This window comes from Mus caroli, unplaced genomic scaffold, assembly GCF_978045245.1.
Source record: "Mus caroli unplaced genomic scaffold, Mus_caroli_1 scaffold_7, whole genome shotgun sequence".
In the NCBI taxonomy this organism is placed as follows: Eukaryota; Metazoa; Chordata; class Mammalia; order Rodentia; family Muridae; genus Mus; species Mus caroli.
The window spans coordinates 124,783,602-124,855,690 of NW_028227262.1; the positions used below are offsets into that span (position 1 = coordinate 124,783,602).

Consider the following 72,089-nt stretch of genomic DNA (forward strand, 5'->3'; position numbering starts at 1 on the left):
ACTTTTAAGTAATGGATAATTGTATCTAGTGCCATGTAAGTAGCCTTAAATTTTATTATCTTTTCTTAATTTTTTTCATGAAATAAAAAGTAGACATTTATTCAAAATTTCTTAAGAGCAAAGAAGAAAGGCTGATATACAACACAACAAAAACTATGCCATTGTGTGATGTCTTGCTTCCTTTTTTTTCCCTTGGCCAAACTTTGGAAACCTCCACTCTACTTACTTCTACCCATACCCCTCTCCTACCCCACCTTTTTCTGTCCACACTCACTTTATTTTTGTAAGGCTAAGTTCAGTCTCTTGCAATGTTAATTTTGTGTCACTTTCAATGTTGGGATGTAGGTGAGAGGGAGAGGAGGGCACAATGCAAGTAACACAGAGAGAGTTGAGAAAGGAGTAATGGCTTTCTCTTGCTCTACACAATACCAGTTTGAGAGGTGCTGAGCATCAAGTGCAGTGTCTTTCTATTGGTATTGTAATCACCACTTTTTGTTTATTTGTTTGTGAGTCTTACTACATTGTTTTGGCAAACTCACTAGATAGCCTAGGCTGGCTTCTAACTCATGAAACACTTCCTACTTCATCATCCTGAGGGCTGGCTTTACAGGAATGTGGATAAACTTTATCCTGTGAATCATAATGATGTTGTACTCTTCAGTTCTATAATCTAAGAATATCTTTGTATCCTTTTTAGGAAAAAAAAAGTTCACTTTGCTGGTACTTTCAGGCAGATCGAAGGTAGGCAATACTTAAAACTAACAGTACAATTTAGGACTTTGTCCAATGTTCCTCAGTGTTAAGATGGTTCTTGATTGAATATCATTCTCCAGTGCCTTCAGAATCCTCTCGCAGGTCTCCCTCCATGATCACATATGTGGTACACTAAGACTTTCCTCACCCTCTTCCTTGAATTGCTTCATACAATACCAAAAGCCAGCCATCACATAGAGAAACCATTGCCTCCTGTCACAGAACGATTGGGTCATGACACTGTCACCTTTTAGACATCTGGTAGGAGTGGTTACTGTAAGTGACCCTGGAAACTGCAATCCCATGGAGTGACAGAATGGGGAACAGAATCCTCTGTCTCCAGACAGTGTGGATCTCATTCCATCCTGCAAGGGACACAGCAGGAGTAGCTTTATAAGACCTGGTGGAACCACATCTAGTAACCCATGTAGTTAAGATGGGAGACTGGTTCCAGCTGGTCACTTCAGTACACTGGAGTCCTTTAGTGCTGGCCCTCCAGTTAGGCAGCTGCAATATGTGCCTGGACTGCCTTGCTTCTTCCCTTTTATTATGAGCAAAGGGCACAACAGTAATTGCCTAGTGCTAGGGGTCAGTAGTGAGGTAAAATGGAAGTATGTTGGTCAAAGTTTCAATCATGAACTGAGTCATTCTGTAAGCTAAGCAACTGGTAATCTGAGGTTTGTGTTTCCTGGTTCTCTAGTATGAAGGCTTTTTAGGAGAAATTATATCACCTATTTTTTCTCCAGCCGTGAAAAGAAAAACTTAGTAGCTCAGCTGTTTAACACACTGTGGAATTTTTAACATGTCAGTTTCCTAGTGCATAGCTGAGTATTCATGTCTCCCACAAATGCCTGTGCTGCGGTCCTAACATTGAGATGTTCTTACTAAGCTCTTAGGTGATAAGTTAGGTCTTGAGGGCAGAACTTTCATGGATAGAATTAGTGATTTTATAATGGAGGCCCCTAGACTTATTTCTTCTCGATGCTTCCATGAGCAGAAAAAGGTCCCAGAGATTGATTCTATTGTCACCTTGGCCTTTCACTTTCCAACCTCTAGGAATATGAGAAACAAATCTCTGCTATTTAAAAGGCACCTATTTTACAGTACTTTGATACAATAACCCAAAATAGAGTAGTCAATACTGCCATGTCCTGTTTGAGTTAGCAGAAATGTAAAAGAAAAGAGAAAAAAAAGCCTTCAGATAAAATTACATAATCCAACAAAAAATGCAATCTTTTTTTTTAAACAAAAGGATCCTTAATATAAAATGTGTTTTGTGTCAGTACCTCAAAAAAATGCTTTGCAGCAATGTTCACAAGAGCCACGATGTAAAGAAAAATGTAGTGACTGGTGACCAAAAAAAAAAAAAAAAATGGCAAAGAATAGGGAAATCGCATCATTTCCAACAACATGGAAGAGCGTGGTCATTATGCTAAGTGCAGTATAGCCCAACCGTAAAAACTCTGTGATCTCACTTATATAAGAAAATTCACACAGTCAACTTCATAAGAGCAAGGACACAATGGCAGCCCCAGTGCTGGGGCTGAATAGTGAGGCAGAATGGAAATATGTTGGTCAAAGAGTATAAAGTTTCAGTCATGAAAGATGAGTTATTTCTGTAATCTAAGCACAACAAAGGTACTTTGGCTAATATTGTATTGTATCTTATACTTGAAATTTGCTAAAGTGATAGATTTTAATGAAGTTTATTTATGACAAGAATGGCAAATTTGTAGCTTGATAATAATTATTTTATAATACATACATCAAAACACAAAATTGCTTATGTATGTATATGTAAATTATATTATATATAATGTTCATAAAATGAATTAATTAGATATAATATATAATTACAAAGCTAGGAAATAGGAAAGGACTAGACTGTTAAGAGAAGGGGTAAATGTGGAAATGATAGAAGCTACTTAATCATCCAGTCCAAAGATAATAGCAATACACAGTAAGGTTAGGATCAGCAGAGGTGGCATAGAGTTGTCATATTCTGAGAAAATTTGGAAACAGAGCCTCCACAATGTCTTCCAAAATTGGATGGGCACTGTCCGGGAAGCATGAACTGAAACTGGGTTTGATTGAGTTTACCTATAATACCAGTTATTTCGTAAGCCACAGAGTAAATTTAAGGATATCCAGGTAACTTAGTGGGATGCCAAGTTCTTTCACGTAGAAGGGACAGCATGACATAGTTCCTGGCCTTGGAACAGAGCTAGCAGGGCATGGGCCTCCACAAGTGCTGATGGTTGCTCTGGGTATGGGACTTGTATGTATAATATTGTATAATTCTATGTTCCTCCTCCAGGGGAGTGCTTTCCCTGTTAAGCTTAATGACTCCATGAAAATTTGAATCAACACGAGTCTGGAAGACAAGGATGTGTTCCTCAGCAAAATGTGACCTTCAGGGGAGCTCTTAAGGCTGTGGGAAAGAACTCTGAAAACATATGTTCAAGAATGTATAATTTCTCAACTATGTTAAATTTAAGGATGCAATATGAATTATATGAGGGGCTTCACAAACCTAAAAGAACAAAGGCAGCTTCACTAATGAGGCAGCTTGTCAGAAAGATATTATGGAGGAAGATAAAGAAATTTAGGGTGTGGTAAGTGCAGGGCAAGATCCCACCCAGCTAAACTTATTGTTTATGCTTTCAAAAGCAGACAGATCTCTGAATTCCTTTGCTATGTTTAAAAATAAATGTACTTGCTGTTTTCTTCTACGAATCAAAGAGCTAAGGTCATAAAATGCTAATTCAGGGATAATCAAAATGGAGCCTAGTATAATGATTGAATTATATGTAAATAAATGACTCAGCTTTGGTCTGTAAGAGCTGAGCTATCTACACAAGTTGCTAGAGAGCCAGCTCAAGCAGAACCCAGAGCTTTAAGCTTATAACCATGATTGACTTCAAGTCATCTGCTCACCACTCCCAAACACCCTTTCCTCAGGAACTCCTCTCCAAGGCAAGGCTGGTTCTTGGCAGTGGGACCCTGCCTCAAAATGAAAAGTGACAATGTCGTCCTGGATCTACTTCTGGTGGTTCAGTGTTTGAGCAATAAGAACAGACTTGGGATCAATCCTCAGTACCACCAAATAGGAGGAGGAGGAGTTGGAGGCGGAGTTGGAGGCGGAGGAGGAGGAGGAGGAGGAGGAGAAAAAGAAGCATGTTCCTCTAGGATAAAATGAATTTGGAAATAAACTGCAGCATCAAGAGCAATCCACCACTTCAAATGATCCTCGAGAAAGCTGTGTGGAGCAATCACTACACATGGCCCTCTAGGAAATAGTGGCAAATACTGACTGTCTTTAAGTGTAGATATAACCTGCCCACTATTCTCCTTTTCTCACTTACATGTTTTCATACAGGGAGATTAGTGTTTAATGCACAGTAGAGAGTAGTCAATAGTGGTCAAGAGTACAAACTTGGAAAGAGGTTTCAGGCAAAATTTCTCTTATTTGGCTGAATGAAATAATTCATTTTCATTCATATATTTGCATATGCTTTAAAGAAACGAAGTACCTTTAAATACATCTATAATTGAAATGTGGATGAGAGATACCTAGAAAATCCACTGATCCTATTCAGAATGTCTGCCTCTGTGATTTTGAGGTAATCTAATTTAATATAATATGATATTACTTCTGGAAATTTCGTGAATGGATACAATGTGTTTTTATCATGTTCAACCTTACTCCTCCTAACTTCTTCTAGGTCCACTACCTACATTTACTCCTTGTGGTGGTTAGAAAGAAAATGACCCCCATAGGCTCATAGGAAGTGGCACTATTAGGAGGTTTGGCCTTGTTGAAATAGATGTGGCCTTGTTGGAGGAAGTGTGTCTCAGTTCATTTCCTGCTGCCTGCTGATCCAAATGTAAAGCTCTCAGTTCCTTTTCCAAGACCATGTCTGCCAGCATGCAGGCATGTTTTTCACCATGATGCTAATAGACTAAACCTCTGAAACTATAAACCAGCTCCAATTACATGTTTCCTTTCTAAGAGCTGCTATTGTTATGATGTTTCCTCACAGCAATAGAAACACTGAGACACTACTCCACTTTCCATTTTCATGACTTTTTTTTAAACAAGCCACTGAGCCTAGTTTGTGCTGATTGTATACCCAAGTCTGTGGTTGACTTAATAGAGGTTACAGACAGACTTATGCCCCTAAAACTTATCAAACATAACTAACTCCTGAAATAGTGTGGGTACAATATCTATGAGAGTTAGTTGATTGGCTTAATCATGTTCATGTCTTGTGCAAGCAACCACAATTGCTATGAGTTCCTGACAGTTCATTACAGTTGCCCTGTAATGTCAGAAACACTGTTTCATCATAATTCTACCAGACTTTTAAAATCCTTATAGCCTTATAATTGAGATGTACAGTGAACCTTGAAAAGATGCGATGTGATCCTATTTATAGGTAAGAGCCCACAGATACTTATTCTCTATACTTTGACCAGTTATCAGTATTTTAGTTACTGCTCTCCACTGCAAAAAGAAACTTCCCTGAGGTTTGAAATTAGAATAGCTACTTTAAGCAGAGAAAAGACTCTACCTAACTGTGCCAGGCTGCATGAAACACTGTTTTAGCTTGGAATCATAATGGAGTCTGGGATGCTTACATGGGTGTAGATGATCACAGCGCCACCTCAAGAGTAGTGGATGGTCGGGAAATTCATGTTGGTAAGACCAAGAGCCTGAACAGTGGCTTCTGTTCAATTTTATTCATTGCTATGTTGACTCACAGCATGAACCTTAAAAATTAACTTTCTATGACCTTGATATAGATGGATAAGATAAATTTGCAGGAAATGGTGGAAAGAAAGAACAGTTTAACCAAGTTAAATTCACCCAGAGTCAGTCATTTCCAGCAGAAAGTCATTTCCAACTGTTGATTACACCTGATAAAATGCCTCTGATGGAATGAAAAAGAGCACAGCACATTTTTAGATCACAGACAAGCACGTTGCCTCCATTCCATGGGCACCTCTAAAATTCAGGCTCAGTATTTTTCTATTTCATGTTTTTCACCACCCCTACACTAAATCTCCTGAACATACAAACAAGATACAGTGGAATAAAAGGAGCGTTTGCTTAATTCACTTTCATAACACTAATTTTTCTCATATATCAGAACAACATATTTTCCTTCAGCCTGACAATAGCTCAAATATGCCTTCAATTATAAATGAGCAGGGTTCTACAGCTCTGAGTTAGGAAGCCAGTATCTTTCAATGAAGACCCAGTGAGGAAAAGTTGACCTTGCACACAGCCTTAGGTATGGGCATCAAGTGGTTGCTATGAGAAGCAACTTAGAGATAGAAGCCAATGAAAATGAGTTGACCTTTTTAAGAAGAATCAGTTGGAGGCTCTGTCTAAGAAGAAACCTATATACAGAATTCACTGGACACACCTGGATGTGTAGCTAATTAGAGCTGCCATGTTTACTGCAAACACACATAGCCACATTGTCAAGAACTTTGTGTTTTTGTAAACCAGTCAAGTTCTCAAAACACTTTGGAAGTGTCACAACCCCCCTGTGATGCGGGATGCTTTTTGTCTGTCACTAAGAATAGGGAACACATTTATTTGACTTGTTGGGTGTCACAGGGACACAGTGCCAGAGAAGAAAGACACAGGTAAGCTTGTCCTCTCAATGGGAAGTAAGTACAAGAGGACATGGACACAGCACTCAGGTAGTGTTTTTCATAGGAAACAAAGGCCCCAAATACACTTTGTGCTTTTCCCTAGAGAAGGCCAGGAGAATGAGGTGTGGCTGTAGGACAAGGAGAGAGAGAGAGCAGGCATTGGAAGCCCAAGTGGCAGTACAAGGAGTCTAGAGTTACTGAGACTGGACATAGAAGTCATGAGCTGAGGCTGTAGAACAGGAAAGTCAGAAGCAGAACTGGGAAGAGCAGAGGAGGAGGTATAGTTAGGCTAGGAAATAATATGCAGAAGTGAACATGAGGTCCAATGTCCTGCAAACTGCAATGCTTAACTTCCAGGATGTATTTGCCAAAGCCTCAGATGCTCTTCCTGACACTTAAAAAAAACAAAAAACAAAAAACAAAAAAAACAAACAAAAAACAAAAAACAAAAAAAAACTATCTACCACAAAAAAAAATGTTTCCTGGATTTCTTGGGGGAGGAGGGTCTGATGGAGTTTTAAAAATTGTTTGGTAACAGTGGTGTGTTTTGGAAAGAATCTATTTTCAGCCCTCAAAAGCATTCAGGGTTGATTTTTCTTAAGCCTGATTTAATTTTCTAGCATCTTTGTGGTCTTTTACATTGTTTTTTTCAGACACTGTTTTTCTAGTCCTTTTTGTCCTATCTGTCTTCTGCCATTTATCCACTCATTTGTTATTCCTAGGGCCATCCATGAAGCCCCTTCAGCGGGCTCTAGGTTTTTCCTGGTACACCTGCCCATACTCACTAGCATATTTCTCCTTTCTTGATCTTCTTGTCCCTCTTGGGAAAGTGTACTCTGAAATTTCTAATAATTTTCTTTGTTCTTTTTTTTTTCCCTCTAGCTTGAATCCTGGTATTGCAAGATTTATGGGCCCTTAAATAATTTTCCTCCTTATATTTGTAGAAATCAGTTTAAACCATAACCTTTGCTTCCTGCTATTAGGGCATCTGATGATGGAAGAAATTGACATGCATTTTGCGAATTCTTCCTATTGTCTTTCTTCAATGCTTCACAATATTTTCAACAGTGTTTATAGCTTTAAATTTACAATGTGACCTAAAAGCAAAAATTTCACATTCTTTAGAACTAAAATTACCACAACAAAAAAAGCAAGCTGGCATTAATCATTGACAAATTCTCAGACATTGTTCTTTTATATACATACCTCATATTCAAAATTATCTCACACTTGAACCGCCATTAACCACAATTTAAGAATGATAAACTTCAGGGATAGAGAACTTAAACAACTTGCCCATTATTTTTGAAAATAAGTTCCAACATGTCTAATCTCTACATTTCACCATCTTAGGGTTATCATTGCTATGATGAAATATTATGACCAAAAGCGAGTTAAAGAGGAAATTATTTATTTGGCTTATACTTCCACATCACAATATATCATTGGAGAAAATCAGGGCAGGAACTCAAACAGGGCAGGAACCCAGAGACAGGAGCTGATGCAGAGGCCATGAAAGAATACTGCTTACTGTTTTGCTCCCATGACTTACTCACCCTAATTTCTTAACGAACCCATCCCAGGAGTGTCTCCATCCACAGTGGGATGACCACCTACATACACACTGTCAGTCACCAAGAAAACACACCAAGAAAATGTTCTACAGATTTGCTGAGAATCACCCAGTTTTATGGATTCATTTTCTCAATTGAGGCTCCTCCACTCTGATGAATGGTTTATGTCAAGTTGACATACAACTAGCCCAAGTATGGTTCTTAGAATTCTTCCTGCAACTTCTTTTGTTGGGACATTTTACTATGGAAATGGACACAAATCCTTTATCTTCTTCTCAACCTATAAAACACTCCCTCCATTGAAGTTGCAGCTCAGATACTATCATTAGAGTCTTTATGAGGGTTTTCCCTACAGTCACCAAGACACCAGGTCACTCCTGCCACTGCAGTCACACTGCCCTTGTTATCTCATTAGATTCTGGGTGTGACACAAGATCTGAGCTTCATGTTTAACAAATAAGCATCACAGAATAGTCTAGGGAGCATGCATGTGAGGATGTGTATTTTGGAAATAGAAAGACAAGATAAAGACGTATGAGGAGGTCATTTTCTTGTTTTTCCAAGAAATTTTGGTATATAAATAACATTTTATGCCTATTAGGACATGTATGGGCACTGAGTAGTCATCGGGGATGGCATATGGTAGAACAGCTGCCCACTGGGAGGGAATATGTGCTTATAATTATTATATGATAAGTTACAAGACATTTATTATTATTATTATTACTACAACATGATGTATCCTAAGGGCTACGATGTGGAGGAAGATGAACACTCCTCCATTGCTGGTGGTACTGCAAACTGGTAAAACAAATTTGGAAATCAGTCTGGTGGTTCTTGAGAAAATTGGAAATAGTTCTACCTGAATACCCAGCTATATCACTTCTGGGCTCAACACTGTAAGCATTATAGCAAATAGCAAAGCAAACAATACCAAAGGAAATATTTGGATTTGACTTTTCATTGTGTAGCAATCATTTTGTTTACAATGCTAGAAAAGATTTCAGAGTCATGTAACATAAAGGATTATGCAAGGATCTCAATTTTTAAAAGTAGAGCTCAAGAATGCATAATTTAAATTTTATTGATTTTCAACTCTACATTAATACAAATACTTTTAAAGTTACAAATAACCATCTCACACCAGTCAGAATGGCTAAGATCAAAAATTCAGGTGACAGCACATGCTGGCGAGGATGTGGAGAAAGAAGAACACTCCTCCACTGTTGGTGGGATTGCAAGCTTGTACAACCATTCTTGAAATCAGTCTGGAGGTTCCTCAGAAAATTGGACATAGTACTACCGGAGGATCCCACAATACCTCTCCTGGGCATATATCCAGAAGTTGTCCCAACCGGTAATAAGGACACATGCTCCACTATGTTCATAGCAGCCTTATTTATAATAGCCAGAAGCTGGAAAGAACCCAGATGCCCCTCGACAGAGGAATAGATACAGAAAATGTGGTACATTTACACAATGGAGTACTACTCAGTTATTAAAAAGAATGAATTTATGAAATTCCTAGGCAAATGGATGGACCTGGAGGGCATCATCCTGAGTGAGGTAACACAATCACAAGAGAACTCAAATGATATGTAGTCACTGATAAGTGGATATTAGCCCAGAAACTTAGTATACCCGAGATATAAGATACAATTTGCAAAACACATGAAACTGAAGAAGAACGAAGACCAAAGTGTGGACACTTTGCCGCTTCTTAGAATTGGAAACAATCACCCATGGAAGGAGTTACAGAGACAAAGTTTGGAGCTGAGACAAAAGGATGGACTATCTAGAGACTGCCATATCCAGGGATCCATCCCATAATTAGCCTCCAAACGATGACACCATTGCATATACTAGCAAGTGTTTGCTGAAAGGACCCTGATATAGCTGTCTCTTGTGAGACTACGCCGGGGCCTAGCAAACACAGAAGTGGATGCTCACAGTCAGCTATTGGATGGATCACAGGGCCCCCAATGGAGGAGCTAGAGAAAGTATCCAAGGAGCTAAAGAGATCTGCAACCCTGTAGGTGCAACAACGTTATGAACTAGCCAGTACCCCGGAGCTCTTGACTCTAGCTGCATATGTATCAAAAGATGGCCTAGTCGGCCATCACTGGAAGAGAGGCCCATTGGACATGCAAAGTTGATATGCCCCAGTACAGGGGAACGCCAGGGCCAAAAAATGGGAATGGGTGGGTAGGGAAGTTGGGGGGAGGGTATGGTGACTTTTGGGATAGCATTGGTAATGTAATTGAGGAAAATATGTAATAAAAAATATTTAATAAAAAAATAGGCATGTGTACAAAAAAGTTACAAATAAAAAATTAAGATATATTACAGATTAAATATGTCTGCTTTTTTCCTAAGAGAATCTTAAATTATCAAAAGAGATAACTTTAGTATTTTACTTCCTTTAACTGACCATAATCTATAAGTACTTAAAAGACAATACGTAGGGCATATCTCATACTGTATTGTCACTCTGTTACTTCATTTTGTTTCTAAGAATTCAGAATGGAGAAATGGCTCTAAGGGTAAGAAGGGTTCTTCTTGAGGTCCTAAGTTCTGTTTCTAGCATCCACATGGGATAACTCACAACTGCCTTAAACTTCAGTTCAAAAACAGCCACAACTCTCTCTTCTAACCTCCAGTGGCCAGCATCCTCAATCAAGTCACACACACACACACACACACACACACACACACACACACACACACACGGCAATAAAATATTTTTAAAAGAAGCCAAAAGCAAAGTGAGAGGAAGACGTTAGCAGGAACTTTGTTTTGAAGCAACCAAAATTCGGTGTGATGGATCTTGGCTTCACAAAAAGTAAAAAGCTATCTGTGTTCTTCATGATCCTGTGCTAATCTATGCTCTCAGTAGAATCAGTGAATGCAAAGACTGCCTGTTCTTTTTCAGTTATCTCTTCCTTTCCATCTTTCCAACCTCTCCTCCTGCCCTCATCACTTCCACACATAGCCCATTCTTTTCTCCCTTGTAGGTAGAGGAAATCAGTTGCCTTCAATTTTATTGATAAACTTTCACTTTCATATTCTTAATCCTTAATCACATCGTGTAAAATACTAATTTCATCAAAATAACGGAACATTGTGCAGAATAGTCATGTTGAAGCAATTTTGGCAGTTTTATGAGTGAAAATGAGCTCACATATTCTTAGGAATAGAATACAGGCACTTACACTGTTGAGCCCAGGAATACCACTCATGAGCTAAGAATTCACAATTCATGCAAAATTGCTATGGTTATCATATTAGTCAGTTCTTTTTTTTTCCTAGAGGAACAGCTCTTCTCATTACGCAAGGCTAGATCTCTCAGCTGGTCTTCAGAACACACCAGAATGCTGAAGAATTTGGTTCCAATGCCAGTGAAGAAATAGGCTTGCCAAAGAGATTAAAAGCAACCAGGCAAAGAAAGCAAGTTTCCTTCTTTCATTTTCTTTATATAGGCTTCCAGCAGAGGTGTGACCCAGATAAAAGGTGGATCTTACGAGATCAAAAATCTAGATTGAAGGAGAATCAGTTAAAAGATATAGATTAAACAGGAGTCTCCCCAATTCAAATGATTTAATTAAAAACAAACAAATAAAACAAAAAGCAAAAACAAAAAAACACTTCACAGGGTTAGCTAGACATTTGGGTTTTACTTAATTCCAGATGGCTTCAAGTTGACAAGCAGGAGGAGCCAGTACAACTTCACCTCTTGTCAACTTGACACAAATATTTTCTTATGTCTTGCTTAATTTTCAAATGAAAATAATAATCAGGTCCTAATTATGACAAAGATGATATAACTTATCCCACATACAAACATATTATATACTTAACCAGGTCACACTTATACCTAACATGCTATAACTATCCCTCATTCAACAACAAACACATTATATATTTTAGAAAAGGAAATAATGTTCCTTGAGAGATATTATCTTGGTATCTCAAACTTAAATATTATAACCTCGGATGCTCTCTTTATTGAAGTTACTAAGCACCTTAGAAAGTCTTGGATTTTTTTTCCTACAGGAGTGACCCATACCATCATTACTAAAGACTCTCATAGATAGAAGCAGGGGGAAGGAGGATGGAATAGGGGGTTTCTGGGAGGGAGGAAAGCCAGGAAAGGGGATAACATTTGAAATGTAAATAAAGAGAATATCCAATAAAAAATGCAAAAAAACCCAAAAAACAAACAAACAAACAAAAACCCTGTTACTCTAGAGAATCCTGGCTAATACAGATTTTTGTACCAGATGTGGTTCTAAAGCAACAGATATATAAAGATTGGATTTTTAAGTAGCTGCAATAGGTTTTTCAACTTGCCAACACTTACATTAACTGAAACCTCTAGAGATACTAAAATCCCTCCTAGAATCTCATAAAGTACTGAAATCCCATGGTGCAAACTATCTTCAAACTTAAGGAAACAAATGGGTTTGATTATCTTGATTTGCCAAATGTGAAAGTCAAAGGATTTGGTGACTCTGTGTATAAAACTTTTGACAATTTGTGAAAAAATAAGAAAATTAATGGTGAGGTTGGTTGTTCCTACCATCTTGGATAAATTGGCAAAGGAAGAGAATGATCTCCATGATAAAAAAATTAACCAACTTCTAGCATCTCAGGATATGGCGAAGAAAAGCAATAAACTCAGTGAGAAAATTGACTGGCTCCAGATACACATAAACAATCTAACAGGTTTACGTGTGCTCTAGAAGAGAATTTCCTCTCCAGCAGTTGTGGGAAAACAAGGTGATGCACTCATTACAAGATTATCTAAATTACGATGAAAATTATTCAAGTCCCAGCCTCAGAGTGTGTGAGTGGAAAGGACATTAATGTATAAAGGATGGAATCCTGTAACTTGGGCAGAGGTGATGTGAGAGAAAACTTCTGAAGCTGAGAACTTTTTTTTTCTGGTTTTTTTTTTTAATATTTTTTATTACATATTTTCCTCAATTACATTTCCAATGCTATCCCAAAAGTCCCCCATACCGCCCCCCACTTCCCTACCCACCCATTCCCATTCTTTTGGCCCTGGCATTCCCCTATATTGGGGCATATAAAGTTTCCAAGTCCAATGGGCCTCTCTTTCCAGTGATGGCCGACTAGGCCATCTTTCGATACATATGCAGCTAGAGACAAGAGCTCCGGGGTACTGGTTAGTTCATCATGTTGTTCCAACTATAGGGTTGCAGATCCCTTTAGCTCCTTGGGTACTTTCTCTAGCTCCTCCATTGGGAGCCCTGTGATACATCCAATAGCTGACTGTGAGCATCCACTCCTGTGTTTGCTAGGCCCCGGCATCGTCTCACAAGAGACAGCTATATCTGGGTCCTTTCAGCAAAATCTTGCTAGTGTGTGCAATGGTGTCAGCGTTTGGAAGCTGATTATTGGATGGATCCCTGGATATGGCAGTCTCTAGATGGTCCATCCTTTCATCACAGCTCGAAACTTTGTCTCTGTAACTCCTTCCATGGGTGTTTTGTTCCCAATTCTAAGAAGGTGCACAGTGTCCACACTTTGGTCTTCATTCTTCTTGAGTTTCATGCGTTTAGCAAATTGTATCTTATATCTTGGGTATCCTAAGTTTTGGGCTAATATCCACTTATCAATGAATACATATTGTGTGAGTTCCTTTGTGATTGCTGAGAACTTGGAATCCTCAGATTCTCGAGAACTTATCTCACCTGAGGAAGTAGTCACTCAACTCTCAGCAGAAGATGTACTTCACACTCCAAAATCTGAAACATTGCCCTTTCCACCTTTGACTGGTGAAATTAATGACTCTCTGTGAAGGAGATGCCCAGCAAGACAATGCTTATGAATCTCAGGACCTCTAGACCTATAGGACTAAGTAGGTTCCTAGAGGAGACATAGAAAGAGTAGTCCATGATGAGGTTCAATGCACTACTAAGGAACTTAATGAGTCTGAGAATTCATGTAAGCAGAAATCTGGAAATAAGACTGGGGATGGATTTTACGGGTGTGGGATAATGGTGGAAAGAACATAATACTGGATCAAGCTCTGTTTACTGATATAGACCAACTGAATGGAAATTCTAAGTTTAACATGAAATCTCACACTGTTGTTTTTTTCTTTCTTTCTTTTTTTCTTGAGTGCATATAATTGTGTTCTTTTGTTTTTATCATTTTTATTATATATTTTCTTCATTTACATTTCAAATGCAATCCCAAAAGTCCCCTATACCCTCCCCTCCCCTGCTCCCCAACCCACCCACTCCTGCTTCCTGGCCCTGGCATTCCCCTGTACTGGGGAATAGAACCTTCACAAGATCGAGGGCCTCTCCTCCCATTGATGGCCAACTAGGCTATCTGCCTATTCAACTAGAGACACAAACTCTAGGGGTACTAGTTAATTCTTATTGTTGTCCCACCTATAGGGTTGCAGACCCCTTCAGCTCCTTGGGTACTTTCTCTAGCTCCTTCATTGGGAGCCCTGTGTTCCATCTAATAGATGACTGTAAGCATCCACTTCTGTATTTGCCAGGCACTGGCATAGCCTCCAGACAATCAAATAGCCCTATTTTAAAAAATGGGGTACAGAGCAAAACAAAGAATTCTCAGCTAAGCCATTCTCGAATGGCTGAGAAGCACCTGAAAGAAAAAATGTTCAACATCCTTAATCATCAGGGAAATGTGTTCCTTTTTTTGTTTTTGTTTTTACGAGTGTTAAAAGGTTTTTGTTGTTGTTGCTGTTTTGGTTTTTTATTTTATTTATTAATTTATTTTGATAGGCAGAAGCATTTACCAAAAGATGACCTACTGAAAAGGAATTGGAGATGCCTGGTATCCCTAGGTATGAAGAGATTTAAGGCTCAGAGAAATTGTAATGCTAAAGTGACTGTGCTGTGTGACACCTAATCTTTCACAATGGGAAGGCCCAGAAGACTTGCTCCTTCACTAATCCTGCCAGATGCTAGAAGATTCTACAAAATGGTGATGTGGCACTAAAGCACATTTGAAGAGGTTTGTTGTTGCCCCTTTCCTTGTGCCAGACCTTAGGGTTGGAGATGCTACTGCTCAGTTGGATGAATTAATTTAAATGGGTTTATTGAGCTTTAAGTTAGCAGGGGCCAGGTGGCAGCACTTGTTAAAGGCAAAGTGATCATCGTTATGGTAATGTGCAGGACTCAAAAGCAATGTCCATAATGGTCTAATTTGTAATGGACAGTAGAGACAAAGTAATATTTATCCTGGAGTAACTTGTGCTAATTGATCACGAAGTTTCCAGGCATGAACTAGGTAAGAAGCCTGCTGCATTTTTGTTTGAAAGAATACAGTGGATCATGGTGAAAGGGAATCTCAGCATGTGAACCGATCTCTGAACTGGAGCTAGTTTACAGACCCAGTACCCCTTAAACAGAGGGGTGACCAGGTGCCCCTGAGGAAAGACCTGATAAAATACCTAAGAGTTTTACTGTTAGTTTTTCCTCGGTCCTTCCCTGGAAGGACTTACAGCCTTTTTACAAGGGTAACTATATACTGGGGGAAGGAAATAATCAGACTTTCTGGGGGTCTATTGGCTACCGGCTCTGAATTGATGTTATTTCTGGGACCCCCAAGAGACACTGTGACCCTCCAGTTAAAGTAGGGTCTTGTGGAGGACAGGTGATTGATGGAGTTTTGGCGGAAGTCTGAATCAGTAAGTCCACTGGGTCCCCAAACTCATCCCATGGCCATTTCCACAGACCCAGAATGCATAATTGGGATAGACATATTTAGAAGCTGGTATAATTCTCACCAACTGATTTGTGGAATCAGGGCAATTGTGGTTGGCAAAGCTAACTGGAAGCCTTTAGAGCTCCTCCGCCAAAGAAAATAGTGAAACAAAAACACTTTCACTTCTGCCCGAGAGGCACTGCAGCTGCGGCTGCTGTGTCACATGTGTGTCAGTAGATGGCAGAGAGGAGAGAGGCTGAGTCTATGCTCAGTGTTCTGACCTATGGACATCTGAAATATTACTAGCCTAATAGTCCCTAAAAAAGGAAACCTGAGACAACCATCAGTCTGGCACCAAGGGCCCCAGATAGGGAGCTATCCTGAGAGATGACCCCAAGTCATCCTGGGGCAACAGGCTCCCGGGATGGGGAGACTAAAAGAACCCTGCCTTTGGACTGTGGCCTTTGGAGGAGGTAAGCCTTAAACAGACAACCCTTACAAAAGACCACTTGGCTGTCAGGGTGAGAAGTGAGCCTTAAATGACCACCAGACTGGCGCTGTGTGGCCTGGACGGGGAGCTGGCCTGGATTGAACACCAGTCTGGCACCTCACAGGCCTGTTGTGGCAGGGGCAGGAGAAGGGCAGTGAGCATTGCCACATATGACCCCTGCCTAGCACCGTAATGCATGAGCAGGGCATAGCACTCCTAAGACCACTCCTGAGGTGATCCCAGACCAGACAGAGACTCTGGGTGCCACTAAGAGGAGGAAGTGGTGGAGAAATGAAAAAGGAACGGAGAGGTGCGGCACGGTAAAGAGAGGCAGAACTGGAGACTCAAGGGTAGTGATGAACAGCCTGATGTGAGTATCAGGTGATGCTACGAAGGACCATGATGGGATCCTGACCTGTGCTGCTATCAGGGGCCACATCTGAGTTCCTAGCCCTGAAGTAACAGGGGGCTGTTACCACCAAAGGTCAGGCGGACATCCCTAGTCTGGTTGCCACCTGGGGAAATGTTGATGTCTGAGGACTGTGTAGAACTGGCCCCACCTGGGCATGATGGGAGAGCCGGCCCTAGAGGCATGAGAGTAGGAGAGCTGATACCACCCCCAGCCAGCTGCAGTACTGGAGAGAGCAGTGCTTGCACATTGAGGGAGTTGCAAGTGAGCCAGCCCCCAAGGTATGAGTATGGGAGCATTGGTCTTAACAGGAGATGGCTCTCCTCTCCTCTCTAATCCCTCTCCACCTATAGCAGGCAGAAAAGCTGGCCCAGGATCACAAGAGTGGGAGAACTGGCCGTGTCTTTCACTGGCTGCAACACATCAGAGAGTGGGCCCTGAATCTCATCTAGGCAGCAGGGTAGAGCTGGCCCTGGCTATGGCTGTTGTGGGTAAACTGGCCACGAGAACCTGAGAGTGGGAGAATGGGTAGGTTGACAAGTTCAGATATGGATCAGGCCCAGATCCAGGGCTTTAAATTGGACCATCCCATAGATGACCTTCAGGAGTGCAGGAAAAGGCCAGTCCCATAGATCTAAAACTACAGAACCTCCATGACACAGGACAATAACAGAATATCTAAAAAGAGTCCCAGTGAGGTCCAGTATTGATAGAGTGGCAGAAGCCAGAAACCTAATACCAGACCTAATAATATGAGAGTCATTGCACTGAACATTTGCAAGCAAAGTAATATTGACAAAAGTGTGTACCGTGGGACACACCGTGACACAGCTTCCACAATGAAATTGTTTTTCTCTGTTAAGGGGAGAAGTTCCAAGGATAGAGGATGGGTCCAACGAGAGAAGATGAGAGGGATCGGGGTGCATGATGTAAAATTCATAAAAAACAAGTACATTGTTTTAAAAAGTAACAGTATCACACCCCGAATGAATTGAAGGCATAAGTGTCACCATAAAGGATTTGAAAGACACACAGGTTGTGGCTCTCAGCACAACTCCCTTTGACTCTCCTATATGGCCATTACAGAAGACATTGCGTAGACTAACAGTTGGAAAACACAATCAAGTAGTGTCTCCAATTGTAGCAGCTGTACCTGATGTCGGGTTTTTACTTGACCAGATTAACACATCTCCTGGTCCAGGGCATGAAGCTATTGATGTAGCAAATGCCTTTTTCTCAGCAACTATTCATAAGGACCACCAGAAGCAATTATCTTTCAGTTGCCAAGGCCATCAATATAACTTTGCAGTTTTACTTCAAGGATAGATTAACTCTCCAGCCCTGAGTCATAACTTCGAAGGGATCTTGATTATATTTCTCTCACAAAATATTACATTGGTTCCCAATACTGATGATTTATGCTTATTGTACCAAGTGTGCAGGAGGTAACAACTACTTTGGACTTGTGGGGACCACATAGAAGCATCAGAGGATGGTAAATAAATTCAACCCAAATTCAAGGGCCTGCCTTCTAACTCTGTAAAATTCTTAGGGCATCCAATGGTGTGGACTGTACAGAGATATTCTTTCCAAAGATAAGTAATTGAACCTGACCCCTCCCACCACCAAGGAAGAAGTGGGCCTATTTGGATATTGAAGATAGCACATTTCACACTTGCCTTACTCCAATCTAAGGATTTAGTGACATTGAATACCAAGCCTGAAAGAAGTAAAACTCAATAAAAGGTTTAGGATACAGATTAATGAACAAGTTGCTTAGATGAAAAAGGCTATTTTAGGTACATGAATTAATCTTGATGATCAGAAATGAAAAGTCAATTTGAATACTTTAAAAGTATAAATTTCAAAAATATATTTTCATGTAAAATATCGATTTTAAAGCTTACTTTTCCATAAATACTAAATATAAATACTTTTCAAAATAGAATGGCTAAAAATTAAAATTATGCAGATTAGAGCACTTCAGAAATTCCATTTTAAAAGATACAAATGTTCATTTTCTTAAAGCTTTTAATCAATGGTAAATTGATCAAAAACGTTGCCAAATTTGAACCAATAGCATACTTCTAAAAACAAATTACTAAAAGACATTCATTTATAGCAACTTGATTTTATTTAATCTTCACTCTTTTCAGTAGACCATTAACCCTGAAAGTATGACAGCCTTACAATCAGTTTTTGATAGAAGAATATATATTTTGCCTCTGAAATTCAAAGTATAATCCTGATTATTTAGATGGAATTATTTTTGAAAGGTGGTGTCCAGTTTTGAGTGGTTAAAACTCTATAGCGAATATTTCAAATGCTGTGAATATAGAGAGAGAACAAAGAGATACCCGCTGACATTTTTTCTTGGCACACATGGACTCACTGTGGCAGATGATGTAATATCTGATTGATTGCTATTAACAAAGTAAGGGCGATTCCAGTCCTTAGGTAGTTCACTTTTGTCTGAAATTACAAGGGAATTGATGCAAATGTCTTCCAGAGTACACACACTGACAGAGCTAACACTTTCTATGTCAACTCTCTCCTGACAGTTCAGGTGGGCAAAACAGCTGCAACGGAATTTTTCGGAAAAGTATAACAGGTTCTCAAGGGTGGGATTGCCACGGATTTCATACTTTCCATGTTTCACAAATTGAATCTGAAAGTTCTGAGGGCTCAAGTGGAGATAGTCATTCGAATTCCAATCCTTCCTTGAACACACACCTTGATTCTGGCAAAGGGTTTGGCTGCACATTTTGGCTGCAAGGGTGACGTTGATGATATAAGGATTCAGGATGGTCTTCAAGTAATCATGTAAGTTCAGACAAGATTTCTGTAAAATCATAAAATAGATTATCAAGGCATAAGTTCTCTGTGACAATACACTGCACCAACTCTTTAAAAAAAGCAAAGGCATACCAACATTATTAGTAAATATTCTTTATCACTTTAACAAGTAACATTATTTAACCAATTGTTCTCCTAACATTCTTAAGTTTTGCGTGCCATTTCATGGTGGTGAATAATTATCTAGTTGAGATTCAATTTGGCTTTGAACTTCCTCAGTTATTAATGAATTAATCAAAGGGATAGAATGTTTCAACTGTCAGAATATGGGCTTTGAATTTCTCTGGCCCTGGTGATTGGAATCACAGCTTCATAAATGGTTTTGGGAATATCTCAAATATCCAAATATCCTATTTGGATGACCCAAGTCCAGTTGATTACACTCAAGTTATATAACTTGTAGAATAAAGATGATTTTTTTAAAACCGGATACATAGGATTATTACAACAACAAAAAGAAAAATATGTATGTGTATCTATATGAGGCCTATGTTTTCTCAATTAACCATCAATAAATCATAAAAAATATAAGAATCATGTTTATGAGACAAATTTAAACAGTACCAAAGATAGTTACTGAATTGATGGCTCAAAACAAAGGGGTTCAAACTGTATAGTTAATATAAATGTGACATACTTGTGTATGCATAATAGTCAGTCCTCTGGAAAACTTTGCAGAGTTTGAGTGTTGAGCATCTTCATGTTGGTATAAATAAGGACTGAACATAAAAATTAATTAGGCAGCCTAGGAATCTTTGCTGAAGGAATAGAATTCCAGAAAGGAGTTCTGATTCCTAATTCCTTGTTATCTCTTCTAAAGGAACACTGCTTAGAAGCTTTGCATTATGGTCCAATCCTGGTATAAACACTATGGGAATAACCACTGTCTGGTTGGATATAAGACCCACTCCATGAGAGGAAACCTCTGACACTGTTCCTGTGGCCAAGATTTGAGACTAGATAAACCACGGCCCTTGGGGAGGAAATCAAATACTATTGTTCTGTTAAAGGAATATAGCAATAAAATGACTCCTAGTAATATTGTGCTATATTCATAGATCAGTGTCTCAGCCATAATCAGAGATGCGTTCTCCTGCAGTAGAAGGGAACAAAGACAGAGACCCATAGCCGGGTAATGTGCAGAGAGGGAAATCTTGTAACAATCAGTCCTAAATGGGATGCCTTCATCAAATCCCTCATCAAATGACTCAGAGAATTATGCGGAAGAGAAGAAAGAGAGATTGTAATAGCCTGAAGAAATGAATGATCTCAAGGAAACAGTGCCTTTCAGATGCAACAGAAATGATACACATACGAACTCACAGAGACTATGGTACAATAAACAGGATCTACACAGATCCAAACAAGACAGAGTATGAACCCTGAGATGAGGAAGCAGACAGGTACTCTCATCCCCAACGAAGAAGCTAACCAAGAAACTGACTCCAATTAACAACCGCACACAAGGAAGTCTCACCACACTTCACAGCAGGTCCCATGCCCACTACAAGATGGCCGATGTAAAATGAATTCAGAAGATTAGGGCAATATTTATGGTCGATACTGATTTTTCAGACCTTTGCTTTCCTTTACTGGACTTTAACTAGCGTATTATGGTTTTCACGTTGAGTTTTTATGGGGAGAGAGAGAGAGAGAGAGAGAGAGAGAGAGAGAGAGAGAGAGAGAGAGAGAGAGAGCATTTCTGTGCTTTTTTTCCTAGTTTATATATTTTTGGATTTTTATCATAATTTGCCTGTTTTGTGTTTTCTTTCCCTTTGAGTAAGAAGGCATGGAGTTAGAAGGGTGAAGAGATTAGGAGTATATGGGAGGAGATGAAAACCATGATCAGTATATAGTATTTGAAAATAATGTTTCAATAAGAAATAAAATTAGAAGAAAGAAGCAGGAGAAGGAGAAAGAGGGAGAGGAAGAAGAAGGAGAAGGAGGAGGAGGAGGAGAAAAAGAAAGAAGAAGAAGCTATAAATAAGTACAATATGACTGAAACACTAGCCCATACACCAATCCCTTCTGTTGAACAACTTTGGGAGTAAATATCTGGACTTTCCTGGTCAAAGTGGGTTATTATTTCTTCCCCAATATCAATCCATCTCCTAAATGATTTAAGGTCCCTATTTCGAGGGAAGGATGTTATAGGAGCCATAAAGGCCATTGAGGATAGAATCTTCCCTCTAGCCTTGGGTGAAGATATGACAGTCGATAAATTACATACTATTACATACTATTGTTTCTTCCTTTAAAAGGTACTCCACAGGCCAGGCATGGTGGTGCACGCCTTTAATCCCAGCACTCGGAAGGCAGAGAAGGTGGATTTCTGAGTTCGAGGCCAGCCTGGTTTACAAAGTGAGTTCCAGGACAGCCAGGGCTATACAGAGAAACCCTGTCTCGAAAAAAAAAAAAAAAAAAAAAAAAGGTACTCCACAGAAGGACCCATGCCTAGGAGTAAAATTGGCCAAAAAATGGACTGTGGTGTGTGTCTCTGTGTGTGTGTCTGTCTGTGTCTGTGTCTCTGTGTGTGTGTGTGTGTGTGTGTGTGTTGAGGGGAAGAAGTTCTGTTTGTTTCATTTTGGTTTGGTTTGTTGTTGTTGGTTTTTTTTTTTTTTTGGTATCTTATTGGTTTCTGTTTGTTATTTTTGATATTTTATTTTGCTTTTGGGGAGAAGCAAGAGGAAAGGGGAGTAGAAAAATTTAAAATAGTATGAGATTGGGGCGGGGTATAAATAAATGAGAAGGATCTGGGAGAATTTAGGGAAAAAACAATCAAGATGTATTGTGTGGTAGGATTCACATACCAATATTAATTGCCAGTAAAATGCTTCTACTATTAACTATTCCTTTAAGTACTTTATCTTCTTTTTTTATGTTCCAAAATACTGTATTCTAATTTTTTCATTTAAATTTTCCTTTTATTGAAAATAGATTCTTTTTTGTTTTTTGGGGGGGTTTTTTTGTTTGTTTGTTTTTTGGTTTTTGGTTTTTTTGAGACAGAGTTTCCCCATATAGCCCTGGCTGTCCTGGAATTCACTTTGTAGGCCAGGCTGACCTCAAACTCAGAAATCCACCTGCCTCTGCCTCCCAAGTGCTGGGATTAAAGGCATGCACTACCACTGCCCAGCTTGAAAATAGATTCTTTTCTCAGAAATTACATTCTGATTACAGTTTCCCCTTCCTGTGCTCCTAGTTCCTCACTGATTTTCTTCCTACCCAGTTGTACTCCCTTCCTGCTTCACATTGGAAAAGAACATGCTTCTAAAAAAATTAATATTAACTGTAATAAGGTAAAATAAAAGCTATTGCATTGAAGGTGGGAAGAACAAACCAACAGAAGGAAAAGAGCCCAAGAGGAGGCATAAGAGACTCAATCATTTGCACACTCGGGAGTACCGTAAAAACACAAATCATAAATGGAATTCATAATACCTACACGGAGGACCTGATGCAGACCTGTGCAGGTCCTGTACTTGCAACTTCAGTTTCTCTGAATTCATATAATTTCTGCTCATGTTGATCTAGAGTGCTTTGTTTTCTTGATATCTCCAGTTTCATGTGTGCACACACTGTAGTCTTTAAGGCTACATTTTCAGTGCCAAATAGATGAAACTTTATACCAAGTTCAACTGATACTCCAGACATTTGCAGAGAGAAGGGTTAGGCAAAAGACAGACTAATGGAATGATTATGATTTTGCCATAACCTTATATGTACTCTATGAAAAAAATAAGCTAGAAATATGAGATATAAATATACCCACAATGATAACTTCAAGTTATCAATCTAACAGCACTGAATGTGGAACTGAGCACACTACCATTACATAGAACGGACATGTAATGTGAGTCTATCCTAGAGTGTATCCAACCATATATATATGTATATATATGTATATATATATATATATATATATATATATATATATATATATATAACAGCTAGACCTACACAACCTCCAGGACTGAGGTGAACATGAGGTAACACCTGGTATATTTTGAGCATTTGTTATCATTTTTATATTTATATAAATATGTATTTATTTTATATTAGCTATTGTTTTAAACATTAATCATTCCCAATGGAGGAGTTAGAGAAAGGACTGCAGGAACTGAAAGGGTTTGCAACCCCATAAGAAGAACAACAATATCATCCAACCAGATCCCACAGAACTCCTAGGGACTAAACCACCAACCAAATACACATGGAAGGACTCATGGCTCCAGCCACATATGGAGCAGAGAATGGCATTGTCTGGCATCAATGGGAGGAGAGGCCCTTGGTCCTGAGAAGGCTCGATTTGACAATATAAGGGAATGCCTGTGAGGTAGGAGTGGATGGGTGGAAGGGGGAGCACCCTCATAGAAGCAGGGGGAATGGGATTGGATATGGGGTTTCTGGACAGGAAATGGGGAAAGTGTATAACATTTGAAATGTAAATACATAAACTATCCAATAAAATATTTTATTAAAAAACACTAATTTTATACCTTCTGGTTACTCTATCTTCCTATTGTTTTGCTTTTAATAATGGCTGTGTTTAATCACTCACAAATTCCTGGACAATAAACAATCAAGCTTCATTAGGTGAGACTGGTAGAGTTGGCATTTTCTTGATCGTAATCACTACTTTCTCAGGTTCTCGACTAATCAGAGGAACCATGACTGGCCGTCCATGGGAATATGGATCAGAAATGATGAATAACAAAGATAAAGCTAAAACTGGTCAGTGATTGGGAAAAGGTAGCAGAGATGTATAGAGTCTATAGGAGAAAATGTTAAGACAGGGCCTTATATAGAAAGCAGTGGCACCAAAGCTGAAGGCTCTTCCTGAATAGATCCTACTAAAGATCCCTAGGAGGCTTAGTCAAACCTCAACCTGCATCAAGTTTTCACTCACAGGAATTATAATGAAGTATGTTCCTTTAAATACATTAAGCTAAGAAACTTTGTGTGTGTGTGTGTGTGTGTGTGTGTGTGTGTGTGTGTGTGTGGAAGGGTTGGTTCAAGACCAGGTTTCTCCAATGTAGTCTTAGCTGACCTGGACTTGCTCTGTAAGCCAGGCTGGCCTCCAAAGGGAAGATCTGCCTGCCTCTACCTCCTGAGTGCTGGGATTAAAAGAGCACACCACCAATGCCCAGCCAGAACCTGTATCCACTTGTGATAAGTCAGTAACTCACTTCCTGCCCCAACCAAACAAACATACAAGGAGATTGTCCTGAGACTGTATGGGTTCAGCCTTCTCTTGCTAAGAATGACTTTTTCCTGCCCAGTCACTTGTCATTTACTCTCTTTCCTTGTTCACACACACAGACACAGACACACACAAACATACAGACACACACACACACATACAATACACACACATATACACACCACATTCATGCATGCACACATGCACACACACCACACACACACAGACCCCACTATTCCGATCTTTTTCTGAGAGCCAGGCCTGCAGAACACTCTGCATGATACTACTCCACACTTCAATTTTCTTTTATTCCTGATTCATCAGGTCTACTGTGGCAGGGGAAGGGGAGATGCAGAACATTATGACTTTTTCATTGTATATATCCATGATTATTCAAAAATAAAAATTTTAACAACAGAAAGCAATGAGCATTATAGACATTGTGACAAGTGTGACAGGCGAGTAATGTGTCCCTTCCTCCTACTCACTGGGAGCAGAGGTCTCTGTTTTTCTTTTGTCTTTGTTGTGTATGTTCTGGAGTATCAGTTAGAACACACATAGGCCGTGGCACATATGTGGAAGTCAGGTGGAAGTTTCAGGTGTCACTTCACCCCTCCCAGCTCATGTTCCAGCCCCAGTTCTTTTACTTTTAAATTAAATAGTGTGCACAATTTATTCTGTGATTCCATATTTGAATTAATAATACTCTTGAGAAAGGAGTCTGAAGTTTTGGGGGGAAAAAAAGGAGCAAATTGTAGAATTAGAATATACCTATGATGATTCCAACTTTAAATAGTTTTATGAGATATAACAGAATTTGTTGAGACATATAATTTTCCCTACATTTATTTGTATTTATTTCTATTGGAAATGGTCAGAAAACTGAGGCTACCTTGAAAGAACTCGCACAAATATCTCTATCTTGATATTTTTAATGAGATAGGACTGGTGATATTCTACATAGAAGACAAAAGACACATGTCATAATTCTCAGAATGCGTCTTCCTTTACTAGGTTATCAAATCTGTCATCTAACAGTCCTAGGCCAGACAAGATGGGTCATGGCTTTCATCTGACTTTCTTCATGACTTCATTTCCATTCCATGTCCTATAGAAATGGAAACATCCTCCTTCAGTTTAGTAGTATATACATTACTCTCTTTTGGGGTCTAAAGAATGAAAGAATCAGAGGGAAAAACAATATGAACAATTAAGCAACTAAAGGGAGTCATATTGTCTGACACCAAACACCACATTACTGGAAAGAAACTGGATTCTTGGTTCTGCATCTTACAAACCAGGGAGCCTATAGAATTTTCGTTAATCTTACTAAATATCTCATTCCTCAGCACAAAACAGGAACAGATGCAGTTCCTGATTGACAAACAACAAATACAAGACAGATCAAAATCCAGATAGCACAGAGAACATCCGATCAGCCAATCGCCATTATGTTCTTATTGAATACCTAGTAAGTCCTCCAAATAGTAAGAATATAAATTTCTGTATCTTTTATCTACCAATTCAACTTACCATAGTTTGTGATAAACTAAGAGTTCCCCACATTACCATTCCAGAGGCACCCAGTGCAATTGTTTCACCAATTGTATTCACAAGGTCATCCTGGAAGACACGAAGAGTTAGTCCATGTGGAGAAAGTAAAAACACTCAACAAAGCTAAATATGATGATGACCCAACAATATTTTAAATTATTACTATCCTCTTTATATACTCTTTACACAAATATTTTGTTACTGTTTTAAAAATAGTATCATTGCTCTCAGTACTTCTGCTTACAAGAGAACTCATCTATTAAATAAAAAAGAGAAACAGAGTTGAAGTATAGTCTACACTGCATATAATTCTCTATGGACACTAACATGTCATATGAGTAAAATCAGGATTAAAGTGCTGGGCTGGGAAGATAGACTGATTGGTAAAATGGATGCTGAACTATCATGAGGATCCAAATTCTACCCCTAGGGCCCATACTATCAAAAAGGAACTGGGCATGGCGCTGTGCACTTGCAAGCTTGCAAACATAGTGCTGGGAAGGTCCACAGGCAGATCCCCCAGGCTCAATAGCCAGAAATACTAACCTAATGGGCAAACTTCAGGTTCTAGCAACAGGATCTGATTTAAAAAAAAAAAAGATATCTATATCTAGTTATCTCATCAGGAATGACACCTGAGGTGAGTGAACCCTTTACCCACACCAAAAATTCTACTTTTAATTTTAAAAGACGTAAAGTGTTCTCATCTTTGCCTACATTACAAACAACACTTTCTTCATGTATACATTCATAAATAATAAAATCTAAATTTCATCCTTTAAAAACATAAAAGTCCACGCAACATAGTTTGTAAATATGATCTCTTAGCTGCCATGCCTTGATTTACTTACCTCATATAGATATTGGTAAGTTAGGTCAGTAAAGACAATGCGAAAATACACGAAAATAGGAAGTGGATTACGAGGGTCTTTGACTTTAGACACTCGAATGGCTTCTTGTACACGATTTCTGACATAGAGTGGTGCTTGTGGGGATGACTTCAAGCTACTCTTCAAATAGATGGATGGGTACAGGGCTGTGCTTTCCTCCCATATCCAGAAGAGAGCATCATTTCTGTGCTTTTCTATATCAGGGCATTCTCCTTTGTAATCAGTGACTTGAAATTTATTGTTATAACAATCAGGAAAAAGATAAAAGCCCCAGTAGTGATTTGGCCGAAGTGATTTTGCCAATCTTAAAGTCTCTTCCATAAAATGTCTTGCTGCCTCTTCAAATTCTTTTTTGGCCCTCTTGACAGCTTCTGTGAAATTAAGTAGTAGATTTTGTTGCTGGACCAACTCAATAGACTTATTCCTATAAATATCCTTGGGTTTCCAATTTCTTGCCCAGGTAGGCCGCCAGTCTTCCCAATCAATGACAGCCAGGCCCACGTTGTCTATTGGCATGTAATGCAAGATGTCAGTCTTAGCTACTTCCAAATGAGATTTTAGAGACACCAGCTGGGGTAGCCCTCCATGAAAAACTAATTGTGAGTCATCTATGTGAGGATAGAGACCCAGACGATCATTATAAAATATTGTGACAGATTGACCCGTGGCACTTTTTCTGGGGCTTCCTACTAAAGAGAACAGACTAAGGTCTAGTGGCTGATTAAACCTTGTGAAACAAGACTCAGTTGGGGCATTCCAGGCCCAGAGGAAAGGCACATCAGGGATAAGTGGAGGTGCCCTAAAATCCACAGTCAAGTAGCACGGAATCAGAAGGAAGACTAATAGTGTCTGGGGTAGTCCATTAGACTTAAGAAGGCTCCGAATAATGGAGTGTTTAAAATACAACACTCGCATTGCAGAGAATTAATTAGTATCCAATTGCTTATTTCTTCTTACACACTTTGGTCTCTCAAATATTTGCTGCAAAAGGTGAGAAAGATCTGTGGGAGGTGAAAGTTCGATGACTGCTTTACATTGAACTATTGTTCTTCTTGCTTCATACTTCAGGAATGTTTTGTGACAAACTTTATAATATATGACTAAAAAAAAGAAATGCAGAATTTATTACAGCCAAGTTAGAAGCTTTACTAAGTCCTCAACCCTGTTTACAGGCACTTTAATTCTATTTCAAAGATGTAATCTCCTACTGTGTTTAAATCAGTAAGATTTTTTTCTCTTATATATGATACAAATCTGTAACAGTTAAATCACATCTGATCCCATAGATAACTAAATGTAACTGTTTTCATTTTCCTTTTTATATCCATCAAATGCCTTAGCAAAGACAAGTTAAAAAAAAATAACTTGGACCTCAAGACCAGGTGAGAACGCCATCTTGTATCCAGGGTCTCAAAGGGACCAGTCTGCCAGGAGAGCACGCAGGCTGCAGAAACAACATAACTTCTAGGACAGGGTCCCTTTTGGGCCTTCATCTTCAGCCAGGAGGGAGAGCTGAGCTCCAGACCTCTGTGCACCTACCCTGCAAGAAGAGAGGTTGCCTGCAGAAAGTACTCTGACCACTGAGACTCAGGAGAGAGTTGGACACCCAGGAGTGCTGACAGAGGCTAACAGAATCACAGGAGGAACAAGCTCCAGCCAGAGACAGCTATAACAACTAACAACGAATTACCAGATGGGGAAAGGCAAATATGAGATTCAAATATGAGAAACCAAGACCACTCAGCATCATCAGAACCAAGCACTCCCACCACAGCAAATGAATCCTGGATACTCCAACACACACAAAAAGCAAGATTCAGATTTAAAATCATGTCTCATGATGCTGGTAGAGGATTTTAAGAAGGACATTAATAACTTACTTACAGAAATACAGGAGAACACAGCTAAAAAGGTAGAAGGCCTTAAAGAGGAAGCAAAAAATCCCTTAAAGAATTACAGGCACTTCATATTCATCAAAGGTAAAATCTCCCAAGATGAACTCTCAATTCTGAATAAATGCAATGGCATCCACATTCATTAAAGAAACTTTAGTAAAGCTCAAAGCACACATTGCACCTCACACAATAATAGTGGAAGACTTCAAAGACCCACTCTCATCAACGGACAGATCATGGAAACAGAAACTAAACAGAGACACATTGAAACTAACACCAGTTATGAAACAAATGGATTTAACAGATATCTATAGAACATTTTATCCTAAAACTAAAGGATATAACTTCTTCTCAGAACCTCATGGCACCTTCTCCAAAAACAACCATATAATTGGTCACAAAATAGGCCTCAACAGATACAAAAATATTGACATTATCCCATGCATTCTATCAGATCACCATGGACTGAGGCTGATCTTCAATAACAACATAAATAATAGAAAGCCAACATTCACATGTAAACTGAACAACACTCTTCTCAATGATAACTTGGTCAAGGAAGGAATAAAGAAAGAAATTAAAGACTTTTTAGAGTTTAATGAAAATGAAGCCACAACATACCCAAATTTATGGGACACAATGAAAGCATTCCTAAGAGGAAAGCTCATAGCTCTGAGCGCCTCCAAAAAGAAACTAGAGAGAGCAGACACTAGCAGCTTGATAGCACACCTAAAAGCTCTAGAACAAAAGGAAGCAAATTCACCCAACATGAATAGAAATCAGGAAATAATCTAACTCAGGGGTGAAATCAACCAAGTTGAAAGAAAAAGAACTATTCAAAGAATCAACCAAACCAGGATCTGGGTTTGTTTGGTTTTTTTTTTTTTTTTTTTTTTTTTTTTTTTTTTTTTTTTTTTGAAAACCCAACAAAATAGATAAATCCTTAGCCAGACTCACTAGAGACACAGGGACAGTATCCTAATTAACAAAATCAGAAATAAAAAGGGAGACATAACAACAGAAATTGAAGAAATCCAAAACACCATCAGATCCTACTACAAAAGGCTGTACTCAACAAAACTGGAAAACCTGGATGAAGAGGACAAATTTCTAGACAGATACCAGGTGCCAAAGTTAAATCAGGATCAGATTAATGACCTAAACAGTCCCATATCCCCTAAAGTAATTGAAGTAGTCATTAATAGTCTCCCAGCCAAGCTAGACAGGACTCAAATGATTTGAGCTGGATCTGACCTGGAAGCCTCTCTCATATGGTCTATCTTCCCTGGTTCCAGAACATATTATGCAAGCTGAAGAGAAGAAAGCAATTAACATTCCTATCCAGCTGCACCCTTGTGAACCATGGCAATTATGAGCATGGTAAAATATGTACAATGGTACAAGAAGTGGCACTCATATGTCAGTGCCGACCTACAGCTATATCATTGGATTTAAGATGTACGCAATAGGAGGGAAATCATGACTGGTATGGAAAAATGAGCCAGCTTCCCTAGGGCTTGTGAAAACCTTGTGGACCTTAGAAGAACCTACTACTGCCACTTTTCTAGACTAGTCAATTTTTTACTACATTCTATATCTTGTCCCTATACCCACAGATAAGGGTAGCTACCACCCCTCAGCAAAGAAGCCTTTCTGTACAGCAAACGGAGGTTATCACAGACAACCACATTGGGACTTAATGTGGAGGTCAACAGATTGTGTACAGTTCAACTCCAGTGGATACACCTGTTTTATAGCTCCAGCATTCCTCCAGTTCAAGGATCATCATGGAAGAGGGGCCATAAAGATCACAAGAACCAATACGTGATACCAGAACATCTGGTGCAAAAAGTCTTTCCCAGAAATGTCTGAATAAACTAGACTATGACAATATCAGTGGTCATATTAATGAGGAAGAGAAAAATTTCACAGTGCCACACCCTTAAAAAAAAACTTCAACATTTTGACTGCTAAGAGAAGGAAAATTTTCCTCTCCCAAGCCTTAGCTCCTTTATTAGTTATTCAATACAAAGTGATCAACCTTGAAACCATATACACACATACAAACAAATCACCAAACAAAAAACTGGCACAGTAGGTTGAATTTATATGTATGTGCATACACAAACACACATACATGTACATGTGATATATACTAAAGAAATACATTTAAGATATATATTAAATACATATTAAATAGTATAGACTTCTAAACTCTTTAAATATATAACAATATATATAAATATGTAAAATTAAAGAATTATTTACTATTATATACACACATATAAGGCTACCATATATATTTAGGGCTACCATATATATTTAGGGGCTACCATATATAAAAAGAGGCTATCACCAACTTGAGAGTAGGGTTCATGAGAGAACTTGAGGAAAGGTAGGTGGAGGAGCTGGAGGAAGGAAAGGGAACAGATAAAGTAATTCTATTTCAATTAGAAATACATTTTAAAAATAAGTTTTAAAAGTTTAACTAATTTCATCCCAGGTAACAAATGGCCTTATGCTTCTTATCAACTAGATAGAACATGCCTACTTGGGAAAAAAAGAAAGAAAATTCAAAATACTCCAAATTCTAAAACATTTTGAGTAGCAACATGAATCCACATGTGGGAAATTCTATACCATTAAAATGTGTTTCATGAATTAAAACATTTTTAAGTTCTGTATAAAAACTTACCTTCAACTAGGTATATATAAAATAACAAAGTTTCATGTTTCTTTATCCCCTTTCCCTCATTCTTTAGGGCTGTACAGTTCTAAGAACAACTGTACATGATAAAGGCCCAGTCAAGAGATTGAACAAACAGTTCCTAGACTTTGGATGCGGTTTTTACTACATCTAACTTATATCTACAAATAGCAAAAGACTCATTCTTTCAAATGAAAAAGCAGAAATAAAAATCTATGTGAGAGTAGACTCCAGTATTTTGTCCTTATATGCTATTGACACAGGGTACAGAGTACTGAAGTGTTCTTTCTTTCAACACAAAGATAGATACCTACCTCCAGTTAAGCATTACATTTTAGACAAACTTATTAAAAAAATTAAAAGGAAGAGACAGGTGGCTCTTACAGAAGACTGAAGTTCAGTGCCCAGGGCTAGCATGTGGCTCACAACTGCCTGTAACTTCAGGTTCAGGTGGTCAAACACTCTCTTCTGACCTCCATGGATACTGCACTCACACGTAGACATACACAAACACATGTACACACACACATGCAAACACATGTGAGTGCACATACTTGCACACACATAATTCAAAATAAATCTTGCTTTTAAAGATAAGCAGAAAATAAAAGCAGTGAAAAGTGCAAGTTTTTCTGAAAACAAGTATATTTCCTAACAATTTTTTTCTTGAAACATATTTTATAGATAATTTGGCCAGAATTCACAAACTTGATTCAACAAGAAAAGTTAGTATAATGTTACATTTCTACTGTCTTCTCTATTTGACTTCTGCTTCTTCTTTATCTTCAGTATCTTGTATGTTTGATTTAACTTTCTGAACACTGCCCCAAATATGTATGGAAAGTCGAGAGATCCTCAAAGACCAAGATGTTGTAGTTCTGTATCTACCATGGGCAACTAGATGGCAGAAGCTTTACTCACACAACTAAAGTCATTATAGGAAAAAGATGTGGTAATTACAGACACAGAACTTGACAATCATTCTCCCCAAACCACAACTGCCTTTTCTCTATTAGATCACAGTATAGAAAGAAAAGTAGGTAACTTACTATTGAAATGAATGAGTTTTCCTCTAGTGTCTCTGTAGGTCAGAAGTGCTTCAAGTCTATTGGTTATGTGGTAAGGATAAGGCAGCCCTTTGACCAAAGAAAGAATGTTTTGCAATGTTTCTTTATGATAGGGCAGAAAGACCAGTATTTCTGTGTGTCTGTTGAGTCGCTGTTTGTGTTTGGTGGCAAGGAAGATTAGCAAGAATGGGACATTAAGAAAAGAATGTTGTAAATTTTTTGATTAGTGTTTGAAATGAGTTCCAGGGTCCAGTCGTAAAGGCAGCTCCCATTGGCTGTCTTCTTGACTTGCTAAGCATTTCAGCTTACTGACAGATAAATGTCTACATTTTATTACAGTGAACCTTTGAAAAAAAGATAAGCATTTACTGTGCAAGCAAATGTAATTTCTCTTTTAAAATCTTAGAATGAATGTTTTCAAAATGTCAATCAAAGTAGTGCTTGGCTTGTTGTTATTGGAAAGGAATCGTATTTTGGATCATGCTCCTTTTGTTGAGGTAGTGCCATAGGTAGACAGCAGTAGCCAGGGATACGTGCTGAAAATTCCAGCACAAAGTACTCTTACACAAAAGAACACTGTCTTTATACCATCAACCCTCACAAAAAAAAAAGTCCCGCTCAAATTCTCACTCTGTACCTGGTGAGATACTTTAAAAGGACTCTGAGGAGAGGGGTAACCTTCCCTTTCCATGTCCGCAGAATATTTCCTATCTTTCACTTGCACCAGATAACTTTTCTCTCGTCTCAATGGATTCTACCTTATATCAAAGCACATGTTCATCTCTTGCTTGAAATCTTAATCGCTGTGTTGAACGTAGTCTATTGGGGGCTATTACAATGAAGTATTATAGCTTGAGGCCTGGAGAGATGTTTCAACAGTTACAAGCACAACCTATACCTCTGAAACACCTGATTTCAGTTCTGGGCACCATATGAGTTGTCTCATGACCACAGACTTCTGGACTCCACAGGCACCTTCACATGTGTTGCAAACATCCACAAACACACATATATACATGCAAATAAGTCTTAAAAATTACAGACTCAGTAAGAAAAACTTGATTTTAGATAATGGAGTTCCAAGGTTAAGGTGCAAGCCACTCTCACATGCTGGTAAGAACAAGCAAGTTCTCTGTGGCCTGGCTTAAATGGTGGGACTCATCCCATCTATGAGAGCTCCGATTTCATAGTCATCACTTAACAAATGGCAACCACATCTAAATGTCTCCTTGAGAGTTAAGTTTCTGTAGACACATACATACATACATACATACATACATACATACATACATACATTTATATGTATGTATGGGGGTGAGATATAAGCTTTCCACCAACATTTTAAACATTAAGTGGATATAAATTTACATAAGAAATATTATTTCCTTAGTAAAAGTTGCTTTTGACCTTAGACAGAAACAAACAACAACAAAAAATCTTGCTTTCTAGAAGCCACAAACTTAGAAGACACCTTCAAGATACACATACTAACCTAATCCTATATTTTAATAATTGTCCCAGCTGCCAACTAACAGTATGCTCTGATACAATATTAGAATGGTTGTGTCATGAAAAGGATCTAGAAACACTTGGCTGGTGATGCCAGCACATGAGCCTGTAGCAAGACTGTAATAAATGCTATTTCATCTTTGGAATCATAAACACCAATGTATGTGGTTAGATTGGAGAGTATCTCGAGAAAAATGTGAGGCTTATGAATCCCTAGGTCAAGATACAAAAGCAAATTAACCAGAAATCTGAATTTAGAGCAGTGCCTCTCAACCTTACTAGTGCTGCGACGCTTTAATACAGTTCCTCATGCTGTGACCCCTCCCAACAATAACATTATTTCATTGCTACTTCATAACTGTAATTTTGCCACTGTTATGAATCATAATGCAAATATCTGATATGAGCATTATCCACTATGCTACCTGGAGGCAGGGTTTGTGACCCACAGGTTGAGAGCTGTGCTTAAGAGGCTGCAGAGCTAGTGAGGGTGACAGCAGCACACACAATCTCCATACAAGACTCTGCCAAGGCAGTCAGAAAAGAGAGAAGAAACAGCACGTTATCTAAAAAAAAAACAAAAAACAAAAACAAACAAACAAACAAACAAACACCACTTGCTTTGCCACTGCAGAGCTAGAGCTCTTGGCTGACAGCTGGGTACACACCCACAAATTCAGATGGCATTCACAAACTACAGGTAGCTTTGCATGCACTTTTGACCAGCTAGCTGTGCGCCAAGTTTCCCACAGCCCTTTCATTGGGTTTTGTTCATTTTTCATGAACAATTTCCAGGACTCGAGGAAACAGGCTTAACAGTCAGCCATACAAAATGCTACAGAGGACAGAGAGAGATCTACGGAGTAAGAGCTGGGTAGAGCAGTCAGAGCTTCATGCTCTCTCTAGGCAAATATCCATTGAGGACTTTCTGCATGAAACCTCTAAAAGTTTGTCCTTTCTGATTTTAAGGGAGGCTTCATTGCATTGGCATGAGGGAACCATTGACGAATATGTCAAAATAAGGTTACACAAGTAGAGTGTGTCCTGATGCCTGTGAGTCAGGAGAGAAACGCCAAGCAAGGCCTGTTGTTCTTCAGCCACATTTACACAGTTCCAACATGCACGGTGCCAAGCAAGCAATTTCTGGGAAAAAGAAGTCTTACAACCTCTTATCAGATAATGGGAAGGCAGAAAATCTATGAACAATTTGATAACAAAGTTCAGGGCAGTTAAAGTTCCTATGACATGCCTGGGAGAAGAGAAAATTCTCAAATTAAGGAGGAAATTGTGAATCAGGATCTATAGTTGAGAACCAAATTTATATATAATAATAGCTTAGTTATAAAATAATGTTTGTATATTAAGTGCAAAATGCATATTGTTAGTGTAAAATGGATTCAAATCACTTTGATAGATAAAAATCTATGTAGTGCAACACACACGTTTTTAATTATAAAAGTGGCCATATTCTAATTAATTGGTCAAAGGCAAATTACTTCTAACTTGTTCTCTCAACAACCAGAATAAAACCCTTACCTACCTTAATGCTTAATACTTAAGGGATATCTGTAGATACCTTAACCACCACTTAAATATTCTAGGTTAGGACCAACATTGAAATAAAAACAAATGTCAATGTTACCTTGCCCAAATATTTAACTTCATTATACTTTTGAACTTTTCTTTCTTTAACTATAAAACCATGGGTGATTGATAACTAGCACACCGGTTTCTTTCTGACAGTGCAAGAAAATAGTGTACACAAAACAAGCATAAAACTTCTGGAGGGGTTCAAAACACACCATTTTGAAACACAATGCTTGCTGTTTAGGAGGAACTAAAGAGCCTTTAGACGGACTAAGCAAAAGCAGCCAAGAAACGGGCTCTCTACCTCCCCCTGGAGTTGATGCTTCTCATGTGCTGACAGACAGGCAGTCTGACCTGCCCCAGAAGATGACGCTCCATCTCATGTGCTGAGGAGCAGGCTCTCTAGCCACCCCCAGAAGATAATGCTTTTCATGTGCTGAGTACCCTCCCCTGTATGTGGAAAAGAAGAAAATCTATAGCTGGGGAATGCAAGCAGAAGCTAAAATGAGTTTGCACAATCAAACCTTTGGTATGTTCTTATCAGCTAGATTTCCCCACATAACATCCTAGGCCATAAGTTACTCCTTCTGCAAGCTTTTCCTATGTCTTCATAGTTTTTCATAATTTTTTTTTGTTTAGGATGTATATTAAGATCTTGGATACATTTTTTTCTTTGAATTTCTCCTGTGCTCATGAAAATTCCAAGTAAATTTTGTTTGTTTTGCTCTTCTCTACCTATTCATTAAATGTATTGGCCCAAGTCACAGAACTTCAGAGAAATGGGATTCACCAGGATGGAACACCACTGGCCAGAGTATCCTGCTTACACCTACAGCTCCAGCTGACATCTTGAAGACATCAGTGTCAGGCAAAGGCAAGAAGTTTTTATATAAGCCTCTCAAATATCTACCTATGAAGTGTGGGCAGTTAAATTAAAACATTCACTAGAACATACTCACTGCAGAGCAAGGAGATGATACCAATTCACTATTCCATATAGGATTTTGGAGTCTGTCATGCTCATACTAGTATTTGAAACCTAGGGAGTTTTAATTTTTCTGATAGTCCTATTACAAATGTGCATGCAATGCTAATGTTTCAAATTCTTCCCTTTCTTTCTAAAGCTCACAATTTATCCACCATCAAGCCCGTACCTGGGAAAATGAAAAGTCTTGAAAATAAAGGAACTGACAAAGTTGTTGTTGTACACAGCTGGAAACTGATCCCTTGCTTTCTTTTCCCACCCAGTAGGCAAGCTTACGTTCCTGACTATTATTATTCACATTCAGGGATATCTGAGGGGGAAATACATAAGGTTGTCGAACAATTGGCAGATGGTTCATACCCTCAGCCAGAAAATCATCTTGCCATCTATTTGATTTGACTCATCGGTCTGCACTTATGTCTTACTGAGTAAGATACACATACAAGTAGATGAGGAGTAAGGAGCTGAAACATTAATTCTTCTCCAGTATTCGCTTTCTGGCCACATTCTTTGCTGTTTCCCTAACTGTAAATATAATAAACTTTCAGAATGAAACCCTCTTGCCCTTATGAGGTATCAGAGTGCCCTGACATTTCACATGGTCATAGACACCTATCTCCTACATTCAGCTACTCACAACTGTTAAGTTATGGCCTGTGTGCTCGGTGGATGGACTAAATGTAATCCAAGTATGCACGCTGACACTGTGATCGTGGCAAAGATACTAGTAATGGACTATTGACATTCCCTTATGGATTGGCTTTGACTAAGAAACTCATTTTTTTTTAAATCACAAGTAAGCTATTTCTTCACAATAACTATTTTATACTCAAAATAATTTTAGAAATGATTGTTGAGGTCTTGCTGTCTATTTTAATGATAACTGTGGGCCCCCAAGAGCTATATTCTGCACATAGACGTAAGTGACCCTGCCCCCAAGTTATTTCTGATAGGTAAATAAAGATGCCCACAGCCAATAGGTGGGCAGAAGAGACATATGTGGAGTTTAGGTATCCTGGGCTTAGAGCTAGAGGAGGACCATGACAAGAATATGGAGGAAGAAGAAGTCACCATGAGTTAGGTGAGTCATGTAAATGTGGCCCTGATAATTGGCCAATTAGAGTTAAGAAGAAACATAGTATGTAATAACTTGAGGTTATCAATAGGAAAGTAGATTCTAATAGCATAGAGGGTAGATATTTGCCCAGTGCCTGTACTGTTTAAAGCTAATCGTAAATATAAGGGTTGTGTATGAATTTTATCCAGGAACTAAATGGTCAAAGGAAGGGTAGAAACCTCAGGTCTGGATTAAAATTTTCTACAGCAACTGATAACATCCTGAATAATCATGGCAAGCCATACAATTAAACATAAAATTTAATAATGCTTATAGAGAAAAATTCCAGTCATGAAATAAACTTTAACCAAAATGAGCCTTTATGAAAATAAATTTTTTTTATGAAGCAGAAATACTTTGGGGGACTTTATACTTAGTGCCCCCAAACCTCCCATTCCCAGATTGAATGGACTTTCCAGGCACTTGAGTTAACAATTAGATGCTAAGATTTGCAACATAAAAGAACTAGCTAGTGTATTTGGGACATACTATATATGAATAAAGCATATTCTTTTCATCGCTTTCAACCAAGAAGTCAAGTAGATATCAAGAAGCTTAGGAAATACCATGCAGTATTACCTTGCTGGAAAAGACCTTATGCAGAACTCCTCACCACCTGCACTTTCATTATAGTAAAAGATACTCCTCCTGTGTTCATGTGAACCATGGCCTAGCTAGACTCACCAACATACCCAGAACAGATGGAATACTGTCTCCACAGGTGACCTCATAGAAAGGATTTCAGAGTCAGTTCAAAGTCCTAGAAGCAGATGACATCACAAAGTAGACAGATTTTTCCCAAAACAACACATCAAGAAACTACTTCCTTCTCTATTTTGTCTCTTTTAAACTCTCCCTTCCTTGAGAAAGAAAATGCTTTTTTAAAAAAAATACAAATCTTCCTCTTTCTTTCTCTCTCCTTAACCTCTGATCTTCTGGGATAGGCTTTGTTTCAAACTTATCTTTCCTATCAGCCTGATGGTTTTCTTAAGTGAAGCACAATTTTTATACTGCCATACAACCGTTGTCTAGATTTTTGTCATGTTACATGATAAATCTGATTGTTGCCATGTAATCTAGATAGTATCAAAAATCTGAACTACAGTAGGCTCTACAAATATGATCATCAAGTAAACTCATGAAAGAAGATGGATGAAGGGATGGTATCTATGACCAGACAAGAAAATCCCACCATCCTTCCTGTGAGTGAGATCCTAATTCCTGGGAAAAACAAAAGCTCCATAAAAAGATTATATTGAATGTTTCTTGCTTATGGTCCAAAATTGTAGATATAACTACTCAACACAGAGGAGCATGGACATTCTCTGTGAGAAAATACTGTTTTCACTATGGATTATATGACACGAAGTACCTATGTTTTGCATGTGAACAGAAGACACTAGCACTATCCATCTGACAATTGAGATTCAACCATTTTATTGGGCTGACATATTCAAAAGACTACAAGATAAATTTATTGAATTTGGGGCAGTGTGCTTACATTTTCTTTTTTCAGTGTATTTTCTCCTAATGTCCATCCTCCGCTTTGCAGAGCTCTTACTACTGAGTCACTAATCAGATTCTTTTTGCCAGACATTAATTCAGCTTTACCTTTAAGATAACTTACTGGAGTTTTAGACAGAGGAAATGAAGGGCTTCAGAACACTCCACCACAGATTACATCACTTAAGTGTATTAGGTATTGTATTAGTCAGGGTTCTCTCGAGTCACAGAACATATGGAATGAACTTATAGAAATTATTGGCATGACTTACAATCTGCCGTCCAACTAGCCCAACAATGGGCAGCTGTGAATGAGAAGTCCAAGAAACATGTTTAGTTCCATGAGGCTAGGTGTTTCAGCTGGTCCTCAGTAGTATAAGCTGGAATCCTGAAGTAGGTTCTAACAGATGTGCTGACAAGTAAGTGCAAGCAGGCAAAGAAGAACAAACACTCCCTTTTCTCATTGTCCTTTTGGAGGCCTCCAGCAGAAGGTATGGCCCAGATTAAAGGTGTGTACCACCACACCTGGACTAGGAACTTGCATTGTCTCATGCTGGCCTTGAACTCAGAGATCTTCTTGCTCTGTCTCCTTGGAATAAAGGCATGTACTACCTTACCTGGGCCTAAGTTTTTCATGGCCAGTATGCCTTAATTCTGAATCACAGACATGTGTTCCATTTCTGTATTGTAGATCATTCCAGATGTAGTCAAGTTGACAAGCAAGAACAGCCATCACAGGTATTTTGAGCTATTGAAGTGATAACTAAGGAACAATAAATGTGAGGAGGACTCCCCAACAAACCAAATTCCACCTGAATAGAAAAACATTCCTGGGGGGGGGGAGGAGAAGAGACTATACAGAGCACTTGACACTTTAGGTATTGGCTAAAATGCATCAGTTAAGCAAGCCTAGCAATCGGACCCTCCCACTTCCCTTCAATTCCACCATACATTTTACTTTCTCAAAAACTCCTATACCCTACAAGCTAGAACTCCCATTCCCCTTCATCTTTTTACTTTACACAGTTTAGTATGCTTTATTTTTAAAGTTGAAAAGCTCTTGATACTAGTTGCCTCTTTGCTTCTTTTGATCTTATCTCATAGTCTTCTTTGTATCTGTATAAGTATTACATTCGTTCCTTAGGTCCTTTCTCTAGCTCCTTCATTGGGGACCCTATGCTCAGCCCAATGGGTATCTGTGAGTACCCACTTCTGTATTTGTCAGGCACTGGCAGAGCTTCTCAGGAGAGAGCTATATCAAGCTCCTGTCAGCAAGCACTTGTTAACATCCACAACAGTGTCTGGGTTTGGTGATTGTAAATGGGATGGATTCCCCAGGTGAGTCCTTCTCTAGATGGTCATTTCTTCAGTCTCTACTCTCACTTTGTCTCTGTAACTTCTTCCATGGGTGTTTTGTTCCCTCATTCTAATATGGATAGAAGTATCCACACTATGGTCTTCCTTCTTCTTGAGTTTCATGTGGTATGTCAATTGTATTTTGGGTATTCTGGGCTAATATCCATTTATCAGTGAGTGCATATCATGTGTGTTCTTTTGTGATTGGGTTACCTCACTCAAGATGATATCCACCAGATTCATCCATTTGCCTAAGAATTTCATAAATTCATTGTTTTTAATAGCTGAGTAGTACTCCATTGTGTAAATGTACATTTTCTGTTTCATGTCCTCTGTTGAGGGACATCTGGGTTTTTTCTAGCTTCTGACTATTATAAATAAGGCTGCTATGAAAATAGTGGAGCATGTGTCCTTAGAGAAAGGACCTAAGGAGCTGAAAGTGTTTGCAGCCCCATAGGAGGAACAACAATATTAACTACCCCTAGAGCTCCCTGGGACTAAACCACCAACCAAAGAGCACACAAGGTGGGACTCATGGCTCCAGCTGCATATGCAGCAGAGGATGACCTAGTTGGACATCAATGGGAGGAGAGGCCCTTTGTCCTATGAAGGCTCTATGCCCCAGTGTGGGGAAATGCCAGGGCCAGGAAGCAGGAGTGGGCAGGTTTGGGAGGGAAGGGTGTTTTTTGGAGGGAAAACCAAGAAAGGGGATAACAATTGTAATGTAAATAAAGAAAATATCCAATAAAAACGTATTACATAACATGCATGTTCTCTATTAATCTTTCTTTGACTTATTCAATCAGATACACAGAATTTAAAAAGAGTAAAGACAAGGTTTGCTTGTTTTGTTTTCTCTTTTATACTTGACACATAAATAAATAAGTAAACAGACAAATTTTCTCCAGTCAAGTGTCACTGGGTATATAAATTACATTCCAGACAGGCCTCATACTTATACCTAGGAATAGTCAGCTATGGTTGGGGGGGGGGTGTGCTTTTCATCATTTTATTTTGCCATTTTTTGTTTTATTGTTTGTCTATTTTGACATTTTAAGTTCCTAGAAAGAGCATAAGGTTGGGAAGGCAAGGTGGTGTGATATTGTAGGAAAAGTGGGACAGGGGAAAACATGATCAACTACATTGTATGAAAAAAAATCCAGATAAGAAAACACTTAGTAAATCTGAGGGTTTTTCTACTGTTATCAAAGCTTTTGTCTCTTGCTCATTCTCTTTTTATATCTGAGGCAGACTTAGCAAGTATGAAAAAAGACATAAATCATTTAATGATTCATAGATATGTTAACACTAAAACTAAACTAGAACTGTTAGCATTAAAACTGAAAAAAAAATGAGTTTATGTAAACAATTAAGAAAGTATTTTGATGAAAACTGAAACTCTCCAGGAAATTCGTGCTACAAGAGAACAGATCCGATGACGCTCTCTGCCTTAGAGAGGAGTCTCGGGAACCAAACTTTGTGATCCAGAAAGACGACCTGCATAAGGAAATTTTTATGAATCTTCACAAAAAGTTACATCAGGCTGACTCAGCCTCTCTGTGGACTGCATTCTTTTGCTTTCACTCAACTTCTGAGAGGGAGCATGAAAAAAATCATCCAATTCAAGATCAGCCTTTAAGATGCCTCCCTTTTATTCAATTAAAATAGTATTCTGACCAGCAAAATGCAATTTCTCAAACAATCCTTTGAATCACATTATTGGAATAAGTTATATATAAGTAAGTAGCATTTAAATGAAATAGTAGCAAAACATATGATTAATATAGAATCCATATATTTTTCCAGTGTTGGAGGGTTATATTTTAATCTAGCCAAACAAGCTGACTGCGCTTCTTTTTCAGAAAATAGGAAGAGTGGTTATCAAAAGTCAAAGCAAGGACAGTTATAGGATTGCTCATCGGTGCTAAATTTCGGCATAGAGTGTAAATGTATGGCAGATGCTATACTAAAGGAAAATGCACTGAAACGTCAACTCAAAATGCCACTGTAAGTATGTATCAGTAGATTCTCTCTGTATTCTGGGGAAATCTGCAGACATTTGTGGATGAGAAGTCCAGACAGAAGTGTTTGTCTCGTCGCTAAAGCAAGGGAAAAGTAGAAAACTGCCAGGAGTCTCACCTGAGACAAAGAACAGAAATTCAGTGCTTAGAGCAACAAGAAAATAAGAATCTGGTTAAGTAATGGGCAAAGGAGACTCAAGCATGGTCGTTGGGGGGGAAGAACATTGAAAGAAGCTGGGAAACCAGCTGCAAAACAACCTGTGAACATTCCTGTTCTTGAGGGCTGTTCTGTTTCAGAATGTTTGATGAGTTTAAGCCAAGAATGAGATTGGGGGTGGAGACAAGACCTTAATAAAACCTAGTCTTTTGCTTAAAAAACAAACATAGCAAAGTTATAAAATATGGAAAAATATCCAAGAGCAGAGAGATTGATAACTCCAAAGACTTAAAAGGAAACTTCAAAAGGCACAGACTCTATTGTAAACATAATTATAAGGCAGCCAATGCCTTGGAAGTTGCCTCTAATTAGTACTTTGGCTACTTGATTAGTGTTATGGTTGACAGAACAGATATTGTGCTTTCATTGCATATGCCTTGCTTGCTTTTAATTCTTAGCATGCAATAGCTGCATTTCCAAAAATAATACTAAAAATGTCAAGTAAAATAAATACTACCAAAAGTGGTATTTACTGATTATCTATAGTCTTCTAATAAAACTGAGATATTTTTGTGATTGTAAATTTTAATACAGCAATTCGTTCAATAATATTTTACTGAAACACCACAACAACAGAGTAATTCTATCAAATCTCTAAAAACAGATTTTCTATATATATTATGAAACCATTTAAGAATTTTTAGCAAAACTAGGGTAAAATTATTACTGTCATCATTTTCCCAAGTGAGAAAATAAACATTAGATAAAACTTCAGTAATTTTCCTCCCGATCCAATTAGGAAATCCAGATCTAGCCACCTCCTTGAGTCAATGTTGTTACAAACATAACAAATTGAAACCAACATAAGATATTCCAGACTGAATGGTTTGTCTTGTACATCATGTACGTGATGGAAATCTTGTTGCTGGAACAAATACCCAAAAAATGTTGGGGTTAGTATCCCATTTGCTTGGGCAGGTGAGGGAGAGGAGAGAACTTAAACCTACATTCTAGATATCTACAAATATGTCAATTTAATTAGACTTCAATGCAGTGCTTTTATCTTTGAATATCCATTCAACAATAGGTTTTTTATTAGCTACATAAGAGGTCTGATTGGAACAATCAAATTATATTTTGTGGTTTAAGTTACCCACTTATGATCAGAAAATAGAAGTCTATATTCATGCACACAAACTTTTCCTTCAGTTCCTTCAAACAGTTCCTTCCTCAAGAATCAGAATAAGACTTTTATACTGAGACTAATATTTTACCTAATCAAATGTGAATTTCAAGGCTGGGGAAATGGGTCAGTGGGTCAAAAAGTGTTTGCTACGTAAGTGTGAGGACTTGAGTTTGGACCCCCAACACTAGCTTAAATGCCAGGTTTAATGGTGCACACTACTAATCCCTGAGCTGAGAAATGAAGAAAAGATAATCCTGGGAGCCTAGCTTAGGAGGCAGAGGCAGACAGATCTCTGAGTTCAAAGCCAGCCTGGTCTTTAAAACAATATTCAGGACAGCCAGGGCTACATGGAGAAACTATGTTTCAAAAACCAAAAACACACTAACAACTAAAATATTTTATACATTTTGTGTCATACAAAACACAATGAGGAAACACTACAAGTGGCATTAGCTTAAAGCTAGCCTCAGTTCCAAAATCTGAGTTAAATAACCATTAGTTTTCAACTTTTTCCCTTTGGTCCTCTTTCTCCTCTTCCTTTCCCTTCTTTCTCTTTCTCCGCCTGTTTTTCTCCTTCCACATTTTTATGAATATCAAAATGTTTACTCTTTATGTGTACCTCTCGCTCTATAGATGACACATCACTCATGATTTCAAGACAAGCTAATCTGTATCATTCCTTCAGAACTTCTGAACTACATCTGTTGGTAAAGCTTGGTCCTCTAGGGGAGGAAAACAAACCAGTTAGGAGGAGGCCAGATGATCAAGAGACGAAAACCATCAAAAGGCTAGATTGAGCTCTGACATACTTCTGTGGTCCCAGGACTTGGAAATCAGAGGCAGGTGGATTGCAGCAATTGAAAGCTAATATAGTTTACATAGCTGCAGACCAACTAGTACTTCACCTCTATCTGCTCTCATGTCAATTTCATTCTATGGCATGGTTTTCATTTATCTGATTCAAGTGGTGTGATGTGTTGTGACTACCCTCCCTGCTTTGATTGACAGTCTGTTTTCTCCTCTATAGTCTGCCTTAAGAATCCCTTTGGCCATATCTCTATAAGCAAAGTTGGACTTCCAACATTAAAGACAAAATCTGTTGTACACTAGTTTGTAAGTCATTAAATTCTACTTTATGATTCTGATATTCTCCTGATCCTTGTTAAAATAACTTTTCCTCAGCACCAGCTCTATTATTTACTTCTACAGTTTTATGAAATAATTTATATGTTTCCACCAATTTATAAAATTTCATATTACTAGATTGTACTCCATGCTTTTGATTTTTATATTCACATGTACACAACTTGATGTTTTAAGATGAAATCCAAACCTGAACTTGAAATTCATTTATTTCATATGTACCTGATAATCATATTCTTAAACTAACCACATACAATATTTTTTTGACTAATCACTTGAGGTCAAGTGTAAATCTCCATTTGTAGTGACATGTGTTGGGATTAGAGTCTTTCTTGGTTCCTCAATTCTAGAAGAAAATAATTTGGCCCAGAGGTAGAGACTATTTAAGCAGAAGTCTACTTAGTAAATCAAAGTGATATTGCATCTGGAATTTTGAGAAGGCTGGCTCAGAGTTGGGGAACTGGTGTCCTGATAGTTTCTATAATCTGAGCTCCTGCGAAGTTTATGTTGGTTTCTTTCCTATTGTGCTGTCATTGTTAAATTCCCCACCTTTTGTGTCCCACTATATGGCACTTGATCTAGGACCATGATGAGTCTGTAGATTTTCTTCCCATGCCATCAGCATATTCATATGATGTGCGTGAATGCCCAATGGGAGAGTGTCCTAGAACCTTGAGTTTTTAATGTAATAGCAACTATCTAACTGCAGCTTTGAAGATGCTAACCACAAAGAGCATTCAACCACCTAGAGACACAACCACCATGAAGTAACTGTTTTCCTAGTTACTTCATGTTCAACTCACCAACTAATCCACTAATACAACACTACCATACTTATGTTTGCCCATTTTGAATTTCCATCAAAAACTTGAGACTCCAATCTTTCAGGGTTGGAACGATAAGTTTGTTCCATAAGAGCTTCCTCTAGAAGGATCCCTGGTGATCTTCAGAGTTATCAAGAAGGGGAGAAGATGTCCTGACATCTTGGATTACTAATAGAAAGGGGCCCAGATCTTTTAGGTGAGGGGTGAAATTCTAGGGAATCTTGTCTCATTGCATCTGAAGCCCAGTAGAACAAATAAGTCAGGGGTGATTGACTGCTACCTCTTTTGTAAGAACATTTAGTGCTCAATAGCTCTTACACTTTGAATGTAAAGTGCTCCACTTAGGTTCATGATTGGAAAACATCTGACTCGAGAGCTATGCCTGGGCCTCCTGATAAATCTAAGAAATAGATATTGGCCTTATCCTTGTCCAGATTTTCTTCCACCACCACTGAGGTGTTGATGAAAACAGGTCCCATTCAGCATTGGACATAGGAAACAGTTGTGTCAACAAGTTCAGTATTCACTCATACATGACATTAGCTTTTCTAGTATCTCTCATCATCCAAGAGCTGTTCATTTGTTTGTCTGTATGTTTGTCTGTCTGCCTGCAGGTTCTTACTCTGCAGTCTAGTCTAACCAACCTCCCATTATAAAGCCACAGCTGGTCTTCAATTTATGGTGATCATCCTGCCTTGGGCTTCTGAGTGCTGGGATCATTGTTGAAAACCTTGGCACTGAGCTCAAGGAGAGGTTTCCAATGCTGTGTATTATTCGTGTAATCCCTGGAACAAACAAGAAACACTCCAGAGACCAACATGTCACAATCTATAGTAAGTTAGAATTTGGGTTATCTATATGTAAGATCCTCAAATTTAGAAGTATTGGTGGAAAAATCTCTTTTTATGCCTTAAAGACCAACCAAGAAAATTATCCTAATTGCATATATTACACAAGAAAGGCAGAACAACAGTGTAGTCAATAACCTGAATGTCTGTGTATATACTGACCACATTGTCATTTCTCCCCCATGAGTGGTGTGGAGGCAGAAACATCACATGGTCTCAAATAAGAAAGGTATTTGTAGCCAAATATAGGTATGGCTGTGTTTCCACCAGTACATTTCTGAAATACTGATGGATCCCAGGGGCTCCAAGGAATAAATGCAGATGTATAGGTATCCAAACCATAATCATCAATGCAAAGAAAGGTGAAATTTCTCAAAGATGAGTTATAAGTGTGGGGAATGTCTGAATATGAGCTAAATTAGAGAATATGGTTGAGCAGGTGTATTAAAATTGCCAGTTACATTATAGAGCATTCCAGTTCCAAGTCTATTCTTGAATCCCCTGAGAAAGTCAGTCACTGAAGGGGCACACATTTTTAAAAGTTAACTTTAACTGCATTACTTTTATCATGGCCCCACTCTAAACTATGGTTTCTTTTATAAATGCCAATATTTGAGTCTTCTAGCCTCCTTTATTTGAGTGAATGAATTCTATAGAGTAGAAAATCTTCCATAAGAAAATGTATCAGAGTATCTAACTTATCCTGGGGGCTTGAGAAATTAAAAATAGTGAAGAGTACTTACTGCCCCTTCAACATATTAGAGTTCAAATCCCAGGATCTACATCAAATGACTCACGAACATCTCCAAATTACCCTAAGACCTTCTGAATGGAAAAACAGAGATAGGCATTGGCAGCAATTCACCTGGCCTGAACTGTATAATCAGTACTAGATGGGGGGACTGCAGTGTTGACCAACTATAGGAACTCAGGTCCCTCCAATCCCTCACCAGGTCATTTCACTTGCAAAGTATATGAAAAGCCTAAATATTATGAACTCTGTTTTGCCATAATTTTCACAATGGCAATGAAAACAATAGACACATATACTCTTTCTAGATTATTTATTTGAGGATATAGCCAACCCTTTAATTGGTCTATAGAATGTGTGAGGAAGTAATTGGTTTCAAGTGGATCTAATAGCAGGCACAACACCAACAGAATCATGAGCATTGTAAGGAAGGAGCAACTAATGCTCAGCTCATGAAACAGACAAGTTATCAGGAACAGAATGGGAAGGACAGGGATGCCAGCAAACAGACAGAGGCCAAGAAGAGGCCCACTTATGTCGTGGTAGAGAATCATCTGTTAAAACGAACTGCTTAATCTGTTTTGTATGAGATACTTTAAGTCCTCTGTGGTTCACAGCTCCGGGAAGACTGGGGTGGATCTTCTATGGGTCTGTTGGAGGGGAGTAAGACTTAGCTTGTAAATGAACACTTCTTATGAAGAGTATACGCATTTCAATTGCTATGAGGGTAGAAAGCAAGACAGTGATCAGAACTTTCCAATTAGGCTAGGGTACCTAGCTTTCTAGTTCTTGATAACCACTTGACTTCCTGGTTAGAAAAGGAAGGGTTTCATCAGCCTGAAGAGGCCAAGCAGAGACTCATGCCATAGACCCATGTGGCCTCTTGAAACTAGCCCAGATAAACCTGTTGAGTTAATAGTGTCAGAAGCTAACAGTCATGGGTCAAGAGTGTCCTCCCATACAAAAGCACAAGGATTAAGTTTTGGTGGAACCTAGTTCTGGTCTATGTTGAAGAGCCATAGCCAGGACTGTGATATCACAGGGACACAGTCATCCCAGGTGTCCTTTCAGGCATGGGTGTCTCCTGGAGACAGTGATCTCCATGAAGAACGTAGCCTACTTTGCCACATGGTAGATAATCTGGGATATAAAAGATGATCTGTCCATTTTATAGAGATTAGGGAATCTGGGAGTCATGTTCCTTGTCTGCACAATAGCCAGCTCCTTGGACTTTTCTGTCAAGGTTGGAAATATCTCTATCCCACAGTAAGGGGTCAAATCATCATAAGCAATGTACTGGTAGCCTCAGTAAGTTGGGTGGGTTAAGTGTTCCTTCCAGTTTTCTCAGAGACATGTGCACCATATGTTGGCTGTGCCAAACCAGGAAAGGGCACTTTGACCTTGGAAACTTGTGATCACCCTGTTTACACGCCATACAGACTGCCCGTGGATTTACTTTTGCTCAGTAGGGGTAAAGGATGGGAGGTCTTTTGTGATCATTTTCCCCTCAGTTTTTTATTCTGCTTTTGTTTTGAGACATGGCCTCATGTAACCCAAGGAAGCTAAGCTTTGTACTCACTGTATAGCCTAGGCTAGTATTGAACTCCTGACTGTCCTGTCTTTAATACATAAGTGCTGAGATTACGGATACATGTTACCATATCTGTCTGTTGTCCTTTCAAGTTCTTTCTCTCTGTGTCCTGTATTATTTCTACAAACCAAATTTGATTCATTTCTATTTCAAGTTTTTCTCACTTTTAATATCTCTGTGTGGTCAAAAATGGGAGGAAGGAGCAAGGAAAGATAAATATGTGTGATGAAGAGAGCAAGGGCTTTTGATTTGGTCTGGGTAATATTTTTATAATTGGGTGTTTTTGAGATTACAACATAATTACGTCATGCCCCTCTTTACATTCCTCCTTCTAAAGTCTGTTACTGCTTTATTGCTGTTAAGAAACACATGACCAAGGAAACTTACAGAAGAAAGTACTTAATTGGGATGCTTGCATTTTCAGAGGGTTAGTCCATGATCATTGTGTCAGGGACCATGGCTACAGGCAGGCAGACATGGTATTGGAGCAGTAGCTGTGAGCTGACATCTGATCAGCAAGTTATAGGTATAGAAAGGAGGATATTGTGACTAGTGTGGATTTTGAACCCTCAAAGCCTATCCCCAGTGACACACAACCTCCAATAAGGCCATACTTACTCCAACAAAGACAAACCCACTAACCTCTCCTAAACAATTGGACTACTATATTTTTATGTTTAAAGAAAATAACATGAACAGACTATAGAAAATCCTTACATCTCATTGGTAGCACTAATCTGTAGTTAGTTTTGCCACCCAAGTCACATGCTGTGATCCTAACACCAAGGGTTGGGTTAGTAAATAAGTCTTTGGGAGATGATTAAATCCTGAGCGTAGAACTCCATTAAATGGCTTCAGTCCTCCTATGAGGGAGGTCCCAGAGAACAGTCATTTTATTTCAAGTGTAGGATGCCATAGCCAGGTGCTTTTGACCAAAAAGAAGGTCACATTAACTCTGCTGTCAAGCCTGACCGTGGACTGTTAAGCTTCCAAAACCACCCCAAACATTTTTGTCTTAAAAAGGCACCTAATATTATGGTATTTTATTATAGTAGTTCAAACCAGACAAAAGGTGCTATAAATTACTATGTTAGTTAGACAGAAATATAAAAGAAGAAACCAAAGACCTTAAAATAAGACTACATTCTTCAATGGAGAATGCATTCTTTGGATAAATATATCCTCAGTATAATAGAATGTATAGTAGATCATTATCTTAAAATATTCTGCATTCTTATGAAGACTACAGCAGTATTCACAAGAGCCAGGATATGAAAAAAAACACTTAATGACCTGGGAAGAGTAGGAAAAGAATAGAGATATCTTACCATTTCCAACAGCACAGAGGAACCTGGCCATTATGCCAAGTCCACAAAGCCAGACACATAATGACAAAAGCTCCATAATCTCACTTATATAGGATGCCCCAAGGGGTTACATTCATGTGCACCAAGTATTCAGTGCTGGTTGCTGAGAGCTGTGGTTGAGTGGTGGGGGTACAATGGAAAAATGCTGCTCAAAGGGATAAAATTGCAACCATGGCATATGGTTTTCAGTATAGCAAAGTGACTATGGCTGGTATTCTGCTGTCTCCAATCCTTGATATCTGCTAAAATGTTAGTTCTTAAGTGCTCAAAACACAAAAATAAAGAGAATGGAATCTCTGTGAGACATGTTAATTGGCTTGGTGGGAATTATTTCACAATGACACATATCTCAAAACATCAAATGCACACAAAAACTGCATATTGATTTCTTTGATTACAAAACTCCAAGCTGCATTAGAAGAGTGGTAAAAAAGGAGTTAGGGCAAGCAAAAAATCAGTGGTGAGGTAACTCAGTTGATATGTATCCATATTTTTACATGTGGATAAAGAGCTTTCCACTGTATATTTATACCTCAGTTTCTCTGTACATTCATCAATTAATTTGGTTACTAGTTTGGAGAATCTATATGTATATACCTGTACATATATTACTATCATGAACATAGAAAAAGTATTTACAAGAGGATATATTCTTATGGTTTCTTGAGTAAACACTTGGATGTGTGTTTATAACAAAGGGTTAGACAATTTTTGACAGTTGTAGTTGCATCAAACTACAAGCAAATCTGTATAAGGAAGTTGTCCTATACCTTAATTACCATTAGATCCATTATCCACATAGTGTGAGTGTGTGTGTGTGTGTGTGTGTGTGTGTGTGTGTGTGTGCACAGAGCAACAGAGATGATGATGATCAACAGAGACCAGAAGGACTTATTTTCAAATATCATAAGCTACTTAAGCTCTCTATGCCTGGAGTTCTTCTTCCTCTAATTGTTAACAATACTACCAACAATATGGGATAATTAGGAGTATTAGTGCATTAAGTATATGAAATTCTCAGAACAGTGTCCAGACATGGAAAACTCAGGAAAGTTTTCCATTTTTGTTGCTGTTCATTTTAGTTAAAAAAAAAAAAAACTTTTAGTTATGATATCACAATGTCAATTATCTAAAGCTATTCCTATTAAAAACATTTTATAGCATGGAGATGTCACCAAAACAAGGAACAGTGTGGATATATACTAACTTCTCCCATCTTCCTGTATTCCAGACACAAAATAAAATGCCAGGAAGCAAACAGATGGTTTAAGTTGGTTTCTATATGGATAATGACGAAATTCATTTAAGGGTCCACAGATTTCGGCAACCTGGGGGGTTGGAGTTACATGTAAAAGAGATAGAGAATAGAGAAAAATAAAACTTCAAAGTAGATGTTTGGAAGAAGAGAGGAAGGAGGTATGAGAGTATGTCGGTCAGTGCAGGCTGACAAATGGGTGAAGCCTGGATCAGGCTGAAGAGGTTCCATGGAAGCCCTGGGGTTGAGAGCTGACTCAAATAGAGGGCTGACAGAATACAGAAGGTTACAACAGCAATATCTAGATCAAATATGAACACCAACTGGTGCAGAAAATAGAGTCAGGTTTTAGAAAGGAAGAAATCGATATCTTCTTTTGGCTGAAGGTAGAATCTAAACTTATACAAGGGACTCCAACTGACTTGTAAGGGCAAGGAGGCCCCAGTATTGGAAGCAAACATCTCTATAGAAAAGGAAAATCTCCATGGTATATTGAGATAGAGTACATCCACTAGCAACAGATCCTCCAAGTCTTCAGTAAATAATATCTCACCATTTCCTGTTCCATCCTGGTCACCAAGCATTGTATTCTGAGACATTGTGCACCATGACACTTCTATGCTGCTGCCACTGCACTAAATATAAATAGTCTTGTTCTACAATTCTTAGACTCCTTTCTGATTGCCCTAGTCCACTCTGCCAACTCCACAACTTCTACATTCAGCCAGTGTCTCTATAATACCTGTTATCCTAACACTTGAACTTTGATCCTTGGCTTTCCTCTTTGCCCTACCTTCCCACTCATGTATCCCAGTTTGTCCCCATGCCTCCTACAATGAAAAAGACAAAGTACGCATTTAACCTCTTAGTCTCTAGAATTTTGTCTTCGTGTATAATCTGAGTGATGACTATTAATACAAAGGTGTCTACAGCAGTCATGAGCCATACAATATGGATGACTGGCATTAAACTCAGGTCCTCTGAAAGATCTGGCCTTAACCACTTGGCATGTCTTCATCAAAAATCTATTATACTACCCATAAAAATAAAGTGATATCGTTTACTACAACATAATTGCCCATATTGTAAGTCATAATAAATGGCCACTACTATTCCAAAGTATCCATAGTTTGTACAGAATGACCACTAGATTTCCTTATTTGAAAAATTTTTGATTCTTCTTAAGTCCTAAGTGCTATTTGTCATTCTATACATACAGCTATAAAGAAAATAGACCAAATATCAATCTTCACCATGTTTCCAGTTTAGGCCAAGTGAGGAGTAGAAGTAGATGCCTCGTGTTATAAGAGATGAAAATAGAAAAGGCCTAAAGATGTGTGAGTGTCTTTACTGAAAATTCCAGTTCTTAAGGTGGGTTGATAAGGTTTTATCACTTGGGTATCTTTTGCTTTAACACGCTCTAATTAGCACAGTCAATAATCTCCTCCTCTGATGTGCTTCATCACCTATTAACCACTCTCACTTTAAAGCAACTCCCACAGACTGGAAGGATGTCTCAGTGGTTAACAGTATTGGGATGCTCATGCAGAAGTTCAGGGTTCATAATCCATATGATTGTCTTACAACCATCTGTAACTCCAAGTTCATGGGACCCGACACCCTCTCCTAGCCTCTGCAAACTCTAATATACATATGTACAAGTATAGAAATAGCATAGAATTGATTAACTAACTAATTAAAACACAAAACAAGACATTCAACTTTTCTGAGCAGCTAGATTCTGCACATGTTGCACCCTCCACCTGCTCCATAATCCTAGTTTGGTCAACATTGTTCCCATTGTCTTTAACCTCAAAGTTTTGGCCATGATACATATCCTTCAAGTCAGCTCCTCCTACCATCTGACTTTATCCCTCAAGATAAATACAAACTCTCCACTCAGTCAAGCCCTACACATCATGAACCTGGGCTGAACCAGGCTAGTCTACCTGATTCTTTCTTCTACACACCATCCAACTACTGCAGGTCATATATCCTACCCTAGTGTGATCATCCCTGCCTGTACTACACCCAAACTCTAGGCTTTGACCAGGACATGTATCTTGCATACATGCCCAAACTCTTCCTGCCTCCTACTTTATCTCATCCCTCTTGTGTCTCATCCATCTTCCAAGTCCAGTCCAGTTCTGCATATTTTGCACCAGGGCCAAGCCATGTGAGTCCACCAGATTTGTCTTTCTATGCACTCACTTCCATTGCCAGATCTAACCAGATTCCACATCCAGTGCCTTGACTTACTCCAGTCAACCCTGCTCATGCCACCACCAACCTCCATGTGTGAACCAGAACACGCATCCTGCATGGCAGCACAGACCTGTATCCACCATATTTTATCTCACTCGTGCTATCTCCAACCTTCAGGCACAACCCTACTCAGTCTGTGATCTGTCCTGGTACACAAGCCCAAGTATAATCATAAAAACACATATATGAAAGATCAAAGTACACAGTACCCCCAAATACCCAAATACTATGGAAAAATTTCACAATGAGAATTACTTAGATGAACCCCTGGACACAGAATTTCAAAGAACAATTATATGCTTTATCAAAGAATTCAAGCAGTTTAAAGAGGTTGCAACAGAACAGCTCAAAGACCTTAAAAATGATACATTTATAGAGGATACATGGCTAAATGATGGCCAAGAAATCATGAACACAATGCTGAAAGAAATGATGAAGACAGTCTAGGCTTTGAAATGTAGCTAAATAAAATGACATAAATATTGAAAAAATAAGTTAAAATGGAACAGGGACTGAGAAACTTAATAACCCAACACCCCTCCCCCCCCAAAAAAAATAAGGGAAAACCTTATAACTAGAATGAACCAGGTAGAAGAGAGGATACCTAGGATTCAGATAAAGTAGAGGAATTAGACCACACAAGAAATATCATTGAAAAGACTTTAAAGCACAGGAAAGGAGCATGTAGGAATTTGGAGACACCATCAAAAAAAAAAAAAAAAAAAAAGGAAAGAAAGAAAAGAAAAGAAAGAAGAAATCGCAAAACTTAAAGCTTCATATTATAGGTATAGCTTAGGGAAAAGAATCTCAGGTCAAGTTCATTGATGAAATCTTCCCCAAATAAAGTAATATAAAAACCATGCAGGTACAAGAGGCTACCAAGTACACAAAACCAGAAAAGAAATTCCAGTTACGTTACAATTACAACACTAAGTCTGAAGAACAAAGAAATAGTACTGAAAACTGAAAGAGAAATATATGAATATATTTATATATACTATATATATATGTAGTGTGTGTGTGTGTGTGTGTGTGTGTGTGTGTGTGTGTGTGTGTGTTCATGGACTCAAGAGGCAGCAAGGAAGGAAGAAGAAAAGAGAAGAGAAAAAATATTTAATTGTATTTTCATTTTTAAAGAATAAAAACTAAAAATAAACACTTTTACCTAATCTCTCTCAAATATCTGATACCCTCAAATTTTTATTTGCAAGCAAGAGCCCTCTAAACTTACCATAGTGTTGAAAACATACTATATTGTAATTTTCTTTTTTCGAACTGAAAATAGATTCTTCTTTTAAACAATACATCCTTACCACAGTCTCACCACTTCTACCCTCTTACCCCTGTCCCTCAGAACCACCCCCACTCTGTTTCCTTCACCTTTGAATATAAAACAAACTCACATTTGGCAATACTGCATCCCAAGCTTGAGAGAAATAGCCAATAAATGTGCTATGATGCAAATGAGTGAGCACATGACTGACTAGATAGAATTGGGCATTTGGGGAATACAAACTTGACAAGTAGGAATGAAAAGAAAGCAAGCTTACTCTATAAAAGTGGTTTATAAAGCTTTATTATGTACAGCTATACATAGGATTGTCATATATAAAATTTATATTGCTATAAAATAAAGATAAAAATTTAATTTTAAAAACTATAAAATGTATAGTTTTATAAGTGAGCTGTCATGTACACTTCAAACACACACATACTTTTTAATAAAAGGAATTTTTATCTTACTCTTTACTTGATCATTTTTGAACTATGACAAACTTCTAATGAAGACATTCATTCACAGTAATTTGATTTTATTCAATCTTCATTCTCCTTTGACTAAAAAACAAAATATAAAAAAACAAAAACAAAACCCCTAATATCCAAGTATGGCAATCTTGTTTACCATCAGCATTATTAAAAGAATAGACATTCTGCCTTTAAATATCAAAATAGAATCTCAACTATTAAAATAGGATTACCTTTGTAAAATCTGATTTTGCATTGCTGAATGAGCACAAGACTCTAACAAATATTTCAAAAGCTGGGTACAGATATAAAAGTAAGGGGTGCCCACTGAGGTCTTCCTTAGGAAATTTGTGGGCTTCTGGAGCAGTTGATAGAGTATGTGAGTAACAGCCATGAGAAAAAGAAGGCTTCTTCCAGGTAGAAGGTAGAATGCTGGGTTAGCTTCTACATTGAAACAAATATCGTGGCCAATGCTCACTCTAACGTTTCCCACCTTTTCAATATCAAGCCCTTCTTTAGAATTCATGTTGGGATAACAGCTGCACTTAAAATGCTCAGAAAAGTATTTCAGGTCTCCAAATGAGGGGTTGCCAACTACGTCAAACATCCCATTTTACAAAAGTTTAATGTCTACATTATTTGGATTCAACTGAGTATAGTGACTTCAATCTTCATGTGTCTTTCCTTGTATACATGCCTTCTCCAAAGTGTTTGGCTGCACATTTAGGATGACATTGATTGTGTATGAATTAAGGTAGTCTTCATGTATTTATGTAGGCCTGGACAACCTGGCTGTAAAATAGTAAGACAGTCAATGTTACAAGTCTCAAGGTCCTATGTGTACAGATGTAGTATATAGTAAGTAGCTCTTAAGGAAGAATGAAACACCAGACAGAACAAGTGTCAGGAAACACTCCTTTTCATTTTATCAAGGTTATTCCAGCTGCATTTTAACATTAATAGGTTTTGTAGGCCATTGCATGTCACTGAAAAATTATTTAATTATTTAATTATTTGAGACTTGTCATATTAACTTATTCAACTTCACCAATAATTTATAAATTAATCAAGAGGATGGAATTTTACAACTGTTAGACTTTGAGATTAAGTTTCTGGATGGGAGTACCACCTTCATTAATGACCATATTTGTGAACCTCAGATATCTCAAGCTTTCTAAATCTTAGTTTATTGTATGGGTTATATCATGAAAATTATTTCACTTGGTTATGTTTCAGTTTCATCACTTATAAAATAGGGATGATTTTGGACTTGGCTTCATAGGGTTATTTTGAAGATAAATGACAAAATTTGTGTGGTATGTGTGAGGGTAAGTTCTGTGTGTGTGTGTGTGTGTGTGTGTGTGTGTGTGTGTTTAATATAGGGCCTAACATTTGTTCAGTTAACCTTCAATAAATCATAAATAATTGTAACAAGAATCACATTTTTCAGGTAAGTTAAACATAACTAAACTGAGATTCAAAGTTAATGGCTCAAAATAATAAAATAGATTCAACTGTGTGTGTGTGTGTGTGTGTTTTATCTAAATCTTACATACTCACAGGAGTGCATAACAAGCATTTTTTAACAATTTGTATGGGTTACAGAGACGAGGAGCAGAAGTGGTCCATCTTCACACTACTGTGCTCTAAAACCTGACCATTGGCCATTAAAAAGCTTTGTTGGTTATGGTCTACTGTGATCAGCAGTACTACTGAATGAGCTTACTCTGGTAACACATTAGCATGAAATCCAAAGGGTTCTGGGCAGCTGACTTGAATCTATTAGCTACTTTCCTTGAGGTGAAACTATTTTTAGTTCAATAATAGCCTGTCAAAGATATCTGCTCTCCTGTCCCTAGAACTTGTGACTATGCAAGCTTATTAGAAACATGGTGAAAACGCTGAAAAGAGAGGCTATTCTCCTTCCCTGCTGCGGGCTCTGGTCCAGTACCCAAGGAGCTGAAGGGGTCTGCAACACTATAGGAGGATCAACAATATGAACTAACCAATACCCCCAGAGCTGTGTCTCTAGCTGCATATGTATCAGAAGATGGCCTAGTCGGCCCTCATTGGGAGGAGAGGCCCTTGGTCTTGCAAAGATCATATGCCCCCGGACAGGGGAATGCCAGGGCCAGGAAGAAGGAGTGGATGGGTTGGGGAACAGGGTGGGGAAAGGGTATAGGGGACTTTTGGGATAACATTTGAAGTGTAAATGAAGAAAATGTCTAATAAAAAAATGAAGAAAAAAAAACAAAAATAAAAAAAAAGAGAGAGAGGCTATTCTGAATTATCTAAGAGGGCCTAGTCTAACTACCTAACACCTTATAAGTGTAGGTACTTTTCCAACTAGATTTGTAAACTAGCATGCTTTTTTTGTTTTGTTTTTGTTTTGTCAAATAAACACAAGTTAGAATTATCTGGTAACAGGGATTGTCAATTAAGATCGGCCAGTATGTAAATCTATAGGGCAGTGTCTTAGTCAGGGTTTCTATTCCTGCACAAACATGATGACCAAGAAGCAAGTTGGGGAGTAAAGGGTTTATTCAGCTTACTCTTCCACATTGCTGTTCATCACCAAAGGAAGTCAGGACTGGAACTCAAGCAGGTCAGGAAGCAGGAGCTGAGCAGAGGCCATGGAAGGATGTTCTTTACTGGCTTGCTTCCCCTGGCTTGCTCAGCCTGCTCTCTTATAGAACCCAAGACTACCAGCCCAAAGATGGTCCCACCCACAAGGGGCCTTTCCCCCTTGATCACTAATTGAGAAAATGCCTTACAGTTGGATCTCATGGAGGCATTTCCTCAACTGAAGGTCCTTTCTCTGTGATAACTCCAGCTGTGACAAGTTGACACAAAACTAACCAGTACAGGCTGTTTCCTAATGAATAGTTGAGAAGGAGTTCCCAGCCCACTGTGGGCATGTGGTGCCCACCCTGGGCAGGTAGTCCTGAGAGATATAAGATTGGTAGTTGAACATGAGCCTAGTGAGCCAGCTATGAAGCTACATTCTACCATGACTCTGTTTCAATTCCAACCTCCAAGTTCCTACCTTCAGTTTCTGCCCTGTAATCTCTCAACAACTGACTGTGATCACAAGGTATAAGCCGAACAAATCCTTTCACACCTAAGTTACTTTTGGTCAGAGTGTTTTATCACAACAGAAACCAAACTAAGGAGAACTAGCATAGCAGAGCCTTATGAAGCTCTTCTCTTATTCCGTTTGTGAGCAATGCTGTGCATTTGTGTTTTAAATAGGATTGACTTCATCATTCTGATTGTACCTTAATTAGAAAGTAAGCATCTGGTCCCTTCCGGTCAGTGCCACACCGGGTCACCTTGTGCGCGGAGTCGAGGGACACCCCCATTGTCCCTACAGGACTCCCCATGTGATCTTAGGATCTCTGGTGAGTGGAACAAAACTTCTGTTCCAATCCAACAGCGCAGGACCTGAGACAGCATTACGGATGCAATGGTGTCAGCATTTGGAGGCTGATTATGGGATAGATCCCTGGATATGGCAGTCTCTAGATGGTCCATCCTTTCATCTCAGCTCCAAACTTTGTCTCTGTAACTCCTTCCATGGGTGTTTTGTTCCCAATTCTAAGAAGGGGCAAAGTGTCCACACTTTGGTCTTCGTTCTTCTTGAGTTTCATGTGTTTCACAAATTGTATCTTATATCTTAATCAATGTTTTAATGTCTTCTGGAAACAAAAGACACAGATTCCTGGAGGGAAAAGAAGAACAGTTAAAATATTGTCTACGTTTTGTAGTTCTTCATGTCTACTAACAGATCATATAAAAATTAAATTCTGCATCCTTTGGAGAACATAGAACCACAAGTGTGCATATTTCTACATATAAAGCTGAACCATACTTTTGAATAATGTTACATTTCTGTCAACACTATTTCTGTATAGAAGCACATACTTGTGACATGGTGATTTACTCACCCTAGAAAGAAATTCCTATGTGTCCTGGTTGATTTTGTGTCAACTTGACACAAGCTGGAGTTATCACAAAGAAAGGAGCTTCATTTGAGGAAATACCTCCATGAGGTCCAGCTGTAAGGCATTTTCTCAACTAGTGATCAAGAGGGAGGGCCCATTGTGGATGGTACCATCTCTGGGCTGGTAGTCTTGGTTCTATAAGAGAGCAGGCTGAGCAAGCCAGGGGAAGCAAGCCAGTAAATAACATCCTTCCATGGCCTCTGCATTAGCTCCTGCTTCCTGACCTGCTTGAGTTCCAGTCCTGACTTCCTTGGTGATGAACACCACTATGGAAGTGTAAGCTGTATAAACCCTTTCCTCCCCAACTTGATTCTTGGTTGTGATGTTTTGTTCAGGAATAGAAACTCTAAGACACTATGTATGGTCAGAAAAAGAAACAAAGAGTATACAGATAAAAGGGAGTGGCTTATATTCTCCATGCACTTTTTAAACCATGACACCTTCCAATACACAGTGGTGACTGTAGAGTTTTGCATTTGGAGATAACTTCAATTTGCTCTTCAAAGAGTTCGATGGGTAAAGGGTAGTTCTTTCTTTCCGTTAAGATTATTGTTTCTGTCCTCTATATCAGGAAAAATTCCCTTGTAGTCTGCCTCCACATATTTATTATTATATCAATCAGGAAAGAAATAAAAGCCCAGAAAGTATTTTAATGTCTCTTCCATGAACTTTCTTCTTGCCTATTCAAGTTGTTTTTTGGCTTTTGTGGTGGTTTGTACAGTGTTCATTCCTGGATTTGGGGACTGTGCCAATTAAGTGGACTTAGTCTTATAAATGTCCTTGTGTTTCCAGTTTCATCCCCAGGTGGGCTTCCATTCTTTCCAGTCAATGACAGCTTACCCTGATTGGTCTACTGGAGTGTAGAGCTCTATGTTAATCTTAGCTTTGGTCAAATGACATTGCAAACTCCCTGCCTGAGGTACTCCTCCAAACACCTTCTCTTGTTTCTCATTTAAGCAAGGATATTTTCCAAGTCAGTCACTATAAAATATGGTGACAGACTGCTGTGTGGCAGTTGTCCAGAGGCTTCCAGTTAGAGAGAAGAAACTTATATCCAATGAGGTACTTAAGCTTCCAACACAGGTTTCAGTTGAGACATTCCAGGCCTGAAGGACAGTCACATCTTTCAAATTGGTGCTGCCCTATAATCCACAGTCAGGGAACATGAAATCAGTAGGAATATTGACACTGTCTATATAATGCATCCCCAGACTCACCAAAGCTCCCTCAAAAGAGATGCTTAAATCTCAACTCTCCCATCACAGAGAGAAATTACTAAGTAAGCACTTATTCCTTCTTACACACTCTGGTCTGTCCAGTATTTGATGCAAAAGATTAGAAAGATTGTGACAAGAGGCCACTGAGGGTCGTGACTGATTTTCACTGAAAAGTACTCCTCTCATGTCATGATTCAGGAATATTTAGTAGCAATTTAAATCATCCAGAACTGAAAAAGGCAAATGCAGAATTCACTGTAGCCATAATGAGAACTTTATCAAGTCCTCAATTAAACAGGGAGTTTAACTCAATTTTGATGGATAGAAGATCTGCTATTGTGTTTAAAGCAGTAATATTTTTCCTCTTTTGTATGCATCAAACCTATAACAATAAACATTAGTCTTCCAAAATCATCCCTGACCCCACAAAGAACTGAATGTAATCATTCCCTTTTATTAGGTCTATAAAATATTATTTCTAGCAACACTTAGGAAAAGCCAGTTGAATAAAAAAATTCTTATTTATTGATCTTAAAAGAATACTTGAGATGATTTAATAAATTTTGAAAACAACCTTTCACAGAACTAAAAAAATTATTCAGTTATAAAAGGAATTATGTTTACCTTTAGAAATCATAAAATGCAATGCACTTAGATTGAGGACATTCCTTGAGATCAGCTCTGAAACTATTTACATACAAACAACATAAAGGGGCCCAGGAAATTGTATTTATGTGACTAACATAATGACCAAAGGATCATAGGTTACCCATTTAAGACTGAGAGGAGACAGGGAGTGGGGAGAGCATTTGGGAGAGACTGGAAGGAGAAAATTGAAGTGGGGAAGTGATGTAATTATTTTAATTAAAATCCATAAAAATTGTAGATCACGCATTACTAGCCCAATAACAACAAAAAACGTCCTTATGAAGTGTCTTGATTTACATAATGCAGAGATGTTTAGGCATAATACCAGTAAACGAAGTGTACAGTTGCCCCTACACACACACACACACACACTTATCACTGGTTTAGGTTTCCATACTTCCAGGTGCAATAATCTAGAAATATTAGTTGGAAGTGTATTTTTTAAAAATCAGTTTGGTGGGTTATAACTCAGTAATAGAGGTCTTTGCCTGTCACGCACAGAGCTTTGAGACTGGTCACTAGTGTGAGAGCAACCAGAAGCAAAGTTTGAAAAACAAAGATACTGCTCTGTTAACAATAAATAACCCACAACTTTTCAACAGCACCTATTACAGCATCTTATTACAACTACCCTGTGACTAGCCATTGGAACTAACCCCTTAATGTTCCTGACTTATAATTAAACTTTGCCATAGGTGTGTGTATATAGAGAATAACCGTATATTTTGGAATCAGTCCTCTCTGGCATATCAGATATTTATGAAAGACATCACCATAAAATAAGAATGCAACACGTATATTAACAATTAAATCATTCCTTAATATTACCCAAGAGTTATGGTTATGTTGGCATTTTAAGCTCAAAAGAGATCATAGGCATTCTGTTGACATACATACAAACAGAACAGTGATGTCTTCCCTTCACAGGATAGTGTAGTCTGGTCCTCCACATTGAGATCATCTTTCAACAAATCTGACTAGAAAGATTACTTCAAAGCACAGCCTTAACATCCGTTCTGTATCCCATTCATTGTGGGTACAATGGAGTGGATTGAAAACATGATGACCCAAGAAAGTAATAGTATACTCATATGCTTGTAGCACTTTTTCAAATTTAAGGTTACATCTGTCGGGGACATACCTGCCAAAACTCCAGATTAATAGTTCTAATGGAAACAGTAACAACAACAACAACAGCAATAAAAGTAAAGTAGATCAAAGATGAATGTCAGGATGGAATGCACAAGGGTAGGAAGCACCACAATGGCAGGGAAAACAAAAAAGATGCTGCTCTGTGAATGTTTTCCATTAGCTATCCTATGCTGGGAAAACAAAACTTCTGGATTTTCTTTTGCTCTTGTAGTACATGCAAGAGAAACAAAACTTGAGGGTTTTTTCTTTTCTCTACTCTTACACTGTGACCTTGAGAGGCATGGAGATGTAGCTCTCTCTAGGAAGAAAGCTATGAACGCTGAAGGGGACACCAGCCGATTGTCTGCTCAACCAATGTAATCTGATTTGAACTACCTAGAGAGAGAGCCCACAAACTGGCATCTCAGTCATCAGGAAGGCGCCTTCACCTCAGATGACATTCACAAGATACAAACAACTTTGATCAAATGCCTATATAGAAGACTTCTTACAACCCTCACCTCATGTTTAACTAACTCATGAGAAGGGTCTGTCATAATAGATGTTACAAAGGGTGGATTAACAGAAACATATGGTCAGACTGGGAGAAGCAGGAAAGGCCTCCATATTCTTTCCATGTGAAATTCCACCCAGGAATCTCTACATTGATCTGAGGCCTGAGAACTCTCAAACTCTGTTCTTTCAGGTTTTTTTTATTAGGTATTTTCCTCATTTACATTTCCAATGCTATCCTAAAAGTCCCCCATACCCTCCGCCCCACCCCCCTACCCACCCACTCCCACTTTTTGGCCCTGGCGTTCCCCTGTACTGAGGCATATAAAGTTTGCAAGTCCAATGGGCCTCTCTTTGCAGTGATGGCCGATTAGGCCATCTTTTGATACATATGCAGCTAGAGTCAAGAGCTCCGGGATACTGATTAGTTCATATTGTTGTTCCACCTATAGGGTTGCAGATCCCTTTAGCTCCTTGGGTATTTTCTCTAGCTCCTCCATTGGGGGCCCTGTGATCCATCCAATAGCTGAATGTGAGCATCCACTTATGTGTTTGCTAGGCCCCGGCATAGTCTCACTAGAGACAGCTATATCAGGGTCCTATCAGCAAAATCTTGCTAGTGTATGCAATGGTGTCAGCGTTTGGAGGCTGATTATGGGATGGATCCCTGGATATGGCAGTCTCTAGATGGTCCATCCTTTTGTCTCAGCTCCAAACTTTGTCTCTGTAACTCCTTCCATGGGTGTCTTGTTCCCAATTCTAAGAAGGGGCAAAGTGTCAACACTTTGGACTTCATTCTTCTTGAGTTTCATGTGTTTTGCAAATTGTAACTTATATTTTGGGTATTCTAAGTTTCCAGGCTAATATCCACTTATCAGTGAGTACATATCATTTGAGTTCTTTTGTGATTGGGTTACCTCACTCAGGATAATGCCCTCCAGGTCCAACCATTTGCCTAGGAATTTCATAAATTCATTCTTTTTAATAGCTGAGTAGTACTCCATTGTGTAAATATACCACTTTTTTTTATCCATTCCTCTGTTGAGGGGCATAGAGATTTCTCTGAATAGTCATGAAGGAAGCAATGGTAGCTATGTCAAAATAAGATTATATAGGATAAGAATGATCAAATGACTATAAATCAGAGCTAGAAAGTGTAGTCAAGGATTGTCATTTTTCATTGAAATTTTGTGATTTCTAGTTAGATAATGGGAAATCAGAGAATTTATTACCAGTTCAAAGACAAAATAAAGGGATGATTAGAGAGTCTAAGACCTGTAGCAATAAAAAAGTTGTAAACTAGGAGCTAAAAATAAAAACCAAAATTTCTATATTATAATGTCACAATTAGGTAAACATTTGTATGTGTGCCGATGTATTTATTTGTGTGTGCTGAGTAAAAGTGTGTATATATATATATATATATATATATATATATATATATATATATATAAACAGTCTGTAGGATCAGACATATCACTCTAACACACAAAAATTTTGAACTTGATACATTTGAATTTTAATCCTAAAAGCTATTTTCTTATTAAGTGACCAAAGGCAAGTTAATCTTTTCTTTAACATGATATTTTTGCAACAACCAAAGAAAACCCATCATTCTAAGAATCCTATGATGTAAATATCTGTACTGGATAGTTGACCATTTTACATAGGACTATCAGGCATACAGTGTCTCTCAGTCTAGGTATGAGTTTAGCAAACTACTCAACTTCACTGTCCTTTCTGCTTACTTGCTTACTTACTTACTTGCTTACTTAATTATAAAATATAGCAATACTTATACACTTGTGGGTGGTGAGATGTTCTGTCATTAAAAGAATGTATTATTCTCCCAGAGAATCCAGCTCGGTGTCTAGTACTTACAGTGGATAGATCATAGTGGCCCATAACCCCAAATCCACCATTCTTCTAGCCTACATAGGCACCCACACTCATGTTTGCATGTAGACCCAGAAGACACATACATACACATAATTTAAAAGATAAAAGAAATATTCATAGGTTCATTGTTTGTTAAAATAATTGACATAAAACATTCAGGCAAATACTTGGGAAAGACTTCAGACTTCTATCCTAAAACACAATGAACTAAAGATTAATGAGCAAAGGTATATTAAGGAAAACTCTCATACACCCCAGAGTAAAATATCCACCATGCAGACACTCCCTGTCCTAAGGAAACATTGTACAACTTATGACTGGGACTGACCGTTATAGTTAGTACTGACAAACTTTCTGTATAGCCTATTGTCAACTAGTTTCTAGACAGGTCTCTGGTCATATTCCCACACATTCCTTCCTCTAGAAGTTTTCATTGATATAGTTCATTTCCTACAACTATTTTTGATTTAAAACGCCTATTGAGATCTTGGTCATAGATATTTCTTTGTAGCTCATGATGTTTTTTTTTTCCCTTTGAAGATTCCCATGTACATGAAAATATTTTTTTTAACTTTACTTCTATTCATCTGTCAGTTCAATTCATCATGATCCACAGATACAGTACTTCAGAGACAAGAAAAGGCTTCTTTCTTTTACTTTGGTTCTAGCAGAATAGGTTACCATTGGCTGAGATACAATGCTTGCTCCTCAGACTACACAGCTGACATTTGGGAGTCACAGAGTCAGCATAAAGCAAGACACCTTTTCTACAACAGCCTCCCAAAGCTCTGCCTGTGAATTATGGACAATTAAAGCAAAGCTGTAACTGGAGCATGCTCACTGGCTGAAGAAGAAACTCACCCATTTGCTTTATCCCATTTGTGACTCTAGAGTCTATTAATAGTATCTGGAACCCTGTGGATTTTTAATCTCTTCTGATATTCCAATGAGAATGGACATAAAGTCACCATGTTGTTTCAAACCACGGTGAGCTAAGGAATGAAAGGCAATTGATTCTGCTCTAGCATTCACATTCTGAGCAAATTCTTTCAATGTGCACTCACTGAGTGACTATAGCCACATTTCCTGAGGTAACTGAAACACCTAAGTGAATTCCCCAAGTCTCATACTGCCCTGAAGACATACCACTTGATTTTACAAACCTGCTTTCTGCTCTCAGCAATTTCCAATCTCTGTTATCTGCGTGTTTAGAAGATGGACTAAGTACAAATTCCGATAACCATGCTGACATTATAACAGTGAAATCATTTTAGTAACTTAGATCAGTACTAACTTTGACATTCTTTGTGGATTGAATTTGTATAAACCACTTGCACCCAAAATAATCTGTGGTACTGATATTAATTATATATCTTATAACAACATTAATAATCAGGACTAGTCTAGTCCCTGATTTTAGTGGGATTGCTTCAAGCTTCTCTCCATTTACTTTGATGTTGGCTACTGGTTTGCTGTAGATTGCTTTTATCATGTTTAGGTATGGGCCTTGAATTCCTGATCTTTCCAAGACTTTTATCATGAGCGTTTGCTGAAAGGACCCTGATATAGCTGTCTCTTGTGAGACTACGCCAGGGCCTAGCAAACACAGAAGTGGATGCTCACAGTCAGCTATTGGATGGATCACAGGACCCCCAATGGAGGAGTTAGAGAAAGTATCCAAGGAGCTAAAGAGATCTGCAACCCTGTAGGTGCAACAACATTATGAACTAACCAGTACCCCGGAGCTCTTGACTCTAGCTGCATATGTATCAAAAGATGGCCTAGTCGGCCATCACTGGAAAGAGAGGCCCATTGGACTTGCAAACTTTATATGCCCCAGTACAGGGGAACACCAGGGCCAAAAAGTGGGAATGGGTGGGTAGGGAAGTGGGGGGGAGGGTATGGGGGGCTTTTGGGATAGCATTGGAAATGTAATTGAGGAAAATACGTAATAAAAAAAAAGAAATGGTATTACTTCAAAAAAATAATAATCAGGACTAGTTTACCATAAATTAGAATTAGGATTAAAAAGCCCAAGCAAGAAATTAGACTGAAAATTCCACCTTAGCTCTTATTGAACTTCAGTTCTATAAGGCTTCAGTTGGGAGGGATAAGCACTGTCATGCTAGTTTTGGACCACATTGACAGTATCTCCAAACCTTTCCTGGATTAAGTGAACTTTTCAGGAACTTGGGTGGATAATTTGATGGTGTGACTTAACTATTATATATAAATATATATATATTATATATATATATATAATATATTATATATATAATATATATATATATATTATATATATATATATTATATATATATATAATATATATATATAATAACTTCTTACTAGTGTATACAGAGCTTATAATAGTTGGGGGAGAAAGCATAGCCTTCATTAAAGGATAATTTCTTTAATCACTTTCAATGAAGAGACAAGTGAATATCAAGGAGTTTACTAAAAACATGTACTGTTACCTTGCTGGAAAGAACCTTATAAACACCTGGCCACCATCTGCATTTCCATCATAACAACAACAACAACAAAACCCTCTTCTTTACTCATGTGAATCATAACCAATTTAAATCAACTCCAGCACTCCTTAAATAAGACCCATACCTACATATAACCTCATAAGTTGAATTTCACAGCAAATTCCAAGGTCCTAGAAGCAGATGACATCACAAAGCAGACAGATCCTCCCAAGATAATTTATTTCTACTTCTTTCCCCCTACATTCAATTTTCCCATCTTTCATGGAAAAAATATTTTAAAATAAAAATCTCCCTGGCTTTATTTTTCTTAATTTTTCTGAAAGCCTGACTGATAACTATGCATCTCAATCTACTAAGCTTTTCATAAGTTCTTCCACTACGGGTTCAAATCTAGGTGTTGGACTTTGCTATTAACTTTATTGTTTTTCTTAGTCAAGCATGAAATTGACAGACTGCATCAGTTTCCAAAGCTCATATTCCATTAAATTATCAATTTGATAAATATAGGTGAACATTTGGTAGACCTACAGTAAAGTACTAAGGACTGAAACAATATAGCACAGAGCACATCATTTTACATTTCCTTCTGATGAGATCTCTTGAGGCCTTGGGAAAACTTCATGAAAGCTCAACGACTGTCTATTGATTAGAAAGACACAATGGAAGTTCATTTTCCCTCTTATTTAACATGGACATGATGTTGGACTTTCCTTAGTTCAACATTGCAATGAAAAACTTGTGAATGGCTTCATAGGGACTGTCCCGACTTCTCAATAAAAATTTTAAGTACTTCTAACACTGAAATCTGAACTGAAACAGACCAGAAAGATGGCTCAATTTATCTGGTTTCTTCTGTTAATCTATCACTTGTCAAATCAGTTCACAGAAACAGAATTTTTAGAGTAGAGGGAAGTGTGTTTTCTTTGCTTCTTATATTTGGTAGAAAGCACTTAATAAATTTACTTTGTTCCTAAGTGTTAATAACAATATTTTCCCTTATCTACACTCCCTTCTATATGTGTATGAAAAGCAAAGGTTTCTTCAGAATATTTTAAATTAAGCTTTTTATAGTGAATGATTGAAATTGTTTTGATGGGAAAGAAAGACTTGAAGAAATTCATGCCACAGGAGAACAAATCAGATTATGATGCTTAGCCTTACTGACGATTTTATCAGCATAGCAGGATGACTCTTCCTCTGGGTGGGTTACCTCCATTTGGCTACTTCTTTGTATCTATGAGATATGAGCATGCTAAGAGAGCACCCACCATATTCAAGGTTAGAATAAGGTGCCTTCCCTCAACAGAGCTGAAATAAATTTCTTACTAGTAAAATGCAATTTATATCAAAATGTTTTATTCTTTCTAAATAGATTATTAGAATTAGTTCCTTTAATGAGTAATATTTAAACAAATAGTAGCAAAATATTGGTGTAAAATGCATGTATTTTATATTATGTTATGTATTGATCTAGCCAGACAATTTGAATGATGAATAATATTGACTTTCAACTTTATGAGAACTAGAACCATCTAGGAGACAAAACAGAAATAACTGTGAGTGAATTTTATTTTATCCCACAAAAGTATAGTTTTTCTAGAACCAAAGTATTTTATCCCACAAAAGTATAGTTTCTCTAGAACCAAGGTAGATTTGTGAGTTTTCTTTCCATCCTATCATAATATTCGTTGGTGTGCATGTATGACCACTGGGAAAGAGTCCTGAAGTTTAAATTTCTAATGTAGTAGGAACAATCTAACAGTGCCTTCAAGGACATCTAACTACAAAAGGCATTTATATCACATAGAGCAGTAGTTCTCAACCTTCCTAATGTTGTAACACTTTCATACAGCTCCTCATATTTTGGTGACCCCATCCATAGAATTGCCCACTATAAGATATGGTTTACTCTAGTTGTATCAAGTGATTCAGAATCATTATAATGATCCAAAATTTTTACAGTAGGGTGTTTGTGTATTAGCAGAGTTCTACAGATCCTCAAAATGTCCTGGAACCTTCTGCTTGGGAAAAACAGAGAATAGCTTTAGCAACAATTCACCTGATCAAATCAATACATTTAGTACATGGTAGGTATACCCTATGACCTGTAACTGGTGATCAGAGAATATCTGTGTGAAAAGTGCATGTGTGTCTGAGGAGATAGCTCAGTAGGTAAAGCTCTTTCCATGCAAGTATGCAGGTCTGGATTCCAATCCCTAAACACATGTAAAGCCAGGCATGATAACATATATTGGCAATTCCAGTACTTCTGTTGTAATTTCAGAATGGAGACAAGAGAATCCCAGAAATCTGTCAGCAGTTAGCTTGTTGTAAATAGCAGTAAATAAGAGGCCTTGTCTCCAACACTGTGAAAAGCAGGCAGTGACATCCCAAGTTGTTTCTTGATTTCTACACACAGGAAAACACACACACACACACACACAATTCAAAACCATGCAGATGCTGCAGGCCATTGGAAGACTACTAACTCTTCAATAATTCTTTTCACTTTGGAAGGGATAATCTACACAAAGCCTTTAAATAGCTGTTTACAAGCAAATGGCTTAGCAGTCAATGCTTCTCTGAAATGCATGTCAATCCTCTTGACTGTGCCTCTGAAGGGCTAGGATTAGAGGCATAGCTCACCACATCTGGTCTGTATATCCATTTCTGATGTCCTATTCCTTGACCCCCAGACTATACTTGACCACAAAGAAAGTTGGGAAGCAAGGTGGGAGCAAGGACTCCAGTGACTGGACCTCTGGATTTTGTTGATCTGTGATGTTTTATCTACTCTCCTAGAACCTCATCTTATTCACCATAAAATTTTCTGCAAAGGACTACTGCCATGTCTTTGGGAAGGCAGATAGACTCTAATGGGGTCAAAATCTATAGCCCATCCATATTTGGGGTATTTGGGGCAGTCATATATCATTATTCCTTCTAAATAATAGTTTGTACACTGTATTTCTCAAGTTCTCTATAACATTTAGACAGATGGAATGAATACATACATGACAAGTAGGACCTATTGAACTGACTTACACAATATGGGCTATGTAGTTCACCCATGGCTGTGTAGATACTGGGAGAGCTGAGAAATGTTAAAAGTCAAGAGCCTAGAATAATAATTATTCAAAGCCTAGGTTCAAAGATGTTGGCTTTAAGTGTTCAGCTATGTCATCCTAAGGGTAGTGTTTCTCCCAACCAGTGATTTCCATCTAAATAGCACAAAGCAACCCGAAGCTCCATGAGACACTTGGTCCTGTATTTTGTTTTGTCTTTTGAGGGATGATGAGTCATTTAGAAATAGAAATAATGACAACTACATTTCAAAGATTTCAAGAAATTTGTGTTTTAATTGTTTATTATATTATGTATTTTACAATGGATTTTTTTTTTATATACTTCAGTTGTGAACATTTGTTCTTGGTGTTCTCTTCATGGTGTTTAAAATAATGGTGCCCCTTAAACTTTGATGCCCCATGTAAGGGTGAAGAGGCAGGAGTGGGTGGGTAGGTGGAGGAAAACCCTCATAGAAGCAGAGGGGAGGAGGATAGGATAGGGGTTTTCCTGGGGGAGAGAGGGAACTGGGAAAGGGGATAACATTTGAAATGTAAATAAAGAAAATATCCAATAAAAATTTTTTTAAATAAAGGAAACTACCTAATATTCATTAAGCACTTGAGCACAGATCTTTCCTAATCTGCCCTCCAACGTGTGCTTCTTTCTCAGAATAGATGATGTCACACTGCAAAGAACCTGTTCCAGATCATATACCTTGCTCTTCCCTGAACCCACATTCCTAAGTTTATCCTTGTTCTCCATCCCTAATACTTCTGTTGTTCAAGACTTCATAGTATCCAGCCTAGAAGCACCAGGCTTCTAATTCTAGCCTTAAACATCCATTTTCTTCTTAAATTCTTATCTCTCTATAGATTTAAAATACAAACCTGACACTTTTAATGCTGATTAAGCAAGAGTGGGTGGGTAGGGGAGCACCCTCATAGAAGTAAGGGGAGGGGGAGGGGATAGGGCATTTCCATAGGGGAAATGGGGAAGGGGATAACATTTGAAATGTAAATAAAGAAAATAACCAATAAAAACTAAAAAAAAATAATAAAATAGTTACTAGTTCATCAGCATTATTCAATAGAATGGACAGCTGTTTCTGGAACAAATTCTTGTCTTGTAAATCCCA

General features: G+C 38.2%; 1 protein-coding gene, 1 non-coding gene and 1 pseudogene across 2 annotated transcripts; 1 reads left to right on the top strand and 2 right to left on the bottom strand.

Moving 5' to 3' along the window:
* The first annotated feature begins 15,888 nt into the window (after window positions 1–15,888).
* On the top strand, window positions 15,889–16,019 carry LOC115031395 (small nucleolar RNA SNORA17). The gene has a single exon (XR_003837035.1). It is a non-coding gene; the product is annotated as a small nucleolar RNA SNORA17 (small nucleolar RNA).
* Window positions 16,020–18,738: 2,719 nt separating this feature from the next.
* Window positions 18,739–38,650, bottom strand: LOC110296441 (hyaluronidase-5). The gene is made up of 4 exons (XM_021165143.2): window positions 38,550–38,650; window positions 27,065–28,203; window positions 26,193–26,282; window positions 18,739–19,445 (listed from the first exon to the last, which is right to left on the bottom strand). Exons 2-4 carry the CDS (start codon window positions 28,016–28,018, stop codon window positions 18,909–18,911), a joined length of 1,581 nt encoding a protein of 526 aa, XP_021020802.1. The 5' UTR covers window positions 28,019–28,203; window positions 38,550–38,650; the 3' UTR covers window positions 18,739–18,908.
* Window positions 38,651–60,413: 21,763 nt separating this feature from the next.
* On the bottom strand, window positions 60,414–61,247 carry LOC147004023 (hyaluronidase PH-20 pseudogene; annotated as a pseudogene).
* Window positions 61,248–72,089: the final 10,842 nt, after the last annotated feature.

What these genes read in the sequence shown, in the direction of transcription:
- LOC110296441 (XM_021165143.2), bottom strand. Translation starts at nt 28,018, where the DNA reads ATGCGAGTGTTGTATTTTAAACACTCCATTATTCGGAGCCTTCTTAAG. An exon ending in CTTACCAATATCTATATGAG is followed by an intron (nt 26,283 to 27,064) that starts GTAAGTAAATCA and finishes CGTGTCTTCCAG; the next exon opens with GATGACCTTGTGAATACAAT. An exon ending in TTAGTTTATCACAAACTATG is followed by an intron (nt 19,446 to 26,192) that starts GTAAGTTGAATT and finishes ATGATTTTACAG; the next exon opens with AAATCTTGTCTGAACTTACA.